At 42.1% G+C, this 71,843-nt stretch overlaps 5 protein-coding genes across 5 annotated transcripts; all 5 read left to right on the forward strand.

Annotated features, from left to right (window-relative positions):
- The first annotated feature begins 3,570 nt into the window (after positions 1–3,570).
- On the forward strand, positions 3,571–9,634 carry LOC131265709 (uncharacterized). Its single transcript, XM_058268015.1, has 7 exons — positions 3,571–3,720; positions 3,793–4,829; positions 4,895–4,997; positions 7,676–7,849; positions 7,930–8,196; positions 8,269–9,305; positions 9,364–9,634. Exons 1-7 carry the CDS (start codon positions 3,571–3,573, stop codon positions 9,632–9,634), a joined length of 3,039 nt encoding a protein of 1,012 aa, XP_058123998.1.
- Positions 9,635–13,082: 3,448 nt separating this feature from the next.
- LOC131265719 (esterase B1-like) lies at positions 13,083–15,086 on the forward strand. The gene is made up of 4 exons (XM_058268025.1): positions 13,083–13,319; positions 13,400–13,648; positions 13,721–14,757; positions 14,816–15,086. Exons 1-4 carry the CDS (start codon positions 13,083–13,085, stop codon positions 15,084–15,086), a joined length of 1,794 nt encoding a protein of 597 aa, XP_058124008.1.
- A 3,212-nt stretch (positions 15,087–18,298) lies between these two features.
- Positions 18,299–20,432, forward strand: LOC131265729 (esterase E4-like). The gene is made up of 4 exons (XM_058268036.1): positions 18,299–18,535; positions 18,616–18,903; positions 18,976–20,012; positions 20,079–20,432. Exons 1-4 carry the CDS (start codon positions 18,299–18,301, stop codon positions 20,338–20,340), a joined length of 1,824 nt encoding a protein of 607 aa, XP_058124019.1. The 3' UTR covers positions 20,341–20,432.
- A 16,426-nt stretch (positions 20,433–36,858) lies between these two features.
- On the forward strand, positions 36,859–38,914 carry LOC131265739 (pyrethroid hydrolase Ces2a-like). The gene is made up of 4 exons (XM_058268048.1): positions 36,859–37,095; positions 37,176–37,442; positions 37,515–38,551; positions 38,617–38,914. The coding sequence occupies exons 1-4, from the start codon at positions 36,859–36,861 to the stop codon at positions 38,912–38,914; spliced, it is 1,839 nt and encodes a 612-aa protein (XP_058124031.1).
- A 31,128-nt stretch (positions 38,915–70,042) lies between these two features.
- Positions 70,043–71,766, forward strand: LOC131265749 (uncharacterized). The gene is made up of 4 exons (XM_058268059.1): positions 70,043–70,060; positions 70,131–70,254; positions 70,331–70,544; positions 70,629–71,766. Exons 1-4 carry the CDS (start codon positions 70,043–70,045, stop codon positions 71,764–71,766), a joined length of 1,494 nt encoding a protein of 497 aa, XP_058124042.1.
- The last annotated feature ends 77 nt before the right edge of the window (positions 71,767–71,843 follow it).

The raw sequence follows: 71,843 nt of genomic DNA on the forward strand, positions 1-71,843 counted from the left end.
TTGATTAATGAAGGAGCTAGCTTCTCACATCCGTGTAGAATGCGAAGCAATGTATCTCGCAAAGCGGAAAAAAGCGACTAGAGTTTTCCTTTCCATTCCCCGCTAACAAATAGCGCAGCGGAAACAAATTTGCAGCCTGTCCAATAAGCTGCCGGCCCAGAGCAGCTTAAACTGTCACTAGTCGATGGTCGGAGTCGGAGTCGGAGTCGAGTTCGGGAGGGATCCGAAGCGCGGGTGGCAAAACATGCGGCGTTACTTTGCCCTGGCTTTCGCTGGCCGGTTCCGGAAAGGAAATCCGAAATGTATCGAGTCCCCGGGGGGGTGGGGTGAGGAGGGAAAATACTCACGCTGGGATGTTGTCGCGCTTTCAAGCTCTAATTTTTCTTCCACTTTCGTTCGGCGCTCTGATTGAATCATCCGGACGGGGGAACAGACGTGCCCGAGGATCTTTCCACTTCCCTGATGTCCCTTGGTTTTTCCCGTCCCTCCTCGCCGTTCGAGCTTCAGCTGTTCAGCTAAATAATTGTCCTCTGTCGGGCGAACAACGGCATCCGGGAAAGACAAATGCTGAACGACGCCATGATTCAGAACCAACGCGAACTTGCAGCCAGATGCTGTACATATATATGTTTGGGAGAAGGCGACGATGGCTGGAGCCAATGGAACCGCACTCTGGGGACAGGTTGGACAAATGTGACAAGCACCGAGACTTTCGGTTTCTCCATTTCACCTTGACATTTGTGCCGGGTTCGGGCCGGGTTCAATCCTGAGGGATGGATGGGAGTTGTTGTAGACGCTGACGTCAAATTAATGACCCGATGGGCTTCGCCAAGCTGGACAAGGTGTTGTGGAATGCCCTTTACCGGGATGTTTGTGGATAGAGTCGTGCCATCGATTGATCTCCGTTTCAAGGTTCCCGGTACGAGGAAAAGGAAAGTTTGTGCATCAAGAGTTTGTCCTCCAACTTTACGAGAAAAATACTTTCTGCGGACAACTTGTTACCTGAACAATCCACACCTGGATCCACACCTCCGGGGAAGTTGGAGTAACGCAGTCAACTCAAACAAACTTCTGGAATGGAATGAATTCTACGAAGCATTAAAAACTGTTATCGTAATGCAAGAAAAAAAATTTCTACCAAACGCCGTCTTGAAGTTTGTCCTTTAGCTCGGTCGTGTCAGGGAAAGGAAGCATTGCACATTGCACCACCTTCCCGGTGCAAGGTGGAAAAAATCATCAAGTGTTCAACCAGCTCCTCGAATGCTTGCCTGGAAGTAATGCTTGTTTTGCAAAACCTAGCCATGCACGAATTTTCATCCCGCACCCCGGCATGCATAAACAAATTATAGTACCTTCATCTGCTGTTGTTCTCTACATAGAACTCCTCCGTTCTTGACGCGCGTCACTTCAAACCGCACTACAGCACCAAGGTACCAGCACGAGTTTTGAGCACGAAAATTGCAACTAAACATGCGCGGCCGGGTCGCCGGCTGGTTGCTTTCCATTCATAATTAATTTATGTGAAAACACAATTAGTATGCTTTGATGTTTTATATATTCTATTTTTGGGGTGTGTGTGTGTTTTTTTTTCACCTTCAGTTTTGAGCTGGTTCTTGCTTTGGTAGTGTACAATTCTCTTGATGCACGTCGCTGGTGGGTGTATGATAGAACTGTCGGTCAGGAAAGGACTTTCCAAAACTCAGCTCCACTCATCCATTTCCGCTGGGCCTAGGGAAAGCTGTATGAAATTGTTTGTTTGTTTTCTAAGGTTTAGTCCAGTTGGAAATTGTATTTAGTAACATTGTTTTGCCCTCGGATTTTCTCGACCTTGGGCCGATTTTCCAACCGGCGCTACCACTCGGCTGTCGCAGACCCAAAAGTAAACGTAGTTTAATAGTTAACACTAGAATACATTACTTTGGAAACTTGCCCGAATGCTTTTTAGAGGTCATATTATTTCGTTTTTGAAATGTCCTTCATCATACTATCTTTCTAGCACACACATTTCTTTTCTCCGTTTACAATATCGATTTCGAATAAGTAAAGCTGGAAAAACCTCAATTCCGACCGTTTTTGCATTACACCGGTCTAACGGAATGAGAAAGAAATGCATCGAAAAACCAAAAACGCCAAAAGATAGCCAAAAGATAACAGTTTACGGATTTGAAAAACCTTCAAAAATAGTGAAGTTATAGCGTTTTACAAATAGGGGTCAAAATGACCCCCAAAAATCATTTTAGGGATAGTCAAGTTGGTTCTCGGAAACGGTCGAACAGGAAAATCGGAAATTCTTGTTTTAGATGTAGCTTTAGATTTTAAGAAAAGCCTCTTTTTAATATTCTGCCGTTTTTGAGGTATTAAAATAAAAAATTGCGTTGGTGTCAAAATGACCCCAATTTGATTCTAATGTTAATGTAACAGAATCACGATTTGATTGATGTAGGTTTCCATCTTCATAAATATCTTGGTTTCCGATGAAGTATTCTGTTGTGTGCCATTTTGGCAAATTGAAATGGGAAAAAGCTTGGTCTGACCAGCTTCCTTAATGGTCTGATAGCCTGAATAAATATTGCTGGACACTTGCAAAACTTCCCAAAGTAATGCTATGCTTAGCAAAGGCGAACTTGTGCGCTCAATTTTGCAATGCCTAAAACACCGCATTTTTGTCTAATTAGTTTCATCTCAAATAAATCAAACGAGTTAAAATAAACCAATTGGTACGATTAATTTCGCATTCAAATTTGGCTGCAAAGGACATTTAAAAGATTGCATTATGTCAAATAATTCTCGAGTTATGATGGAAAAACCAATTCTGCCTAAGTTGTACACTCACCTTTGCAGCTGACTGTAAGTAAGAAATCAAAATATGTTTGCCATTCCTACCAATCAGCTCAATTCTCAGAACTACTTCCAATCGCCACGAGCGCTTTGATCTGTCCATTTACTCGCTCCTAGCATGCTCGATTGTAAAACTATGATGAGCTTATCAATAGTAAAGTCAGATTCTAGATTGTGTATGTGTTTTTACAGGATATATTAAGGGTAGCGTTTACGGCTTACCTCGGTCAGTACAAAGTGAACGTCTGTAGAGTGCGTCTCATTTCAGTGCCTACAGCAGAACGAAATGGTTGCTGATTTAGCTTATTTTCGATTACTTACGATACTTGTCAGTCTTCTGTACACTCAGCTAGCATTCGTGACAGCAGATGACGATGAAAAGAACTTAGCAGAATGTACCGTTCAGCTGGGACTTCAATCCACAGCTCAAGGTGTTCCAAATATCACTTTTAATGGAGTGCCATTTTGTGAATATCTTGGTATTCGGTACGCAAAGCCTCCCGTTGGGTTGCTTCGATTTGCAGTAAGTTTCGAAGTAACTAAAAATCTTCTAATATCTCATTCCGTAACCAAGAATGTTTGCTCCATAAACATTGAAAATAGGACCCAGTGCTCGAGGAACCAGAAGGTCACAACAACTACACTGCGTACGGGAACAAATGCCCACAGTTTGACAAGCACACTGCCGTGATCGGAGCGGAGGACTGTCTGGTTTTGAATATTTTCACAACAATGAACAATACGAATAGCCGTGATGGTAGTGCTACACGTGTACGAGCACGCGCTCGGCGCCTCTTGCTCCCAGTGTTGGTGTACATCCATGGTGGTAGTCATGATGTTGGTTACGGCGATGTTCACGGCGTCGATTTGCTTATGGAAAATGTTTGTATAGAAGGTTCTACCAACCAGTAATGTCAACTCTGTTTACTTATAACCTCTCCCATTGTTTTGTAGGACGTGATCGTAGTAACGATCAACTATCGACTTGGGGTGTTTGGATTTTTGAAGGATGAAAAGAACAACATCACGGGAAACTATGGACTGAAGGATCAACTCGTGGCTCTCGAGTGGATAAAACGCTATGTTAGCTATTTCGGTGGTGATCCCAATCGTGTCACGGTTATGGGACACAGTTCTGGCGCTGGTGATCTCTCCCATCACCTGTATAATGATCGTGCTCGAGGATTGTTTCAGGGAGCTATTCTTCTGAGCGGTTCGATGCTTTCGCCCTCGGCGTTGCTCTACAAAGGCGAAGAGTGCATGGATAATTATGTGCAAGACCTCAATGCATCGACCGTGGAGGAGCTTCGTGAGAAATCATTTGAGGATTTTTTCCTTGTAAAAAACAGATATCGGCACGCATATGCCTTCATCGGTATGTTCCACCCATGCTTACCTCCGACACTAGAGGATCACCCCGACGATGAAGCGTCATACTTCAGGCAGTCTCCTCACAAGCTCGTTCGAACGAAGGCTCCACATCCGATGCCGGTACTGATAAGTGAAACCTCCACCGAATTTGAGCTCATGCTAAAGCATGTGTCGGCCCCCGTGATGAGCAAAAACTTTCCCAACAATCAACGTCTTGAGCAGCTAATTCCGATGTTGGAAATTTTTCAATACATTAGTATGTGGGTAGTCTTAGTAGGGTTGGAAGACTCACAGAGCCAATTCTATCGCAAGATGGCGAGCATGGCCAACCTGCATTATCCCATCAAACAGTTGCTGAGTGAGTATTCGCAACGGGTGGACAGCGAGCAGGTTTACTATTTACGCTTCCAGTTCGATGGAAAGTTTGGAGAATGCAAGAAGAAAATATTCGCCGACTACGTGGACAACTCGGTGTACGGTGCGATCCATGGAGATGAGTTGGGGTACATTTTTAGCCCTTATAACCTGAAGAAGGCACTAGAGAATCGTAGCGAATTCCACCGTGAACTATCGGTGCACAACAAAACGGTAGAGCTGATAACTAATTTCGTGAAATATGAGTAAGTCCTGAACAGCACACTTGATGGACCGAATTCTTTAAGGACCCAATTTCATCTTCTTCTAGAAACCCGACACCGACACGCAAGGAACTGTCTGATATTGTCTGGCCTTCGTACAACGAGTCACGCAATCAAACTCAGTACCTGAACATAGACGAAGAGTTTAAGGTGCGGGACGTCGAAGATCGACAAAACATTTACTTCATGATCTGGCGAATCATTTATGAATGCCTTTACTACGAACAATGCGAGGCCGTCACGATACTCCGTCAGCTGTCGAGAGATACGTTGTGGACAGCAGTGTCTACAGGGAATAATACAGATTTAAACACGTAGAAACCTGAGCCTAGGCTTGTTCCAATTATATATCAATATGTTTGCCCTACTGATAACGATGACGAATCTTTACCAGAAACTATCTCAGGTTGATTTGTATCACGGGTGCATGGTAGCGTTGTTTTACAGGGTTTGCCTCCTATATTTAGCTCTACCCCACCGATTATTAAAATTGCTCATCATCTGTTGTCTATAAAGCATGTGGTATTGAAATAGCTCATCGACTGTTGTCTCTAACTCATCTGACTTTGTCTCTAACTCATTTGACTTTGTCTCTAACGCATCTGGGTTGTGTCAAGCTGAAAACTAGGGAATAAACAAAGAAATTGTGGTTATGATACATTGTAAAACTCCAAGACCAATAAAAATTATTATTTTTGTATGCTTTCAAACTACTCTTATGTTTTTTAAACAATTTAGCGTATACTTTTCATTCGTGCATGCATACGTATGTCAACTAAGAAGGCTGCATTGTGGTGTTCAACCCGGTGGCATTCTTGCACGTTGTTCAATCTCACCATAAGCATACCCCAGAGCATACGCAAGGTCACCAATATTATAACGTCTTCTTGGATGGGTTTGATCACAAACTAGCTTAAAAGAAGGTACACTGAGAGCTCGAGGCGCGTACGAATTCTATGCCTTGGCATCAATTCTGCCGGTGAATTATGTTCTTCCAAAAGTTTCTGGGGCGTACTTCTATATGTGCAAATACACTAACCGAGTCAAGTCCTCCGAACACAATGTCGTCAATGTAAACAGCTAATCCTTCTAGCCTAGCCAGTATTGTATCAATGAGCTGTTGGAAAGCTCCCGGGGCTGCGCTAACTCCTGGAGACAAACGGGTATACCTTTATAGACCCCGGTATGTATTAACCTCTACCACTTCTTCCTGTAGAAAGGCATCGGAAAGATGTAACTGGCTGATAATCTCGCAGTTGCTTGGATTAGCGGATATCTCCTCCGGCAGCGGTAAGGGGTACTGGTGTGACATCAGTGCTTCATTTGAACCGGTCGAGTAATCACCGTAGATTCGCCTAACGTATGACAACTTTCGGCGCCGATCATTCAGAATACTAGACGCGAGTGATAGCCTTCACTCTCTAAACGCTGCAACTCTCCTTCTCTCACTCAAACTTCGGTGAGAAAAGGGATGGAAACGATATTTTTGAACCTTCATCTGCATCCTGCACGGCGTTAAGTTGGTTGTAGATCAATGGTTGCGTTGCCAACATGGGATAGATAGACATAGATTTGGGAAGCAAAAGAAGGGAAACGATCTTCTCGAACGCCAAGGACTTTCCACATCGAAAACCCAGTCAACAAAGACAGAGTTGAGTCGCTACGCGCGCCCAAGGTGCATACACAACAGTTATAAAAATCAATTTCGTCCTCTGTAGGTAATTTTTTTAAGTGTTTCTTTATTTCTTTATTTATCACTTATCCATCTCTGTTAGTATTGCAGATCGTGACCATTTGACTGCTAGTTAAAGTTCCCGTAACAACTTTGAGTGGCAACACATCGATAAAAAAACATTCCAGAGTGCTCAATCTTAAGATTGTCCAGACTCCTAGATGGATAGACTACAAGCATTGTTTGACACTTGGACTCCGCCTGTCATGGGTCCACGGATAGTGCCGGATTTTTGCCGACTAAATCCCCTCGACGTCTTTTGGCCCCTGAGTCCTCGTTCGGATCTAGTCCAGGTGGATACTACTACAAACGAGGGATGAATGCTCAATTTTGCGTAGCAAAAACCTGCCTGTTTTAACAAATTATTGAAAAAAGGAACAAGAAGTAAAAACAAAGTTTGCACTTTTCATTTGTAAAATAAAAAAGCCACAAACGTGAATTGAAAATACTGCTTTTTGTTGATATTTCCTTAAGTTATAATAGACAAACTAACTCCCCTTTAGATGTATGCTTAACTTGGCGGACGACTGTAAAAACTACAAATATACATCCAAATCATTGGCCCATAGACATTAAATTGAAGTACATTATGTCAAATTATTCGCCAGTTGTGATGGAAAATCTAATTCTCTTTTAGTTGTATGCTGTTGTAGCCGACTGTAAGTAGGCTCGAGTGATCTGTCTACAATTCCAAACAATCAGCTGTTCACTTCAGGAGAACAACAGCTAATAACTCTTCATTTCTCAGAAGTACTATCAGTGCACATTCCCATCATCACCCTCTGATGTTTTCATTTGCTCGCTCGTCTGGATCTTGCTCCATACAAACTTTAGCATTAACCTTGCATGCTTGATTATAAAACTATGATCAGTTCATCGTTAATAAGGTCAGATTCTACACTAGTTTGTGTTTGTCGTTTTCAGAATACACTAAGGGTAGCGTTTACGACTTACTTCGTTCAGTACATAAAGAACATCTGTGGAGGATTGTGGATTTGATTTCGTTTCATTTCATTGTCTACAGCAGAACAAAATGGGTACTGGGTTAGTTTATCTTCAATTACTTACGATATTTGTCAGTCTTCTGTATGCTCAGCTTGCATTCGTGACTGCAGATCACATTGGCACTAACTCAGCAGAGTGTACCGTTCAGCTGGGACCTCAATCCACAGCTCAAGGTGTTCCAAATATCACATTTAATGGTGTGCAATTTTGTGAATATCTTGGTATTCGGTACGCAAAGCCTCCCGTTGGGCTCCTTCGATTTGCAGTAAGTTGCGAAGTGACATAAAATCTTCTCATATCTAATCCCATAACCAAGAATGTGTGCTTCAAAAACAATGAAAACAGGATCCAGTGCTCGAGGAACCAGACGGTGACAACAACTACACTGCGTACGGTAACAAATGCCCACAGTTTGAAGACGTCAACAAGCACACTGCCGTGATCGGAGCGGAGGACTGTCTGGTTTTGAATATTTTCACTACCGTGAACAACTCGACTAACCGAAATGGTAGCGACCAGCTCGTCATGCTCCCAGTGTTGGTGTTCATCCATGGTGGTAGTCATGTGATTGGTTCCGGCCAAGTCCACGGCGTCGATTTGCTTATGGAAAATGTATGTATAGAAGGTTCTACCAACCAATGATGTCAAGTGGGTTTACTTATAACTTCTTCCATTCATTTGTAGGAAGTGATCGTAGTAACGATCGACTATCGACTTGGGGTGTTTGGATTTTTGAAGGATGAAAAGAACAACATCACGGGAAACTATGGACTGAAGGATCAACTCGTGGCTCTCCAGTGGATACAGCGCTATGTTAGTTATTTCGGTGGTGATCCCAATCGTGTCACAGTAATGGGACACAGTTCTGGCGCTGGTGATCTCTCCCATCACCTGTATAACGATCGTGCTCGAGGATTGTTTCAGGGAGCTATTCTTCTAAGCGGTTCGATGCTTGCGCCCTGGGCGTTGCTTTACGAAGGCGAAGAGTGCATGGATGATTATGTGCAAGACCTCAACGCATCGACCCTGGACGTGCTTCGTGAGAAATCATTTGAGGAATTTTTCCTTGTAAAAAACAGATTTCGGTACACATTTGCCTTCATCGGTTTGTTCCACCCATGCTTACCTCCGACACTAGAGGATCACCCCGACGATGAAGCGTCATACTTCAGGCAGTCTCCTCACAAGCTCGTTCGAACGAAGGCTCCACATCCGATGCCGATACTAATCGGTGAAACCTCCACAGAGTTTGAGCTCATGCTAAAGCATGTGTCGACCCTCGTGATGAGCAAAAACTTCCCCAACAATCGACGTCTTGAGCAGCTAACTCCGGTGTTGGAAATTTTCAAATACATTAGTATGTGGGTAGTCTTAGTAGGGTTGGAAGACTCAAAGGGCCATTTCTATCGCAAGATGGCAAGCATGGCCAACGCGTATTATCCCATCAAACAGTTGCTGAGTGAGTATTCGCAACGGGTGGACAGCGAGCAGGTTTACTATTTACGCTTCCAGTTCGACGGAAAGTTTGGAGAATGCAAGAAGAAAATATTCGCCGACTACGTGGACAACTCGGTGTACGGTGCGATCCACGGAGACGACATGAGCTACATTTTTAGCCCTTATAACCTGAAGGAGGCACTAGAGAATCGTAGCGAATTCCACCGTGAACTATCGGTGCACAACAAAACGGTAGAGCTGATAACGAATTTCGTTAAATATGGGTAAGTCTTGAAAAAGACAGTTGACAGAATTTAATTGCTAAATTACGTCTTCTTCTAGAAACCCGACACCGAAACGCAGCGAACTGTCTGACCTTGTCTGGCCTTCGTACAACGAGTCTCGCAATCAAACGCAGTACCTGAACATAGACGAAGAGTTTCAGGTGCGGGACGTCGAAGATCGACAAAACATTTACTTCATGATCTGGCAAATCATTTATGAATGCCTTTACTACGAACAATGCGAGGCCGTCACGAAACTCCGCCAGCTGTCGAGAGATACGTTGTGGACAGCACAGTCTACAGGGAATAATACAGATTTAAACACGTAGGAAACTGGTCCTAGGTTTGGTCCAATTATTTACCAATATGTTTCCCCCATTAATAAAAATATCAATATTGCTTTCAAATCCCCCCAAAAATAAAGGATTGAAAATGTACCGACGTGTAATCGACATTGATTACGCTGACGACGTCGATGATGATGATGACGACGACGTTGCCAATGAGGTTGATGACGAATCTATACCTGGAACTATCACAAGTTGATTTGTATAATGGATGCGTGATAGCGTTGTTTTGTATTCATCGACGTCGCAGGTCTCTAGCAATATATCCAAACCCGTTGAAGTTTTTGTGCTAGAAGTTTACTGTTCTATGTACCAAAAATAATATCATCAACGGACGACTCTTGCATCTTTTTTACCAACGAAGAAGGGCATTAAAGAGAAGGTAGAAATCAGCAACCAATAATTAGCTGCAGCAGTTAACATTTCCCATTCAGCAGCCATTTCTAAACTAACTATATCTTACATGGGAAAGAAGTTACATAAAAAAATCTATGTCTAGTACGAATATATGGGTGATGTGGTACACTACAGTACAGCCAGCTGCGTTGACTACAGTAGGTGCAAATTCCATCGAGAACGTCCTCCGAGAACCATCCTCCGTGATTCCAAGGATGTATACCTACCTTCTCCAGTGTGTCTTCATTCATGGTGATACAGGAAAAGGTATCTGGGATGTTATCCATATTCCCTGCAAGTATTGTGTCTTTAATGTATTGACCAAGAGTCCAACCCGCTAAATCTCTGACTCAAGTACAGTATACGTACACACAACATGAAGTCGTAACAAGTTGTATGAATTTAATCGGCACACCCCATTTAGAATACTCGATGGGAATGATGGCCTTCACTCTCTAAACGCTGCAACTCTCCTTCTACTGTATGTAGCATGGCATAGGCCACTGAACTTTTAGAAGAAATATTGGACTCACTCCTTCCTTCAGGACCATACTAAACTTTGCTAGTACGCAGCACTCAAATTTCGGTGCGAAAAGGGATGGGATATTTTTAAACCCTCATCTGCATCCTGCACGACGTTAAGTTGCTTGTAGATCAATGGTTGCGTTGCCAACGAAAGCAGATTGCCACTCGTAACTCTTATTAAGCACTGTAGCTGATGACGTCCAATCGAGACTTCGCATTGGAATTCACCTAATAATTGCACAACATGACTGGATGCTGACCTGGCATTTTGCACATGATCGTTTTCAATTATTTCGCCATCTTTGGGATGATGCGCAAAAACCTTCTTCATATAATGAGTAATTGTGGTCATTCGTGGAACTTCTTCGTTTCTCATCTCGCACGCAATGCTTTTCTTCGAATCAGCACTCATGGTGGTATCATGCTTTAAGCTGTCGACCGCTTGCAATTATCAGTCATCTGGGCCAGGGTAAGCACGCTCCTTTCTTCCAGGCAGCTTAGTAGTCCGATACGTGTCCCTGTGAATTCTCTTTACACTTTAGACATTTTAGCTCTTTTTCCGACATAGTAGTAACAACGTCGGTTCCTTCACACTTAACACCGAAAATAGTTTCGTTATCAGTTCTTCCTGCTGGGTTGAGAATACTTGTTGTTGCGGCTGTATTGCTTCTCATTGCTGCTTAGTAATTTGCTGAATCTAATTGCTGATCAGGTCACCATTGAGGTCAGGTTCGAAACTAGTTTTTTATTTTGTGTTTCAGGATACATTCACAGTAGCGTTCACGTGTTACCTCAGTCAATACAGAGAGAACGTCTATAGGGTGCGGATTTAAATTTGGCTTCTTTTCATTTAACAGATAAACAAACAATTTTCTTAAAACAGAACGGAATGTTATCATCAAAACACCTAGTCTCCTTTAGTTATATGCTCATTTTTGCGACTGACTCAGCAATCAGTTGCAGAATTTATAAATAAAACATCGCATAACTCTTCAACTCTCAGAACTACTTCCAATCGGCTCGAGCGCTGAGTAAAAACAAGCAATAAAAAGGCGTAGTTTCTTTGCCCATTTCCAGCTTCCCCCTCTGTTGTTTTCATTTGCTCGCTCGTCTGGATCTTCCTCAGGAGGCGGAAACTATAGGACTAACCGTGCATGATCGATTGCACAACAATGATGGGCTTATCATTAATCAGAGGTTAGGTTTTGGACTAGCTGTTTGAGTCTTTTTCAGGATGCATTAAGGGTAGCTTTCACAGCATACTTAGTTCAGTACAGAGAGAACGTCTGTAGAGAGCGGATTTGAATTTGACTTCGTTTCATTTCATTGCTTACAGTAGAGCAAAATGGTTGGTGGTTTAGTCAATCTTCGATTGCTTACGATATTTGCCAGTCTTCTGTACACTCGATCTGTACACTGACAGCGGATAACGTTGAAAAGACCTCAGCAGAGCGTACTGTTCAGCTGGGACCTCAATCCACTGCTCAAGGTGTACGAAATAGCACATTTAACACTTGAATCCAAATTGGGGTCATTTTGACCCCTGCGCAGTTTTCGTTTTTAGTATCTCGAAAACGGCTGAATATTTTTACAAAAAAAAAGGCTTTTCTTAAAATCCAAAGCTATATCAAAAATAAAAATTTCAGATTTTTATGATTGACCAGTTCCGAAAACCAACTTGACTATGCCTAGAATGCTTTTTAGGGGTCATTTTGACTCCTACTTGTAAAACGCTATAACTTCTCTATTTTTGCAAAAATTTCAAATCCGTAAACTGTTGCTTTATAGCATATTTGTTGACTATCTTTTGACGTTTTTGGTTTTTCGATGCATTTCTGCATTAACATCGAATGGTGAAGTGGTACATAAAAAAATTAAAAACGACAACAGATAGTTAATAAATATACTAAACCGTAACAATTTACGAATTTGAAAAATCTTCAAAAATAGTGAAGTTATAGCGTTTTGAAAATAGGAATCAAAATAACCCCCAAAAAGCATTCAGCATGTTTCTAAAGCAATGTAGAATACGATAGCGCCAATGGAGTGCAATTTTGTAAATATCTTGGTATTCAGTATGCACAGCCTCCCGTCTCCAATTCTCCTCTGGTTGTATGCTCAATTTTGCAGCCGACTGTGAGTAAGAAAGACACATCTGTTTGCTGTTGATAACAGCTGTCCAATTTCGAAGTACACCAGCGCATAACTCTTCATTTCTCAGATGTACTATCAGTGCACATTCCCGTCATCACTCTCTGATGTTTTCATTTGCTTGCTCGTCCGGATCTTGCTCCATACCAACTTTAGCATTAACCTTGCATGCTTGATTGAAAAACTATGATCAGTTCATCATTAATAAGGTCAGATTCTAGACTAGTTCATGTTTGTCTTTTTCAGGATACACTAAGGGTAGTGTTGACGACTTACTTCGTTCAGTACATAAGGAACATCTGTAGAGAGCGGGTTTGGATTTGACTTCGTTTCATTTCATTGCCTACAGCAGAACGAAATGGTTGGTGGTTTAGTCCATCTTCGATTACTTACGATATTTGTGAGTCTTCTGTACGCTCAGCTTGCATTCGTGACTGCAGATGACGTGCAAAAGAACTCAGAGGAGTGTACCGTTCGACTCGGACTTCAATCCACAGCTCAAGGTGTACGAAATATCACATTTAACGGAGTGCAATTTTGTGAATATCTTGGTATTCGGTACGCAAAGCCTCCCGTTGGGCTCCTTCGATTTGCAGTAAGTTGCGAATTAACGTTAAATATTCTAAAATATTATCCCACAACTAAGAACGTTTGCTCCATAAACATTAAAAATAGGATCCAGTGTTTGAGGAACCAGAAGGTGACAACAATTACATCGCTTATGGGAACAAATGCCCACAGTTCGATGATATCAACGAACAGTCATCCGTGATCGGAGCGGAGGACTGTCTGTTTTTGAATATTTTCACTACAGTGAACAACTCGACTAGCCGAAATGGTAGCGGTCAGCGCGTCTTGCTCCCAGTGATGGTGTACATCTTCGATTCCGGCGAAGTTCATGGCGTCGATTTGCTTATGGAAAATGTTTGTATAGAAAGTGCTACCAACCAATGATGTCAACTGCGATTACCTCTAACTACTTCCATTCATTTGTAGGATGTGATCGTAGTAACGATCAACTATCGACTTGGGGTGTTTGGATTTTTGAAGGATGAAAAGCACAATATCAAGGGAAACTATGGACTGAAGGATCAACTCGTGGCTCTCCAGTGGATACAGCGCTATGTTAGAAATTTTGGTGGCGATCCCAATCGTATTACAGCGATGGGACACAGTTCTGGCGCTGCCGACCTCTCCAATCACCTGTATAACGATCGGGCTCGAGGATTGTTTCAGGGAGCTATTCTTCTGAGCGGCTCGATGCTTGCACCTTGGGCGATGCTGTACGAAGGCGAAGAGTGCATGGATAATTATGTGCGAGACCTCAACGTGTCGACACTGGAGGAGCTTCGTGAGAAATCATTTGAAGAGTTTTTCCTAAAGGATGACGGATTTCTTCACTGTTTTGCCTTCTCCAGTATGTTCTATCCATGCTTCCTACCAACGCTAGAGGATCACCCTGACGATGAAGCGTCATACTTCAAGCAGTCCCCTCACCAGTTCGTTCGAACGAAGGCTCCACATCCGATACCAATGCTGATCGGTGAAACCTCCACCGAGTATGAGCTCATGCTTAAGCATGTGTCGGGCTTCTGGATGAGTAATAACTACCCCAACAATCGACGTCATGAGCACATGCAGGAGATTTCAATAATTTTCGAAAACATTAGTATCTGGATGGTCTTGCAAGGATTGGAAGACTCACAGCGTCAATTCTATCGCAAGATGGCAAACATGGCCAACATGCATTATCCCATCAAAAGGTGGCTGAAGGAGACGGTGCAATTGTTGGACAACCAGCAGGTTTACTATTTACGCTTCCAGTTCGACGGAAAGTTTGGAGAATATAAACACAAAATATATGCTCACTACGTGGACAACTCGTTGTACGGAGCAATTCACGGAGACGATCTTAGCTACATTTTTAGCCCTTATAACCTGAAGGAGGCACTAGAGAATCGGAGCGAATTCCGCCGTGAGCTATCGGTGCACCAAAAAACGGTAGAGTTGATAACTAATTTCGTGAAATATGGGTAAGTCTTGAAAAACACAGTTGACGGAATTTAAGTACTAAATTTCATCTTCCTCTAGAAACCCAACACCGAAACGCAGTGAACTATCTGATCTTGTCTGGCCTTCGTACAGCGAGTCACGTAATCAAACGCTGTACCTGAACATAGACGACGAGTTTCAGGTGCGGGACGTCGAAGATCGACGAAATATTTACTTCATGATCTGGCGAATCATTTATGAATGTTTTTACTACGCACATTGCGAGGTTGTGACGAAACTACACCAGCTGGTGAGATATACGTTGTTGGCAACACTGTTCACAGGGAATGATACAAATCTGCCTCATTGATAAAAATATTAGTGTTGCGTTTAAATCCTTCCAAAAATAAAGGATTGAAAATTGTACTTTTGTTGTTTTTTGTTTATTTATACACTTTTTTCACCCCCAATGAGAAGCATTTTGAACTCACACTCCCAAATCTAACTTCAAACTGATCGAGACATATGTGTTGTTTTACGTTTACACATGTACAAAACGTTAACAAACAGGGAAAGACATTGACGACGTTGATGATTTTGGCGACGACGTTGCCAGTGAGGACTATGATGATTCTTTACCAGGAACTCTCACAGCTTTTCACCGAGGTACCAGGTCTCTAGCAGCATATCCAAAGCCATTAAAGTTTGCTTTCTTGTTTTTGTGCTAGAAGATTGCTGATATCGGTAAACTGTGGTCTCAACTGGTTAATACGTTCCGTACCAAAAATAATACTTTCAACAGACGAACCATGCGTCTTTTTTACCAACGAAGAAGTACGTTAAAGGATCTACGTACATGTATTTGCTAGCATATGTAAAAAAGCAGGTTTCGAATAATGACTTCAACTCAAAAACAACACGTTTGGCTTCCTTTAGCTTTTCGTTTTATTTCGATTTACGGTGTCAACTCTGACTCACTTTCCGTGAGTTGAAACGCAATTGCCCGAACTGAGCGAAATTTCCGTCGGAACTAACGAACTGCCCCCATCAGCACAGCGCGCGATGCTTACATAGCCGTTTTCTTGCCACTCTGAAGAGGGAAACTCTCTCAATCCGGTTTTCCCACTGGACACTTATGTTACACCAATCGTTGGCCATTATACTGCAGTACCATTTGCTGGTTATTTTGCGAGTTTTTTATTAACCAATAAACAAAGCTTCTGGCTATCCCTTTCATCCTCTCAATTTCCGGGTGTCCAGTATGCATCATTTGCAACACCTTGCGTCGCCTGCGACGCCGGTATTACTAATCGTTCTCCAAAAATAAAGCGATTCGCATACTGTTAGGACTCGTCCTAACGAGCGCGAATAAAAATTAAGCCTAAAAGGATTAGTGGGTACGCTTACTGGAGCGAACCAAAAATGTATCCTTTATTTCACGTAAAGTTTATTCGCGACTGGCCATTTTTGCCCCGACTTCCCTTATTTATAAACTCGACCCGGAGGCGATGGCCGACCTCAAGGGTCATCGATCGGCGATCAGTCAGCTGATCGCCGAAGTTCCCTTTTTCGGTGTTGTCATCATCTGGTCGGTTTATCTTTTCTGAGCCGAATTGACAGCTGGCGTTGGGAATGAAAACCGTTCCTAACACATACCGTTGAAAGGGACTCACATCTTACTAAGAACATTCCTATCTTCTGCCCTTCCACTTGGACTGGCAACCCATTCTGGAGGTCACCAACTCGCGATGATGCAATCTTCTTCTGGCTTGTCATGTTAGTCTATTAGCCGGGATGGTACATCTGTATTTCTGAATAAACGAAGAATATTTTGGTTTGTTTGCAGTCGAAAATATATACATAAACGGACTAGAGCCGTAGATCGACTCGGCGGCCGTGAACAAAGTCGTCATAACGCCCGGTTCTGTGCTGCAGATCACCAATTCTAAACACTGGTCAAGCCTCCTCCGCGTGCCCGTTGGGTCCCTTTCCGAGCCCTCTCTGGTCAGATAAATAACAGGCCTTCTCGCTATATTCCCCAGTCATCTCAGTCTCCCGATTTCTACTCAGTCTCCCGATTCGACATTCCATCTTCTTCTCCAAGTGCTATATGCGTCCTGTACTCCTCGTTCAAAAACAATCAAGTTTACGTTCAAAAACATCAAGTGCGCGTAGATCCGTCTCATATCCTTAGAGCGCAACGGGCCTTATTAATGTACGGCAGACCGTTAGTTTTGTTCGCCAGGAGACTTTGACTGGATAGTAGCCACTTGCGTAGACTACAGGAGGTACAATTTCCAGCGCATTTCCAGCCACTCCTCCGAGATTCTAAGGCCGTGTCAGAGTCACATGTGACTTGAGATCCGAGGTATACAAAGGAACACTTCCCCTACAGTGTGCCAGAAAACTTACTTCATGCCCAATAATGTGACATCGTAGGCATTTGTAGGACTTCTTCGGATAATTTTGCGCGAAATGCCATCCTCCACAAAGCCAACATTTCACTTTTTTCCTCTTGCAATTTGCAATGTTTTGGTTTCCACGACGCCTCTCACAAGACAGCAATATTTTTCTCCAAATTATCTCTAATGAGGCATTCATTGGTCATCTGAACCACGGTAAGCTCTTTCATTTCTTCCAGGTAGCTTAGTAGTCGGATGCTTGTCTCTGTGACTTCTCTTTCAGTCTACGCAACAACAATATACACTTTAGCTCTTCTTCCAACATTCTCGATGTCTCCCGAGTCAAATAATTTGTCTACCTTCTCTACGGTTGTTTTAAAGACGAACTCATTGGCTTTAGCCAGTAGTATATGGCTAATGTACTTTTCATGCTCGGTTAGTCCTAGCTTATTTATTATCAACCTGACAAGAGTGACGTCGTCCAACCGCTCCGTGTCTTTATCGAACAAATGTTCGTACCTGCTGTACCATGCAGCAAAAGTGACGTGATCTTCTCGATCGTACTGGAATTATTTTTTGTTGCTTGCTAAGGACTCTATTGTTCTTGCCGCAAGGAATCTGGGACAAGGAATGCCTATTGTTGCTGCTGCATTGCTTCTCGTTGCTGCTTGATTTGTTTATGTCTTTTTCAGGATACATTCACAGTAGCATTCACCTCGGTATACCTCGGTTAGTACTGAGAGAACATCTATAGAGTGCGGTTTTAAATTTTGCTTCGTTTCATTTCATTGCTCACACCAGAACTAAGTGTGATGATCGAAAACTCAAGTCTCCTCTATTTGTTTGCTCAATGTTACAGCCGGCTACAAGTACGAAAGAGACATCTGTTTACTATTTCTAACAATCAGTTGGTCAATTTCTTAAACAGCGCATTACTCTATAAGTAAAAACAAACAATTTATAGCATCTTCCTTAAAACAAACTATAGCAGTAACCTTGCATGCTCGATTGTATAACTATCATGAGCTTATCATTTGTAAAGTCAGATTCATAGTAAGGTCAGAGAATATATTAAGGACAGCGTTCAAGGTTTTCCTCGATCAGTATAGAGAGAACGCCTGTAGAGTGCGGTATTGGATTTGACTTCGTTTCATTTGAGTGCCTACAGAAACCTTTAAAAATGGGTAGTGGTTTAGTTTATCTTCGATTACTTACGATATTTGTCAGTCTTCTGTATGCTCAGCTTGCATTCGTGGCTGCAGATCACGTTGGCACTAACTCAGCAGAGTGTACCGTTCAGCTGGGACCTCAATCCACAGCCCAAGGTGTTCCAAATATCACATTTAATGGAGTGCAATTTTGTGAATATCTTGGTATTCGGTACGCAAAGCCTCCCGTTGGGTTGCTTCGATTTGCAGTAAGTTGTGAATTGACCTAAAATATTATAAAATCGCATCCCAAAACTAAGGATATTTACTTCGAAAACATTGAAAACAGGATCCAGTGTTCGAGAAACCAGAAGGTCACAACAACTACACTGCGTACGGGAACAAATGCCCACAGTATGAAAACATCAGCAAGCAGACATCCGTGATCGGAGCAGAGGACTGTCTGGTTTTGAATATTTTCACAACAGTGAACAATATGAATAGCCGTGATAGTAGTGCTACACGTGTACGAGCACGCGCTCGGCGCGTCTTGCTCCCAGTGATGGTGTTAATCCATAGTGGTAGTCATGTGATCGGTTCCGGCGAAGTTCATGGCGTCGATTTGCTTATGGAAAATGTTTGTATAGACGCTTCTACCAGCCAGTGATGTCAACTATGTTCACTTCTAACTACTTCTAATCTTTTGTAGGATGTGATCGTAGTAACGATCAACTATCGACTTGGAGTGATTGGATTTTTGAAGGATGAAAAGAACAACATCACGGGAAACTATGGACTGAAGGATCAACTCGTGGCTCTCCAGTGGATACAGCGCTATGTTAGCTATTTCGGTGGTGATCCCAATCGTGTCACGGTTATGGGACACAGTGCTGGTGCTGGTGATCTCTCCCATCACCTGTATAGCGATCGGGCTCGAGGGTTGTTTCAGGGAGCTATTCTTCTAAGCGGCTCGATGCTAGCACCTTGGGCGATGCTTTACGAAGGCGAAAAATGCATGGATAATTATGTGCGAGACCTCAACGTGTCGACACTGCAAGAGCTTCGTGGGAAAGCATTTGATGAGTTGTTCCTGGCATATGACAGACTTCGGCACTGCTTTGCCTTTGCCGGTATGCTCTACCCATGTTTCCTTCCGACGTTAGAGGATCACCCCGACGATGAAGCGTCATACTTCAAGAAGTCCCCTCACCAGCTCGTTCGAACGAAGGCTCCACATGCGATGCCGATGTTGATGAGTGAAACCTCCACCGAGGTTGAGCTCATGCTAAAGCATATGCCGGCATTCTGGAAGGGCAATAACTACCCCAACAATCGACGTCGTGAGCACATGCAGGAGATTTCAGAAATGTTGGAGAACATTGGTATCAAGGTGGTCTCGGAAGGATTAGAAGACTCACCGAGCCAATTCTATCGCAAGATGGCAAGCATGGCCAACTTGCATTATCCTATCAAACGGTTACTGAAGGAGACTGCGCAACGGTTGGACACCGAGCAGGTTTACTATTTACGCTTTCAGTTCGACGGAAAGTTTGGAGAATACAAGAACAAAATATTTGCTCACTACGTGGACAACTCGGTGTACGGTGCGATCCACGGAGACGATCTTGGCTACATTTTTAGCCCTTTTAACCTGAAGGAGGCACTAGAAAATCCGAACAAATTCCGCCGTGAGTTATCGGTGCACATCAAAACGGTAGAGCTGATAGCCAATTTCGTTAAATATGGGTAAGTCTTGAAGAAGACAGAATGAAAGTTGACAGAATTTAAGTGCTATATCTCATTTTCTTCTAGAAACCCGACACCGAAACGCAGTAAACTGTCCGACCTCGTCTGGCCTTCTTATAGCGAGTCACGGAATCAAACGCAATACCTGAACATAGACGACGAGTTTCAAGTGCGAAATGTCGAAGATCGACGAAATATTTACTTCATGATTTGGCGAATCATTTATGAATGCCTTTACTACGAACAATGTGAGGCCATCGCGAAACTCCGTCAGCTTTCAACAGGGAATAATACAGTTCTGAACTGGATGAACTTCCTGAACAAATAGACAAACATATTTGCTTCATTAATATACCTTACCGTAAAGAATATTAGTGCTATTGCTTTTAAATCCGTCTAAAAATAAAGGTTTGAAAAGTCCCTTTCTTTCTTTCTGTTTTTTTCATTAATTTTTTCCACCCTATACGAATAGTATTTTGAAGCGATTTACGATAATCTTCATGCACTCTGCCTATCTATGTATAAAGAAAACATTCATTGTTTTCAGACTCTTAAATTAAACTTGAAACTGATCGTGACTTTTTATTGCTTTACGTGTACACATGTACGAATACGTTAACTCGGAAACGACGAAGATAACGATGACGATGATGATGATGATGATGATTATGACGACGACGATGATGATTGCTGGTGAGGACGGTGACGAATCTTTACCAGGAACTATTAACACGTTCCGTACCAAGACTAATATCATTAACGGACGAGTCCTGCATCTTTTTTATCAACTAACTAGCTGATTAACCCGATTTCATCCGTGTAGAAAAACAATTCCAAACGAAAGAGTGTTTTCATTCAGTGTATTGAGTTTTACAATGTTAAGAATGTTGGACGTTTCACACTTGAAAATTGGCTTTCTTATTAGTATGTTGGGTATAAATCGAATCGATTTTGTGTGATTGAGAATATTTGTAGCAGAAGATAAAAGAAGTCTGAGATGAGATTGAATACTCAAATTCGATTCCATTCGATTTAATGACCCCAAAAAAAACAACGAAAATGATACCCATATTGCTTTTAAACCATTGTTGAGATATAGAGGTAAGATGGTAGCCCCTCTTATCCTTTCTTGTACATGGATGAAATTTTATTAGATGATGGCTACATATTTAAGAAGTATGTGTACCAAATTTTGTAAAAATCCCATCCCATAATTGTTGAATTATTATTATTTTTTTTCATTTGAGGTGTTCGGTGTTCGGGGATAGGGAAAAGTTTTCGGTTCGGGAAAGGGACGGAGGATATTCGAAATCATAAAAAATTAGCTACACTCCACCCTAGTTTGGTTAAGGTAGACTTATTAGATTTTGCGTTGAATACATGTGATCAGAATTGACGTTTTTTGTTCTGAGAATTGCTATTGTTTGGCTGGAGAAGAGGACGGTAGTGGGAGTCTTAGCTAAGATTGAACATTAAGAGTGAGGCCATTCGATTTAGAGACCACAAATACTGCGAAATTGGTACCCATATAGCATTTTTACTATTTTTAGGGTAGGGGGTAATTTGAGAGCCCCCTTTTCCCCTTGCCCTAGGAGGTTGAAATTTTAATCAAAGCTATGTCTCTTTGTAAGCAGTATGTGTACCAAGTTTGTGAAAATCTGTTCAATAATCGTAAAGCTTTAATTGGTTTTCCTTATTTTTAGACGGTTGTTATCCGGGAGGGGTAGGGAGGTATGGGGACATCAATAAACGAAGTCCAAATAATTCATCCTTGTAAAATTAGCTAATATCCAGTCAAGTTTGGCACAAATCGATCCGTTAGAGTTTGCGTAATGCTGTTGAATACATGATAAGAAATAACGCTCTTCGTTTTGAGAATTGCTATTGTTATGCTGAAGAAGAGGAGGATAGAGGGGCTAAGATTGAACATTAAGAGTAAGGCCATTCGATTTAGAGATCATAAATCTTGCGAAATTGATATCCATATTGCATTTTTACCATTTTTGAGGTAGGGAGTAGTATGCGAGCCCCCCTTTCCCCTTCCTCTAGATCGATGAAATTTTAAACCATGCTATGTCCTTACGAAAGCAGCATGTGTATCAATTTTTATGTAAATCCAATCAGTAATGGTTGAGCTATAATTGTTTTTCATTAATTTTAGAGGATAGGTGTTCGGGAGGGGTAGGGAGGATTGAAGATATCAACAAACGAAGTTCAGATCATTCAATCCTGGAAAATTAGCTACCTTCCTGCCAAGTTTGGTGTAAATCGGCCCGGTAGATTTTGCGTGATGCGAGTGCATACATATATATATACAGACAACGGTGACTTTTATATATATAGATAGATAGATAGATAGATAGACAAGGGCATTAAAGAGGTGGTAGGAATAGGTTAAAAAGTAATATATAAAAAGTTACAGAGCATAAAAAATGTTTGTGTAACACGAGTATACGAGTGATGTGGTACCGGGATGTGTTAATGTGTGATATTTGCTTGCTACCAGTTGATTTAAGAACTTTGTAAATCACCTTTCCTACACGTTGTTCAATCTTCCCAGCGGTCACGTTTTCTGCCTGTACTCCTTGGCATGCACAAAGTCACCAATACAAAGTTATAATGTCTTTGACAGGGCTTGACCATAAACGGGCTTAAGCTTTAGAGCTACACTGAGTAGCTCGAGGCACGTACGACCGGTTCTGTGCTGCAGATGCAAGAATTCGAGACACCGATCCTCCGAAAGTCCGTCTCGACCTGGCCAAACAACCATACTCGCTGCGGCCTTCTCCTCCGCGAGCCGCGTGCCTGTAATGAAAAGGAGATATGAAAAGTTATCCCCTTACCTCAGTCCTCTGTGGGAAGCAAACTGAGAGGACGCGAGACTAACGACCCTACACAGCATTATCAGCTTGTTCGGAATCTGAAACTCCTTCATCAACATCCACAGCTGTTGCCGGTCAATGCTGTCATAGCTCGCCTTGAACAGCTGGTCCGTTGTCGAGCGTCGCTCCATGAAACCGGCTTGATACTTTCCTACAAAGTTTTCGGCCAGGGGAACCACCTTAGTTCTCCTGTTAGTGCCCGTGAAGCATACTGAAAAAGCTTCAGTGTACCATCTGGGAACTTATGCACTATAGTAGCTCCTATTCCAATTGATGACGCATCTGCTGACACATTAATCTCAAGCTTCGGGTTGTAGTGGGTCAATAGCAGGTCAGGTGAAGATAGTATTTGTTGGAACTACTCAAATGCATGCTGACATTTTTAACTCCACTGGAAAGAAGCGCCTTCCTTGAGAAGATATCTTCTATATGATATCATATCATCAAGTGGTTGAGGTAACAAACACATGTTGCGAACAAATTGGCCATTGGCCATTATTTTAAGAAGGTCAGCATGCCATCCTTTTTCATCTATAATATGACCCAAGGTTGTTTTTGGGACTGGTCGAGTATTGGCCATACTTAGCTTCTTTCGAGATGCCGACCGGTAGAAAGAGTTTTCTCCCCTTTTAGACCGCAGGACTCTGACAGCCTCCTGACAGTGGCAGTGACAGTCGACCCACCGCTCTCTGCCGTTATGTCGACACGGTGTGGCTCCTAAAACTTCCTATTGGATAACACATTTAAAGACAAGCAATCAAACGATGTAATTTCATTTCACGCTGACAGCATCACCCTCTGATTTTTACATTTACTAGCTCGCCCGGATCTACCTCAATACAAACTGTGGCATTTACATTATGGTCTTATCACTATTGAAGTCAGGTCCTAGACTGTAGAGAAAGCCAAGGATTCGTAAGCCTAGGTCCATCGGGAACCATATTAGTACGATGGTGCAAACATTATCACGCATACGGTATGTTTGCTGCAATTCAATCAGTATAACAATCAGCCGTCCAATTTCTAAGTAAAACAGTGCATAACTCTTCAGTTCTGAGAACTACTTCCAATCGGCTCAAGCGCTTAGTAAATACAAGCAAAACATTGGCGTAGATTCAATGCTCATTTCCAGCATCACCCATTGTTTTCATTTACTCGGTCGTCCGGATCTTCCTCACTACAAACTGTAGCATTGACCTTGCATGCCCGGTTGTAAAACTAGGATGAGCTTATCATTAGTAAGAGGTTGGGTTCAAGAGTAGTTGTTTGAGACTTTTTCAGGATGCATTGAGGGGGTAGCGTTCACGGCTTAACTCATTCAGTACAGAGAGAACGTCTGTAGAGTGCGGATTAGAATTTTGCCTAGAGCTGAACGAAATGGGTACTGGTATAGTTTATCTTCAATTACATACGATATTTGTCAGTCTTCTTTACGCTCAGCTTGCATTCGTGAATGCAGGTGACGTTGAAAAGACCTCAGCAGAGTGTACCGTTCAGCTGGGACTTCAATCCACTGCTCAAGGTGTACGAAATAGCACATTTAACGGAGTGCAATTCTGTGAATATCTTGGTATTCGGTATGCAAAGCCTCCCGTTGGGTTGCTTCGATTTGCAGTAAGTCGCGAAGTAATTGAAAATCTTAAAAACTTTCATCTCATAACCAAGAATTTTTGCTTCGAAAACATTGAAAACAGGACCCAGTATTCGAGGAACCCGAAGGTCACAACAGCTACACCACATACGGGAACAAATGCCCACAATTTGATGATATCAACGAACAGTCATCCGTGATCGGAGCGGAGGACTGTCTATTTTTGAATATTTTCACTACAGTGAACAACACGGCTAGCCAAGATGGTAGCGATCAGCGCGTCATGCTTCCAGTGTTGGTATTCATCCATAGTGGTAGTCATGTGATTGGTTCCGGCCAAGTCTACGGCGTCGATTTGCTTATGGAAAATGTGTGTTTAGAAGGTTCTTCCAACCAATGATGTCAAGTGGGTTTACTTATAACTTCTTCCATTCATTTGTAGGATGTGATCGTAGTAACGATCGACTATCGACTAGGAATGCTTGGATTTTTGAAGGATGAAAAGCACAACATCACGGGAAACTATGGACTGAAGGATCAACTCGTGGCTCTCGAGTGGATAAAACGCTATGTTAGCTATTTCGGTGGTGATCCCAATCGTGTCACGGTTATGGGACACAGTGCTGGCGCTGGTGATCTCTCCCATCATCTGTATAACGATCGGGCTCGAGGATTGTTTCAGGGAGCTATTCTTCTTAGCGGCTCGATGCTTGCGCCCTGGGCGGTGCTTTACAAAGGCGAAGAGTGCATGGATGATTATATGCGAGACCTCAATGCATCGACACTGGAGGAGCTTCGTGAGCAACCATTGGAGGAGTTTTTCATGACACATGACAGGCATTTTCATACATTTGCTTTCTCCGGTATGACCTATCCATGTTTCCTTCCGACGTTAGAGGATCACCCCGACGATGAAGCGTCATACTTCAAGAAGTCCCCTCACCAGCTCGTTCGAACGAAAGCTCCCCATGCGATGCCGATGCTGATAAGTGAAACGTCCACCGAAGTTGAGCTCATGCTAAGGCACAATCCGGCCTTCTGGAAGTTCAATAACGTTCCCAATAACCAACGTCGTGAGCTGAACCAACGTCGTGAGGAGATTTCGGAAATGTTGGAAAACATTAGTAACAATTTGGTTTCTCAAGGGTTTGAAGACTCACAGAGCCAATTCTATCGCAAGATGGCGAGCATGGCCAACCTGCATTATCCTATCATGTTACTGCTTAGCGAGATGGTGCATCGGTTGGACAGCGAGCAGGTTTACTATTTACGCTTCCAGTTCGACGGAAAGTTTGGAGAATACAAAAAGAAAAACTTTGTCAACTACGTGGACAACTCGGTGTACGGTGCGATCCACGGAGATGAGTTGGGATACATTTTTAGCCCTTATAACCTGAAGGAGGCACTAGGAAATCGGAGCGAATTCCACCGTGAACTATCGGTGCACCAAAAAACAGTAGAGCTGATAACCAATTTCGTGAAATATGGGTAAGTCTTGAAAAACACACTTGATGCACAGAATTCTTTAAGCATCCAATTCCGTCTTTTTTTAGAAACCCGACACCGAAACGCAGCGAATTGTCTGACCTTGTCTGGCCTTCGTACAGCGAGTCACGAAATCAAACGCAGTACCTGAACATAGACGACGAGTTTCAGGTGCGGAATGTCGAAGCTGGACGAAATGTTTACTTCTTTTTCTGGCGAATCATTTATGAATGCCTTTACTACGAACAATGCGAGGCCGTCACAACACTCCGCCGGCACACGCGAACTTTTATGTTTTCACGCATGTTAAATGTAATAATGCATTACCAAAGAAGGGTGTAATTATTGGCAAACATATTCGTTTGATGAATATTCCCAACCATCAAGAATAAAAGTAGTTTTGCCTTTACATTTATCTTAAAATAAAGGATTGATGAAGTACCGTTTCTGCTTTTAGTTTATTAGACTTGCTTATGAGCCCGGTTACACGGGTAGCAAGATGCATTTCTTTAAAAAAAAATGCTAGATGGTTGCGAAATATACCATTTTCATCAAATATAAAATTCATTAACCTTTGTTCTTAAGCCCTGTTTTGAAGAATTTGTCACTATTCCTATCTTTACAGTTTAATTTCAAATCAATTTCGGCATGCTTTGAAGTTATAGTTGATCGAGCATATCCTTCTGTTTACTCATAAAGACTAACTCAGTGAGCTCTGGATTGTATTTGGTTCTCACTCTTTGGCTGATCACTCGACCCTTGAATGCACGACATAATTATGCACCAGAATTATGTTTTTAGTACAAGGCAGTGCATTGGAATAGTTAGGAATAACATAATTTCTTTTATCATCTGCACCTCAAGCGAGTAAGACTTATCCTTGCAGCTATCCGAAACCTATCCGAAAAAGCACAAGCCCCCAAAGCCTTTGCGTTGTGATGTGTCGTGTTACATTTGTGAATACTTTTGTGTGACTGTAGGTCTTACCATTGGAATGTAATTCATATTGCCCGGACCCTGTAGAATTTGATAGGTTTCAAAAGCTTGGGTTTTCCATGTATCCTTCCTTTCTCCCTCAATTTGCCGTTTGCTATATTAATCAATGCAATATAAAACGGGGCAGCTGTTTGTACATGTTTTACAAAATGTATGTTTCCAGTAATTTTATCCATTTCTTTTATTATTGTGGAGAAAAAGAAAAAGCCAACCGTTCGCGGGAAGTGAGCGATTGGAAACAGGAAAAAATGCATCATGACAGAGCATGAAGTTGCTAAATTTTTTCTTTTGTTGCGGATAACATTCAGCAGGACGCGTTACGAACAGTTTTTCCCGAACATTCAGTAAAGCTTATCCGGCTTTCTTCTTTTACATATCTATTGACAAGCTAGACTTCTTGCAAATGCGCACTTTACGATACTATAATTTATTGTGATTTGTAAGTTAGTTCTTAAGACACTCATAAGGTCCGCGTTGCCCGTTGTGTTACATAAATAAATAAACGAATAAATTTTGTTTTGCTTTTTCTATTAAAATATACAAAAATATTGCTAATTACCCGGTGTCGAATTTTTTTTTTTGAACGTATTTCATATGCCACGGCCCGGTGCCACCTGAAAATTTTAAATTGCTTCAAAAATCAATTTAATCAAATCAAATCAATTCAAATCAATTTTAAAAAATCAAAAAATCAAAAATTAATTCAAAATCATGCATGCAAGATGAGCTGAGGGTGAGGGTTGTTCACCCTTGAAAGCCTTATAAGTTGCAAGCGTACTTATCTAAATTTAATATATTACCGATAGAATATATATACATAGCTAGATAGAAGATACATAGATTGATAGAACGATAGAAAGATAAATATAGATGTGGAAGATAAATAAAATATAATAGATAAAAGATTATGGAAAAACTCTTTCCACCTCTTTACGAGCGGGACCTGGTGATCAACCAGTTTCGTCGGCTGGTGTGGTTACACAGGGTGAGAGACCTGAACCTTATGCAGAAAGTGGTTCTGCTCAACAGCTTCTTGCTGCCGAAGCTGTGGTTCGTTGCGTCGGTTGTTGGTGCACGCGCAATGGACACAGCCAAGGTAACTAGCCTGGTAGGGTCTCTCCTCTGGAGCGGTGCTGGCGGAATACGGATCCCACTCCAACAACTGGCGCTGCCCCGAAACCGTGGGGGACTCAACCTCCACATCCCAGCTGTGACGACTATAGCCCTGTTGACCAACCGGTATGTGGTGGAACAGGAGTACCTGCGGATTGGTGCGGACCACATACGATACGCTGACAACCCGCCTGACATTGCAGCCATCCCATCAACATATCCATGCCTTCGGAGTGTTGTCCAGATACTCGCATACGTTCCCTCCACTCTTAAGCAACACCCGTCCACTAGAGCGTTTCGCAAGACGCTAGTGCAACGTTTCCCAAATCCCAAAATCCAGGAACAGTTTCAAAATGTTGTCTGGAAGATGGTATGGAAGAACATCCATTCCCCGAAGTTGTCATCGGAGCAGCGGTCGGCACTGTACCTTGTAGTGAACGGCAAGGTCCCACATGGCGATCTGCTAATGCGGATGGGACGCGCATCCTCATCGTCCTGTATGTTTTGTGTTGAATGTGACACCCTGGAACATAGGTTCACCTCTTGCACTCGCGTTATTGCCGCCTGGGACCTGCTGCAGCAGTGCATCAGGAATGAAGCTCCAGGGTGTCAGTGCTCGTTTCAATGTCTCCGTTTTCCAGTACTCCGCGGAATGAGTACTGCGCAACGAGTAAAAGTGCTTCGTCTGTATGCGAACTACATCATCCATATCATTGGAAACAATGATACTGCGATCGATCTAGCTGTCCTTAAATGTACATTGTTTTTTTGACACTATTGTAATGACCATATTTATAAGCAAGTAAACTATTTTATAAATAAATAGTATGTTTTATAAAAAAAAAACAGCATTTTGACGTGAATGACGAAAATCTTTATGCACCCCGCTTAACTATGTATACAAAAACAGTCACTGTCGCTACACTCTTAAACTGATCGAAACTATTTTGCAACACTACATAAAAACAAAATGATTTGCAATTAACCAAGAACTTTTGAGGCGCAATTAGAGGGCTTGTAATACCTTATTATCAGCGGACAATCTCCAGCTAAAACGACGCACAACTCTTTCACACGTGGCGCAAATTACTTATTATTGGATCGAATGCCAAGTAAAGACAATAAGTAAGACAGAGAAATCTGTTTGCTACTGATAACAGCTGTTCAATTTCTAAATAAACAGCGCATAAGTCTTCAATTCTCCGAATTACTTCCAATCCGTTTGAACGCTGAGTAAAATCAAGCAATATATTGGCGTACTTTCTTTACAAATTTCCAGCATCACCGATTTATGTTTTCATTTACACGCTCATCAGCTTCGACAGCATTCATCTTCAATGCTCGATTTCACAACTATGATGAGCTTATCAATAGTAAGTTCAGGTTCTTGACTATTTTGTGGTTGAATCTTTTTCACGATACATTGAGAGCAGCGCTCACCACCGATAGTTCAGAGAGAACGTTGGTGAAGTACGGTGTTGTATTAGACTTCGTTTCATTGCATTGCCAGATCGGAACGAAGTGGGTACTGGTTTAGTTTATCTTCAATTACTTACGATATTTGTCAGTCTTCTGTACACTCAGCTAGCACTCGTGTCAGCAGATGACGTTGAAAAGAACTCAGAAGAGTGTACCGTTCAGCTGGGACTTCAATCCACTGCTCAAGGTGTACGAAATAGCACATTTAACGGAGTGCAATTCTGTGAATATCTTGGTATTCGGTATGCAAAGCCTCCCGTTGGGCTCCTTCGATTTGCAGTAAGTTGCGAAGTAATTGAAAATCTTAAGATCTCTCAACTTCTAACCAAGAATATTTACTTCGAAAACATTGAAAACAGGATCCAGTGTTCGAGGAACCAAAAGGTGACAACAATTACATAGCGTATGGGAACAAATGTCCACAGTTTGATGATATCAACAAGCAAACATCCGTGATCGGAGCAGAGGACTGTCTGTTTTTGAATATTTTCACAACAGTGAACAACACGACTAGCCGATATGGTAGCGATCAGCGCGTCATGATCCCAGTGTTGGTGTTCATCCATGGTGGTAGTCATGTGGTCGATTCCGGCGAAGTCCACGGCGTCAATTTGCTTATGGAAAATGTTTGTATCGAAGGTTCTACCAACCAAGGAAGTTAACTTAGTTCTACTACCACTTCCATTCATTTGTAGGATGTGATCATAGTAACGATCAACTATCGACTTGGGGTGTTTGGATTTTTGAAGGATGAAAAGAACAACATCACGGGAAACTATGGACTGAAGGATCAACTCGTCGCTCTCCAGTGGATACAGCGCTATGTTAGCTATTTCGGTGGTGATCCCAATCGTGTCACGGTTATGGGACACAGTGCTGGCGCTGGTGATCTCTCCCATCACCTGTATAATGATCGGGCTCGAGGATTGTTTCAGGGAGCTATTCTTCTAAGCGGCTCGATGCTAGCACCTTGGGCGATGCTGTACGAAGGCGAAGAGTGCATGGATAATTATGTGCAAGACCTCAACGTGTCGACACTGGAGGAGCTTCGTGAGAAATCATTTGAGAAGTTTTTCCTAAAGGATGACGAATTTCTTCACTCTTTTGCCTTCTCTAGTATGTTCTATCCATGTTTCCTTCCAACGCTAGAGGATCACCCTGACGACGATGCGTCATACTTCAAGAAGTCCCCTCACCGGCTCGTTCGAACGAAGGCTCCACATTCGATGCCGATACTGATAAGTGAAACCTCCACCGAGTTCGAGCTCATGCTAAAGGAAGTGTGGACCCTCATGATGAGCAAAAACTTTCCCAACAATCGACGTCTTGAGCAGGTATATCCGATGTGGGAAATTTTCGGAAACATTAGTATCTGGATGGTCTCACAAGGGTTGGAGGACTCTCAGAGTCAATTCTATCGCAAGATGGCAAACATGGCCAACATGCATTACCCCATCAAACGGTTGCTTAGCGAGATGGTGCAACGGTTGGACACCGAAGAGGTTTACTATTTGCGCTTTCAATTCGACGGAAAGTTTGGAGAATACAAGAACAAAATGTTTGCCCACTACGTGGACAACTCGGTGTACGGTGCGATCCACGGAGACGAGTTAGGCTACATTTTTAGCCCTTATAACCTGAAACAGGCACTAGGATATCGGAGCGAATTCCGCCGTGAGCTATCGGTGCACATCAAAACGGTAGAGCTGATAGCCAATTTCGTGAAATATGGGTAAGTCTTGAAAAACACAGTTGACGGAATTTAAGTACTAAATTTCATCTTCCTCTAGAAACCCAACACCGAAACGCAGTGAACTATCTGATCTTGTCTGGCCTTCGTACAGCGAGTCACGTAATCAAACGCTGTACCTGAACATAGACGACGAGTTTCAGGTGCGGGAAGTCGAAGATCGACGAAATATTTACTTCATGGTTTGGCGAATCATTTATGAATGCCTTTACTACGCACAATGTGAGGCGGTCACAAAACTCAACGAGCTGGTCAGAGATACGTTGTTGACAACGCTGTCCACAGATGCAATTCACAACTTGTAAAACTTCCTATGCAAAAAAGCAATCATATTCGTTTCATGAATTTTCCTAATCTTACGAATAATGGTAGTATTACTTTTAAATCTATAAAAAAAGGATTGAAAAAGTACCTTAGTAGTTTTATATTTACTTTAGAAACTCTTTCCACCCCATACGAATAGCATTTTAAAGTGAATGCAAATGGAATGTATGTGAAAGTGAATGTATCCCCGATCACTGTTATCACATACTTAAATCAAACTTCAAACTGATTTTGAACAATTCTTTAAGACAACATGATATGCCAATAACCAATAAATTTTGAGGCTCATTTGGAGAGTTGGTATTTCCTAATAATCAGCACTTCTCAACTTTCAACAACGCACAACTCTTTCAGACGTGACGCGTAATACTTCCTATTGGATCAAATGCTGAGTAAAGACAAACTTCTGATGTTTTCATTTACTCGCTCGTCTGGATCTCCCTCAATACCAACTGTGCCATTGACTGAGCATGCTCGATTGTAAAACATTGATGGTCTTATCTCAATTGAGTTCAGGCGCTATACTAGCTTGTGTTTATCTCGTTACGCGATCCCTTATCGTGTCAGGATACATTCAGGGTAGCGTTCACGGTTTACCTCGGTCAGGACATAGATGACGTCTAAAGAGCGAAGTTTTGAATTTGGCTTCGTTTCATTTCTTTGTTTACAGCAAAAAGAAATGTTATGATCAAAAACCAATTCTTCCATGATTGTATGCTCAATTTTGCAGCCGACTGTAAGGAATAAAGAGACATCTGTTTGCTATTGATAACAGCTGTTCAATTTCTCTTTGTCTTTAATTCTCAGAATTGCTTCCAAGCGGTTTCAACGCTGAGTAAAAACAAGGAATACATTGGTTTACTATTATTGCACCTTTTCACCATCACCCTCTGTTGCTTTCATTTACTCGCTTGTCCGCTACTATAGCATTCACCAATTAATGCTGGATTGTACAACTAAGATGAGCTTATCATTAGTAAGAGGTTGGGTTCAACAGTAGTTGTTTGAGACTTTTTCAGTATACATTGAAGGTAGCGTTCACCACGGACAGTTTAGCGAGATCGTCTGTAGAGTGCGGTGTTGAATTCGACTTCGTTTCATTTCATTGCCATTTCAGAACGAAATGGGTACTGTTTTAGTTTATCTTCGATTACTTACGATATTTGTCAGTCTTCTGTACGCTCAGCTAGCATTCGCGACTGCAAATGACATTGAAAGAAACTCAGCAGAGTGTACCGTTCAGCTGGGACTTCAATCCACTGCTCAAGGTGTACGAAATAGCACATTTAAAGGAGTGCAATTTTGTGAATATCTTGGCATTCGGTACGCAAAGCCTCCCGTTGGGCTCCTTCGATTTGCAGTAAGTTTTGAAGTAATTGAAAAACCTAAAAACTCTCATCTCATAAGGAAGAATGTTTGGTTCAACATAAATGAAAACAGGATCCAGTGTTCGAGGAACCAGAAGGTCACAACATATACACCACATACGGGAACAAATGCCCGCAGTTTGTTGGGATCAATGAGCAGACATCCGTGATCGGAGCAGAGGACTGTCTGGTTTTGAATATTTTCACAACAGTGAACAACACGGCTAGCCGGGATTGTAGCGACCAGCTCGTCATGCTCCCAGTGTTGGTGTTCATCCATGGTGGTAGTCATGTGGTCGGTTCCGGTGATGTTCACGGCGTCGATTTGCTCATGGAACATGTGTGTATAGAAGATTCTAGCAACTAAGGGTGTCAATTATTTTTACTTCTAACTTCTTCCATGCATTTTTAGGATGTGATCGTAGTAACGATCAACTATCGACTAGGAATGCTTGGATTTTTGAAGGATGAAAAGCATAACATCACGGGAAACTATGGACTGAAGGATCAACTCGTGGCTCTCCAGTGGATACAGCGCTATGTTAGCTATTTTGGTGGTGATCCCAATCGTGTCACGGTTATGGGACACAGTGCTGGCGCTGGCGATCTCTCCCATCACCTGTATAGCGATCGGGCTCGAGGGTTGTTTCAGGGAGCTATTCTTCTAAGCGGCTCGATGCTTGCGCCCTGGGCGATGCTTTACGAAGGCGAAAAATGCATGGATGATTATCTGCGAGACCTCAACGTATCGACCGTGGAGGAGCTTCGTGAGCAATCATTTGAGGAGTTTTTCCTGAAAGATAACAGACTTCGGCACAGATTTTCGTTCTCCAGTATGACATTTCCATGCTTTCTTCCGACGCTAGAGGATCACCCCGACGATGAAGCGTCATACTTCAGACAGTCCCCTCACCAGCTCGTTCGGACGAAGTCTCCGCATCCGATGCCGGTACTGATAAGCGAAACCTCCACCGAGTTCGAGATCATGCTAAGGCACGTGTGGGGCTTCTGGATGAACAGTAATTTTCCTAACAATCGACGTGTTGAACACATCCCGCAGATTGCGGAAATTTTCGGAAACATTAGTATCTGGATGGTCTCACAAGGGTTGGAAGACTCCAGGAGCCAATTCTATCGCAAGATGGCAAGCATGGCCAACCTGCATTATCCCATCAAACGGTTGCTGAGTGAGATGGTGCAACGGGTGGACAGCGAGCAGGTTTACTATTTACGCTTCCAGTTTGACGGAAAATTTGGAGAATACAAAAAGAAAATGTTTGCCCACTACGTGGACAACTCAGTGTACGGTGCGATCCATGGAGACGACCTTAGCTACATTTTTAGCCCTTATAACCTGAAGGAGGCACTAGGAAATCGGAGCGAATTCCGTCGTGAACTATCGGTGCACATCAAAATGGTTGAGCTGATAACTAATTTCGTGAAATATGGGTAAGGCTTGAAAAATACAGTTGACGGAATTTAAGTACTACATTTTATCTTCCTCTAGAAACCCAACACCGAAACGCAGTGAACTATCTGATCTTGTTTGGCCTTCGTACAGCGAGTCACGGAATCAAACTCAGTACCTGAACATAGACGAAGCGTTTGAGGTGCGAGACGTCGAAGATCGACGAAATGTTTACTTCATGATCTGGCGAATCATTTATGAATGCCTTTACTATGCACAATGCGATCCCATCGAGGAACTCTACCAGCTGTCGAGAGATACGTTGTTGACAGCACTGTCCACAGAGAATACTACATTGCGGAAATGGTAGAACTTCCTAGGCAAATAGGCAATCATATTCGTTTCATAAATATTTCTAACCATTAGATTAACAAAGTATCTTTGTTGTTTTCTTTCTACTTTACAATCTCTTTCCCATATACGAATAGCATTTTGAAGTGAATGAAATTCAGTACACACCACGCTTATCTGGGTATAAAAAAACCTGTCGCTGAACAACCTTACAATCAGCTGGTCAATTTTAAACTAAAACATCGCACAACTCTTTCACACGTGGCGCGTAATACTTCCTATTGAATCGAATGCTAGGTGAGCAATCTAATGACGTGCTTTCATTTCACGCTGCCAGCATCGTTCCCTTCAGCTTCCGATGTTTTCATCTACTCGCCCGCCCGGATCTTCCTCAATACAAACCGTAGCATTGACCTTGCATGCTCGATTGTAAAACATTGATGGTCTTATCACCACTGAGGTCAGGTGCTAGACAAGTTTGTTTTCGTGTCTTTCTCAGTATACATTTAGGGTAGCGGTCGCGTTTTGCCTCTGGGCACGGTGGGATAAGAGACGGATATTTCACCCAAAATGGAAGTGTTAGTATGTGAATGGTAACAAGCTTAAATAATAGTTGGATAGTTGACTAAGAAAACCCTTAGAATCATCTCAATACATTGGTCAATATTATAACTATGCTATGCCAAAGTTGAGCGTGTGAAAAAAGAGTATATTAGTCAATTGAAAACGTCCTCGAAGTTTTCTTTACAGTTTGGCCACGTAAAAAAGAAATGTTTTAAGAATGTTAATAAAATTTTCTCATTTGATAAATTTTTCTCAGCTACAAGCATCAAATTGACATCTTCTTCTTCGTCTTATTGGCGTAACGACCTCTTGGTCATGCCTGCCCGTTAAGGACTTACGAGACTTGTTTCCCTGTTTTTGCATTAAATTGACATGTTTTTGATAAAAAATATAGAAAAATAAAGCTTTGCTTTATTTTGAATGAGAAAAAGATTCACAAGAAGTTTTTGAAAATTTGTTTACTGTATAACAAAACATATGACAACAGCGAGTCCAGAAAATGCAGTTGCCCGAAGTAGCCCGTTTTCGAAATAATTTGGGATAGGTGAAGAACCCACACAACACATATGCATGTAAATCGAATATCAACTTGAAATAATCGTACTTCTATGCAATATGATTGAATCGTAAATGATGCTAAAATAATGCCTATACGTACAAAAGTGGAGGCGCTAACCGTACATTGTTCAAAATGTATATGTTTAGTCGTATATTTTCTAAGTCGGCATCATATACGACTTACGATATACATCAGCTGGACATTGCTCGTTTATCTATACGTATGCATAAAGAAAATCGTATTACATTCTTAATCGGCATCATATGGAACAAAGAATATACATTGCTCGTACATTGTCTATGCTTACTGCGATTCCGATTCGAAAAATACTAATATATGATTCAATTTCTTCAACTTAATACGACTTCGTGTTGTGTGGGAAGGTACTACCTATCACGAACGGCTGGGAACCGAGCTATAATAAACATGATGTCGAGCCGCATAATAACAATAAAGGTACTACCACCATTCGTTGTATGGAGTATTGTATGAGCTTTGTTGCGTAACAATAAGATCAAAAGAAGGAGCTAAACGATTTAGTTTTTTAAATTAAATTTTGAAATGGATTAAATTGTTGCATTACGTCACTTGACTGCAATCATTTCCAGTACCAATCCTTCTGTCATACTACGGTGGCATAATCTGAATTTTCAATGGAAAATTTTACTATCTTCATGTTTTTAACTAACTCGCGTACTACAATACGGAAACTTCATCAGCAATTTTAAATGTTTAGTTCTCCACCTTATCCCACTGTGCCGGGAGAGCATTGAGGCGCGCTTAATCCCATGCTCTCATTCTAACAACCGGGTCCTAAGGTTTCACCAGAGAACAGGAACCAGCATGAGGGTACGACGAAGAATAGGCAAATATAAGTGATGAAGCTACGTGTTATCAGCAGTAACGAGAGGCCGTCTGTAGAGTGCGGTGTTGGATTTGGTTTCGTTTCATTTGAGTGCCTACAGACGCCCTTAAAAATGGGTAGTGGTTTAGTTTATCTTCGATTACTTACGATATTTGTCAGTCTTCTGTACGCTCAGCTTGCATTCGTGACTGCAGATGACGTTGAAAAGACCTCAGCAGAGTGTTCCGTTCAGCTGGGACCTCAATCCACTGCTCAAGGTGTACGAAATAGTACATTTAATGGAGTGCAATTTTGTGAATATCTTGGTATTCGGTACGCAAAGCCTCCCGTTGGGTTGCTTCGATTTGCAGTAAGTTTCGAAGAAACTTAAAACATTCTAAAATCTCATCCCATAACCAAGGATGTTTACTTCGAAAACTTTGAAAACAGGATCCAGTGTTCGAGGAACCAGAAGGTCACAACAACTACACTGCGTATGGGAACAAATGCCCACAGTTTGATGATATCAACGAGCAGACATCCGTAGCCGGAGCGGAGGACTGTCTGTTTTTGAATATTTTCACAACAGTGAACAACACGACTAGTCGAGATGGTAGCGATCGGATCGTCATGCTCCCAGTGTTGGTGTTCATCCACGGTGGTAGTCATGTCGTCGGTTCCGGCGAAGTTCATGGCGTCGATTTGCTTATGGAAAATGTTTGTATAGAAGCTTCTACCATCCAGTGATGTCAAGTGGGTTTACTTATAACTACTTCCATGCATTTTTAGGATGTGATCGTAGTAACGATCAACTATCGACTTGGTGTGTTTGGATTTTTGAAGGATGAAAAGCATAACATCACGGGAAACTATGGACTGAAGGATCAACTCGTGGCTCTCCAGTGGATACAGCGCTATGTTAGCTATTTCGGTGGTGATCCCAATCGTGTCACGGTTATGGGACACAGTGCAGGCGCTGGCGATCTCTCCCATCACCTTTATAGCGATCGGGCTCGAGGGTTGTTTCAGGGAGCTATTCTTCTAAGCGGCTCGATGCTTGCACCTTGGGCGATGCTATACGAAGGCGAAAAGTGCATGGATAATTATGAGCGAGACCTCAGCGCGTCGACACTGAACGAGCTTCGTGAGCAATCATTTGAGGAGTTTTTCCTGAAAGATAACAGACTTCGGCACACATTTGCCTTCTCCAGTATGTTCTATCCATGCTTCCTTCCGACGTTAGAGGATCATCCCGACGATGAAGCGTCATACTTCAGACAATCTCCTCACAAGCTCGTTCGAACGAAGGCTCCACATCCGATGCCGATGTTGATGAGTGAAACCTCCACCGAGTTCGAGCTCATGCTAAAGCATGTGACAGCTTTCTGGATGAGCAATAACTACCCCAATAATCGACGTCGTGAACTGAAGCAACAGATCGCGGAAATTTTTGAAAACATTAGTATCTGGGTGGTCTCGCAAGGGTTGGAAGACTCCAGGGGCCAATTCTATCGCAAGATGGCAAGCATGGCCAACCTGCACCATCCTATAAAACGGTTGCTGAGTGAGTTTGTGCAACGGTTGGACGTCGAGAAGGTTTACTATTTGCGCTTTCAGTTCGACGGAAAGTTTGGAGAATACAAGAAGAAAATATTTGCCCACTACGTGGACAACTCGGTGTACGGTGCGATCCACGGAGATGAGTTAGGCTACATTTTTAGCCCTTATAATATGAAGGAGGCACTAGGAAACCGTAGCGAGTTCCGCCGTGAACTATCGGTGCACATAAAAACGGTAGAACTTATAACCAATTTCGTGAAATATGGGTAAGCCTTGAACAACGCACTTGATTTACAAGATTCTTTAAGTGCTAAATATCATCTATTTCTAGAAACCCGACACCGAAACGCAGTAAACTATCCGACCTTGTCTGGCCTTCGTACAGCGAGTTACGTAATCAAACGCAATACCTGAACGTAGACGAAGAGTTTCAGGTGCGGGAAGTCGAAGATCGACGAAATATTTACTTCATGATCTGGCAAATCGTATATGAATGCCTTTACTACGAACAATGCGAAGCCCTCACGAAACTCCGCCAGCTGTCGGAGAGGTACACGGATGAAAATGCTGTCCGCAGTGAAGAATATCCTGATGAACTTGCGGAGCAGCTAAAAGATTACTTTACTTAGATAGTCTGCAATTATATTTAAAACCATTTGTTACATTAATATAACTCTCCCTTAAGAATTGCCTTAAAATCCATTCATACCTAAAGGATTCAGGAATGATGTTTTTTTAAAACAAACTGTTGCCACGGTTAATGTATATAGAGAATTCCTCGTCGATAGACACCACGAAACGCCTTGTTTCTCCCCTGGGACTTGATGTAAGGTATTCACATCAATCCGGCTTCAGTTCATATTTCTACATCACTGAGTTTTGTGATTTTTTAAATCAAATGCACAATGGAAACTACGGCATTTCCGGACCCACCCCTAAGGAATAGCATTTAGAAGTAAAATACAAAATTCTTTTTCGTCCCAGGTACACCGGACGGAAGGATTTTACATTCCTGCCAGGATTTCCTACAAGAAGTTCACCTTTTATTCCCTCTTTATCAGGCTCTTTTATTCTGTTAGACTTTCTTCCTCTCAAAACTGAACCTGGGGATGACTTCCCTTGCAAAAAAAAGGTCCACCAAGTAAGGCAAAGAACTTTACGCAACGGAATGCGTTCGTCTTGGTGTCCTTTTGGTTAAAACTTGAAAATCATTCGGTCGGACATTTTCCGCTATTCTTCGTTTCTTTCTGCGCCCCATTTGCAGATTTACCGGGCGGGGTATGGAGTCGCTCGGAAGCATCCTTCAATTCCGTCTCGACGCAACATTCCTTACACTTGCGCGTTCGATTTCGTTTCAACTATGGTTTTCTTTTCTTCTGTGTGGCGCCTTCCATTCTTATCCTAACCATCGCTTTGCCGGTTGGCATTATTGAAGGCTCTACGCCCTCCCGCGCGGATTTCAATGGCCATCCTATTCCCTTTAGCATGGTGGAGATTTCATGCAACCGAAAGGTATCGACAGTTGAAGAAAGGCGGTGTAAAAATCCGAACTGCTGTTCCTGCAAATCCCACCCTCACATGCAGACGAACCTCCCGATAGTATTCCGAGGGATAGTCATTCCTCCCCCAAACCGGTCCCGTCCTTCCCAATACTAATTCCAAAAATGTTTTCCCTAGTGCATTACCGTAAAGCGAAATGCTCTCGAGTTTATTTTCTGTAACAATACCGATGGAAATGTGCTTTTGTGTTTGGTTTAAAGTTTTCGGCTCCTTACGCCATCCGTTCGAGGTACTCCGCATTGGAAAACCTCAACCGGAAGCAGGGGCGAACCCGTACCGAAGGCATCAGGAGGCTGGGCCTTTCTTGGATCCATTCTTTCCTGGACTTTCGTGTTCGATAAAATATGAATGCGAGAGCGTCGCTTAAATCATGCAAAGTAGCGAAATTGAATGAAATTTCCGGCTTCGAGTGGAGTTGAGAAATGTTCACCCAAAAAGAAAACGTGCTCTATAAGACATTCCAATTGTTGGCAGCACGGTACGGTGGATACGAAGACACACATATTATTATCCATTTAAGGAAAGGTAAATCAAGGTACTCCATTAAGAAATGAGTATTAATCTACGGAAACGGTGGGAAATATTCAAATAGAATAAATAATTCATCAACTTTCTGTGCCAGGTTGGTACGTTCTTAATTCCCGAGATTTGTTCCTTTATTTCAATCCAAGATGGCGCCATTTTCACGTGGCGCCAGAATGGTACGAAAGGTTTCAACTGCGCGAAACTCTACACACCGAAACGGCCCGACCGAGTTTCCGGGTGACGGCACCGGGGTTTAATCCGACATGTCCGTTGTTTATCTTCCCGGCTCATTAATTATCGTTCCGCTTACGGTGTCATTATCATTTTCATCGTTGCGCCGTCCGAAAAAGGCTGTGCGACTCGGTGAGGTAGGCCAGCGTTGTGCGTATCATCACTCGTCGCCGAAACAACAAAAAAAAAACACACAAGGCCCAAAGATTATCGCGGCCTTGCGTCGAAAATGGCTTTTCCCGAGATTAGTGGAAGAAAAATACGCCCGCCCTAGATAGTTGCCATAATGTTTTTCCCGGCCTTTTTTTCTGTTTGGGTGCGATTTTTTCCCATTTTGTGGAAGATATATGTGACCTCGTGCACCTCCCGAGTAACGTTGGTCAGGCATAATGCAACCATGGCTCGGAAGATCCTTGTAGGATCCAGAAAGATGAATGTCGTCAACGAAATGATTAAGAGTACGAATTTTTTTAAGATTCTTTCACAACTTGAATCGATAAAAAGTATCTAGAACGCTCATAAAGAATAAAGTTTTGAAGTTGCTTTTGATAGATAACACTTTTCATCAGAGCGCAAGGGGGTTTGTTAAAGTTTGTGATGCAATTTCCCTTGACGCTATATTAAAAACTCACAAAAAATAGGGCAAACGTATTAAAGTATGAAATATAAGTTAGTACAATCGTCAGTTAACACTTTTTGAAAAACGTGAAAATGGGCGTATTTGGTTTTTCCGTCGAATCGACACCACACTTGTCCATTTCCGGACATCCCACGACGCACGTACCGAAACTCAACCAATTTATTCAACCACGAAGCGGTAGTGTAACAGAAAAATTCGCCATATTTCACCCTGTTATGATGCGAGGTTGGGTTCCTTTTTTATTTTCTATCCCCATTTCAATCCTCCCTTTTTCACGGGTAGGTTGGCCCCTCGCACAAGGCTCGTACTTATGCTCCAATTGCGCTATTTTTCCATACTAGTTTCAATTTACCACCAACCCCTCTTGTTTTCACCAAGTTTTCGCCACCGGTTTGCAATATGCCCATGTTTCCAGGCCGGTTCACTCGCCTCGCAATCATCGAAAGCCCTTACACGTGCTTGCCAAAATCCCCGTTTCAATAAAAAAGAAAAAAGAAACAAAACAAAAAGCCACATTGGGAACAAATTAAAAAACGAACATGACTTACGGACGGGGTCGTCGGCTGAAACATGAATGTTGGAAAAGAAAAACGGAGGCCAGGGGCACGCGCCAAACGAGCTGTGAACCGATCGGGCCGAGTTCTGGCAGCGGACGACTTCCGCCGGCAAACTTTCCACCGGGAGCCCTCGGTGAGCATCGAGGAGTATGTATATAAATCGATTCGGGTTTGCGCGGTCCGTTGGCCAACGCCGATGGCCGGTAGTGGGCCCTTAACGGCGTTCGCACAGAAGGGGAAATGAAGGGTTTTTCTAGTTATAAGAAATTATGTTTTATCATTCACGACCAACAGCAGTTTTGGTGGAGATATCAACAAATGTACGAAAATTTATTTTTATATCTATGCTTGAAGCACAAATTTAACCCAAATACTATTTCAATTACAAAACTGTTGACTGCCAAGCGTTTTTAGCACACTTTTTTAGTACGATCTTTTTTAATATAATTTGTTTATAACATTTATTAAACAAACGATTTTTAAAGGCTAATCAAAAACTTAGTTTCCCAAAGAATTGATATAAAATATTACCACAATTTTTTTGTTGCATTTTTATTCATTTATGGGTCAAACACTTTTTAGAACTGTTTCATGCTGTCACCCACTTTTGGATGTTAGCAGTCAACGTGTTAACAAGTTGACTGCCAAGCGTTTTCAGCACACTTTTTTAGTGCAATCGTTTTTAATTAATTTTGTTTGTTACATTTGTTAAACTAACGGTTTCAAATGCTTAACAAAAGCTTAGGTTCCCAACGAATGGATATTAAATGTTACTATAATTTTTATGTTGCATTTGCTTTTTTCACATCACTTTTTCTAATATGTTGCATTTTCTTTTTTCACATCACTTTTTCTAATACCAATGCACAATTTTGGACAACAAAGTTAAAAGTTTATTCATAATATGTTAATTGAACTTCTGCCTTTCACTTCAATGAATATGTTTTTAAAAATTTCTATAAAAATGTTTATATTAAATATGAAAAATAAAAACATTGTTTTCGCAGTTGTCTTTCACTTTGTTACACACTGTACCGAGTTACACCGAGGCGTTGCATAAATTCATGCAAAACTTTGCCCCGCGGTCGGCCGTCGTCGGTAGGAAATAAATTTCCACATGATTCTCTATTTGAAATCACTGAACCTTGGCTACCGGCGTGCAGGCTGCTGCACTCGACAACACATACGCGCACATTTTCTCACCCCGCCGGGTCCCGTTTTCCACTGCACCGAACCGAAGAAAAGCGTTCCTTTTGCGAGCCGACCGAAGCCGAAAGCCAAACAAAAACCGATCCGTTGGAGGAGGAAGGACGGTGCATTGGGAAAACGAAGGGAAAACGAGATTTACGCCATTCGCACCGAATCGACCGTTGAATTGCATTGCATTCTGACATCCGGTTTGCATCCGTGGTTCGTGGGTTCGTCCAAAAATTTCGTCCCGGGCTGGCTTTCCCTCTGGACGGACGGACAGTTTTGGCACCGGAAGTTTGTGGCGCCGTCAAACAGGATATTTGTGTGGTTGCCTGCCAGCCAGCTAACCGGGGGGGGGATGGCCAAAGTTGGCAGCGAACCGCGGATGCACTCCTTTTGTGCAATCCCGGGCCATTCGGCACCGATCGGCCACCTTCGTCAACATTGCGGAAAACAGAATCGTTAATCCGAGGCGAAACCAACGCACCACCTCCGGCCGCTTTTTTCTCGGGGAAACTCTTCCATCCCGAAGACATCCCGGATAGGCTGGGCGTCGAGTGTCGGAACCCACGCTAGGAACTTGCTTTATTAATTAAAAATTTTCACCCGGCCAACCACAGTGCTGGCGGGGGAAAACTCCCCCCACTAGCCACTCGAGCCCGTTCGCAACAAATGATGATGATGTTTTCGAGTGGCCCCTTATGACTTGCAATGACGAGGCCGGCCACAACTGACCGAAGTGCCTACTTGTGGATCCTTTTCTGTGGAGATTGCTTTGTTTATTGGCTCAGTGGGCGTCTCTGTCTCCCTTCCAACCCGTTGACCTTTGCTTACAAGGAAAACCGGATTAAACGAGTTTCGAAAAAATAACCAAAGCCCCTGTCATGTTGCTACGTGGAAATGAAAGCATAATTAGGCGCTCAAAATGATTATCAAAGCGTAATTTCGTTCAACCCAAATCAGGGTCATGAAATTTCGATCAAAATAAAACAATTCCAACTGGTAATTAAATTGCTTCACATTTTTTACAAGTTTTGTAGTTCTTCCCATCCGTTGGAAGTACATAATGAAAATAAATCAAAGAGAGTAACGTAAATAACGTTTATGAAACAAAACAAAGGCTTTCCATTCAAGCCTATAACAGAGATGATAACTGAACTACTTCTCAGAACTAAATTCAGGGTAATCAAGGGCGATAATAGAAATATCATTTTAGTATGTACTAGTAGTTTAGTATAATCAAGTATTTAACATTCCATTGATATATTGTTGATTGTTAGCACTATGTCTACTCGCTATTTAAGTAATTGTATATTTCAAAATGACTTATTGATTGGTCTTTTAATTAAACAATAAAATGAAACGAAATGTGATTATAGCTTAAAACTAAAACAAGATTTTTAAACGTATTTTCGTTTTTCGTTGTTGAAAACAAAACACCAATTTTGTTTTTTGATCTTGTGAAAGTTTAAAAAAAAATTCTTTAATTGCTTTAAAGTTAAGCTTATGACATGAATTTCTAATTGAAATTTATTCAAATTAAAAGCATGTTAACTTTCTCTTTCATTGCATTTGCACTTATTGTGTTTTGAAGTGTTAACGACTAAATTTTACTTTTATAAATATCGCTTTTACTCTTGTTGATTTATAATACGTTCTTTTCCTCCAAAACAGAAAACGATATGTTATTAGCGACGTTAGTACTAAATGTTGGTTGAACCAAATGCTTTAACTATAGAATTCGTACCCTTGTTACGAAATGATATTAATTTTAAAATCGAATAAACTTACATAGATGAATTGAATTTCAGCTTATTCAGATGAATAATAAGTGTTAAATAGAATCACGCAAGTTTTTAACCATATCATTCATGGTTTTCTAAAAATGTATTGTAATATTATCATCCAAAAACTGGATAAGATATTTCCCATCGCAATTCACAGCCCCAGCGAAGTGCCTTCTTCCATTAGACGATGAAAGGTGGACGAGGCGGCTCCATGATCCGTTTGGGTTACATTTCAGTGCGGTTATTCTTTCAATATTTGCGAACCGATTTTATTAGCTACAGACACGCCCCACCCACCGTCGTATGCTCGCTCGGCGATTCAAAACCTTGAAGTGACGGTAGAGTGCTTCGTTTTCGTTGCGCTTCGTCCTTCCGCGGAGGGAAAATGAAAGCAAAACTTTCAATCACTCCACACCGGCGGACGGGTGTGTGGGTTGAGGTTTTTTCTTCCATTCTTTCCCCTCATGCGATCTACCCAACTCCGCACTTTGCAATCGTTATTGCGACGATGGATCCACTTAATATGCAACGGTGGCTTCCATCCATCGAAGGACACGAGGGAACTTCTATGAAGAGTCGAGATTCGGGCTCGATGGCGGATGTGAAGAACGGCAAAAAAAAGAAAACACTCCCCTGCACCGTTCGACTTCGAGAGTGTTCGAGGTCCGTGACGAGGCTGATGAGACGTCGTCGACGATGGTGACGATGATGTTGACTTTGACGAGTACGTCACCGGCTTGCCCGATACTCGCCTTTCTGCCATCAGCCCGGGCACGAGTGTCCGAAAAGATTTACCGATCCATACCCATGCCTCACTAAAAGCCCTACGACACGGGAAAAAAAGGAAGAGAGTGAAAAGAAAAACCAACCCACATCGACACACCCATGACGATGGTGAAGGTAAATATTTGCCAAAATCTGCTCATTTGCCCGGATTGAAAGCGCCCGGGACGCTAGTTTGGTGTTGTGGTTGTAATTTCATTTTATTAACCCCAGCCGGGTTCGGTCGGGTCGGCGAGCTGATTGACTCGCCCCGACCGGAACCAAAGGGACGGCTCGACAGGAAGCAGCATGTTGTCACTCGGAGTCCAAAGGAGTTGTTTCTTTCAACCGTTTCCATAACTTGTCCGTTTCTTTGACGTGTTCGATCTCATCAGAAGAAAGACAACGTAAGACTGGGACTCATTTGCTAATTACTGAAGGAGCTTTGTTTGAAATGAAACTCGTTTTCTCTTCTTAAATTAGGCGCACGTGAGTTGAATAACCAATGGTCCTAAAGATAATTATGTTAAAGTTACAAGATATTTTTTACCGGTTATTTATTATGCCTACTAGGTTTGACTCATTACTTGTTTGCATTGCATCATTCTCATTATTTTAAATAACCTACCAAAAGACAACCATTTTTCATGTTAATCTTAGCTACTTACGCAGTCTTATGCAGAAGAGAACAAATCCACCATCTTCGTTCCAATGAAAACTGCCGAAATGAAGAAAAACACATCCTTAAGTTCACCTCTTGACTAATCCATTAAAATCCGTTTCCATACTTCTCCGACTGCCATTTTGTTATTTTTATCCTTTCCGGGGGAGTTTCGGGAAATTCGCAGACAAATGCGACGCATTAGCGTAAACTTTCACTTTCGAACTTTCGGCACTTCCGGTGGAAGGAAAACACATAAAGATTTGCACCCAGACACACGTGCCGCTGGAAGTTATTTTTGCATTAACTCTTCTCGGTGCCATTGTGCCCTTGGAAGTGCTTAACATTGGCAGGCAGCTTTCCGTCGAGTTGAAAAAATATTGGAAAAAAGAAAAGAGAACAAATTTTAAATGAATTGTTACACTTTGACCCAACATTGGTTTTTTTATCTCCTAATCTGATCAAGTTTAACAACAGAATTCTCTTATTGTCTCTTCCACTTCATTCTGATGTGATATTTTATTTTATAACGCAATGATTAACAAACATTGGAAAAAATTACTAGTTAAACAAAGAATTTAAGAAATTTCTTGATAAAACAAATTATTGAAACATATCACAAAAGAAAAATAATATGAATTATTCTTTCCTTAATCCCTCCTATCGTACGAACTACATACACATTCAAACCAAACAAATAATTTTTAGGGTGGAAAATTTTGCCCACCAAATTTAAACCTTGAATACACGTTTCAACCTGCTTTACACTCCCAAACGAGAAGGAAAGTTTTAACAAACTCCAACTGCTGCAACGCTGCTCGGTTCAAGTGTGTCGCTGGTACATTTTCGCCTGCGGTTTTTCACGGTCACATCTGCCCGCATTGCTCGGCAAAACGTTGCCCAGGGCCAAAACTTTGCGCCAGTGCGCGAGACCACACGAACGAGTGAATGCAAATGTATGCCCAACGGTGGCAGAAAAGTTAAGGTCGCCTCCAGACATTCGCCAGCCCCTGATAATTGTGCGTACGCAGTCGTGGTGCAATTATAATAATTTCCAATGTGACCATAAATTCGAATGAAATTTAATTCGCAGACAAATTTATTGTTCGAATGGCGAATATGCGAAATGCTGGCCAATCGGGTCAGGTGGCCAAGAATTGTCGCCAATTTGGAGTTTAAATTAAATTTGCCTCAGGGTTCGAATAGACATTGTCTTGCTGGCGAAAAGACACATGAGTAATTTGAATAGTTCAAAGGGGACGCCTAAGTAGAAAAGTAAACGATTTCAAGAAAATTATGTTCCAGTATAATCCCAAATTTCTTACCTCAATTTTGTTTCCTTATGTTCTCGTTTCTCCATATACATCAGGAATGTGTAAAAATGATCCGATAAAAAGCTGTTATATAGATTTGGAAAAAAGACTTAAATTATGCATTCTATCAGATTATTACTTTATTTATTATTATTCTATTACTTTATTGTAGAAAGCATTACAAAACTCGAGATTAAAAATTCACTATGAGTATTCTTTCATTTGAATGCGAATATTGTATTCAATAGTTTTATTTTTTTAATGGAACTTATGCTTCTTACTCAAAATATTATACATTTGGATCTGTTGGGGTGTTGAGGCTCAATTTATTGGATGATATATTTCTTATGCTCACGTCATTTATGACGGTTGCTTTAAGACTTAACGTTTTCTTACTTTTTCAGAAGTTAGATCTTAAATCCCACATAATTCTCTATTTTCCCCTGGTTTTTAGATGATTTTTTATCAATTCCAAATGGTATAAAGTAGTTTAGCAGATTTCCTTACCATTCTAGAACTTTTTAAACAACAAATAAGTACATAAATTCTAATCAGTAGTATTCATTACCTGAATTCTGCATTCGCAGTCTTTCCTTTAAAACTGCCATAGCTTCCCTTAGGCTTTACAAAATGGGGCAACAGATTTAGCATCAACAATTTTAGCGAATTACCATCCACCATACATGATGTTGAAACTTGCTACTGCTTATGGTTTCTCCTATTTTCGCTAACACACTCCCCCACTGGGACCAATCTACGCCTACAGAACCGCGAAGGGTGCAAGTTGTTCCCCCATCTCGCATCCCAAACATAATGCCATGAATAATCATTTATTAATTACGATACGGGAAAGTTTTCCATTCCGCGCCGGAACGCGAAGTGAACGCGGGTAGCTTTGCCAGTTTGTCGCATGTGCCGGATTGAAGTTGGAACAGATTTTTCGTTCAGGCCTTCACACACACCATGCACTCAACGACTGGTACTATTTCTGGTACATTGATGGAGCGTTAGTAGCGCCCTAAAGGACGGAACAATCTGTTTGCTCGTGTACTTGTACTGAAGGTTTTTAATGCCATGCTGATGTGGATCCTGTCCGTCAACGGTGAGCCATCTTGCAGCCCTATCACCTGAGTCAAAAATCCTTACGTTCATGTCCATCGTATCAGCACCCTAACCGGGTCTAACTGACCAACAGATTCTTCGTGAACTACGATAAGTACAAACAAAAAGCTGACGGCGATGGCTCGGTAAGTTCATAGGAATTTTGCCAAAAACCCTCATGACTTTACTGTTTGTTGTTTCCGAAACCTTCCTAACGACTCCAGCGGGGGCTCCAGGTGCAATTCATCCCGGCCCGCCTTCCAGGTGCTCCTATCGATAGATGTGTGTTTATATCTTTCCACCGGTAAAGCATAATAGGAGCCCAAGCTTTCGGTTCACTCACTTACGCCGAGTTTGTAATTAAATTAGCCGGAATGTTAATTTTCCCCTTCACCTCCTCAGTGGGTCCTCGGTCCCCAAAGACGGTCGGTCGGTCGGCTTTCCGGGCGAAAGTTTGTCCAACGAAACTTCACACGGCCCGCTCATCGTTCCGAACGTGAACGAAGCAGCCCGCCGGCGCTTTTAGGCAAATTGATCTTTTATGCTTTTCGGAGATGGTCCCCCGGGAATGGTTAGTCACAACTTTTTTCACCGACCTTACCTCGCTCGGTGCACCTGAGAAAAGCGGATACGGTAGCGTCGACCGGGATGGTACCTTCCCACGATGCGTCCGGAGCGGAGCCCATATCGGGAAGGATTTGGCAAATTTGAACTGTCCAAAACTCGGAAACGATACCTGACCTGTGTGGCAGGCCAGATTTGTGTAAATTTATTGTACACTTACCGGATGCCATTGTTAGCGGACGTTCGAGGATGGACACAAGTTACACGAATGGGAAGAGACTTTCGTCTAATAGTGTCATTTTTGGTTAGGTGGAAGTTACCTGAAGGGGTTGTGTTTTTAGTTACCACAATCTACAGAACTTGAAAGTCTTACTTATTCATTTAGCTTGTACTAAATTTACCAGCTACTATTTAGTACTAGTATTTAGTTAAATAAAACTGAAAAATTCAGTTACTAATGTCAGTTACAAATCCTTTGTTGAAGTTAATCATTTATCAAACATGACTAGTTACTAAATTTAGTATTTAGTACTAGTATTTAGTTAACCCCTTGACAGTTTTGTTTCTATTTTCGTTGTGCGACGTTGATTCTAAGTGGACTTGCTTCAAAAACATATTTATTGTACATTTTAACTCATTTATGCGATACTGAATCTATGAAAAAAATTTAACACAGTATTGATCTAAATCACGAAAAATTAAAAAAAACACTGAGACTGTGAAGAGGTTAAATAAGACTAGTATTCAGCTACTAATGTCAGTTCCAATTCCTTCGTTTAAGTTTATCATTTATTACACATGGACACCTCAAAAATACAAAATTTGTTAAATTACATTGAAATCATAACGGAACTATTTTTCTTTAATAGCACACTATTCTCAATTTCTATAAAACATTTTCATGCATGTCCAAGACGACATTGCTTAATGTTTGAGTTTTATGTTAGTTTTTAAATCAGGAAAATAGTACTACTGTTTCTCCACAAAATAATTGTTTTGCTCTTTCAAATTTATTCTTCGCTTTTTTAAATTATACAGTGCATTCTATTCACGTAATATCATTCTCATCATTATTTTTTCATCTCTTCTTCACCATTGTGGTTTGGTTTTGAATTGACTTTTGCAACATTTCTCATTACAACATATTTAAAAACTCTACACAATCCCTAGAGAAAAGACTTCCTCCTCTCTCAAAACGAATCATAACGGAACATCATATTACATGCCTTCGACAAAGGATTAGTGATGTTTAGCGATGTTAATACTACAAAATGGAATGTTCACTCGCATGCGGATGGGAAAAGCTTTGTACACTGGTGGCAATAAAACCATTTCTTGCCACTCAAATGTCCCAAAACATTTCCACACCCGGTCGGGAAACGATATTACAAAAAACATCGTTTAATATCTGGCATCCGCGGAATCTCGGCGGACAACCACTTTCCCCGCAGAACGCAAGTACGGCCGAGAGCAGGTATTCATTACGAGGGAAATGTTTATGCATGTGGCTGTGCTTTGGGAAGCGGTGTGGGTATGTTTGAGGTGGGTGCACTAAATGATGATGAGGGTATTCTCCTACTTGTTCGCCACCGTTACTAGCTCCTGAAGCGACAACAAAGTACCCCAGCGCCTTCGGGCGCCAAATTACTAAGGCGTGAAAAACTTGCTCCATTCGCGGACTCGCCCCGCCGGTGGAGTTGGGAGGGGGGTGGGGTGCGCCGTGTTAATATGCAAAAGTTTTTTAATTATCTCATTTTAAGTATGCTAATACCCGGAGCCGCGGATGCAGTGAGAAATCCTCCGGCCCAACGCAAGCTACTCCACGGCGTTTCTTTTCTCGCGTGCATTTTCCACCCACAGCGCAGACACTGATTTTCCCAGCTTCGTTTGTTCGACGCTATTCAGCGGGCGTTTCTTCCCGCTCGTCGCTAGAAGTATCCATTCGCCGAAGAGCCTTCTCCGTCCGTGTCGGAACAAATTCCCAAAAAGAGCGAGGCACGTTCCGCGCTTGAAGTGTAACCTTAACGAACCTGAAACAAACTCCCCCTTCAGTTTGGGTGGGAAAAAAGGAGCGAAAAGCTCCCCCGAAAACCGGAACGAATATGCTTGTTCATCACGTGCGCCGGGCGGACTAAATTGGTAAACCGGAAGAGAGTGAAAATGAGGCTAGCTTTCTCGCGCTCCGGGGGTCCGACGAGCTCTTCGATTCACACGAGCTACGCAAGAAAGCCCAGCAGATTTTCTTAGATTCAGTTAGAATTTAGTAAAATTTCAACCATGTAAACTACTCTCACGGCTCCTTCAAGGGAGCTCACCACATATGCAAATATTAACGAGGGACATGCGGTGGCTTTCACGTCGCCCAACGGTTGTTTTTCGGTTTTCTCGGGGCGGGAAAACTTTCACCAGAATATAATGTGCACCGACCGGGAAAATGTTGTACGCACCTTTTGCGTGTGTTTTTTTAACCAACCATAAATTAATGTGAGTAGGATGCGCAAGTAACAAGATGGAGTATAAGTTGTTTGACGTAACTCAAGGTCTTGTAAAACATGTTATGTAAACTTTAAGGTTTTTTTTGTAATTCAAATTACTAGAAAAATTAAAAACATCTGAGTGTTTAATGAAGAGAACTTTTAGATTCATTTACCTTAGATAAAATACTCTTTTAAAAAAGGAAAGATTTGTAAATTTCAACCTATAAGACCCATGTGCAAATGCCAAACTTTAGACAAAATTGTACTTTAACAATACAATTTTAAATATGACTAGCTTTTTGTGGTTATAATGAAAAAAAATGCGTATTTTATAAAGGAAAGAGAGTAAACCAAATCATACATTATCATCTTTAGTTTATTTTAAAAAATCTGCCATTTATTTACCATTTCAGTTACATTTCATAAATTAATTAACTCCTTAATTGATTTATCAATTAACAACGTTAATTATATAATAATTAACATTTTTCATTAAATATTATAATTAACATTTTTCATTCAAATTTTATACTTTAAGACCCATGGGCAAGTGTCAAACTTAAGACAAAGTTGCACTTTGACAAGATAATTTTAAATATGACAAAATTTTTGTGGTCATAATGAAAAAAAAATTGCGTTTCTTATAAAGGAAAAAGAGTTTTTTATAAAGGAAAGAGAGTAAGAGAGATTATCATCTATAGTTTATTAAAAACGATTTCCGCCATTTATTTACCATTTCAGTTACATTTCATCAATTAATTAACTCCTTAATTGATTAATCGAATTAAAATCGTTTTAGCATAACTGACAATACATTAATCATGTGAATCAACTGAATATATTAAATGAAAAAAAGCAACAACTCTTGAATATTCAAAACGCCAAAATATTAATAAATTAAACCATTTCGTTTAACTATTATTTCTTTTATCCCATTTACAATCGTTTCCACAACGGATCGATTCCAGTGGCTGAGAAAATCCGTTTACTCCTGTTAACAGCTTGACCAAACGGAAAATTGTAAATTTCCCTCCCGCCAGTAAAAAAGTGCATTGTGCAATCGGAGAAAAACCAGTGCACAAAAATCGTATTAAACTTCCAGTTTGTAATAACATCGGTGACAGATTTTCATTTGTTACGACAAAACACCATCTGCCTGTTCTTCTGCCTTCCCTCGTCCGTTGATCGTGGAAAGGCGAGCTTTATGATTACTGGTCGGGTGTTGTATGTTTCTTGTCGGTTAGTTTTTCGTGCCACTTCGATTCGTGAATGCCAACCGGAGATTATGTTGCTACTGCCAGCATCCCTGTACCGAGTCTCTGGTATGAAAAAACACCCTCCACTTCGGCCGACAATACATGCATGTTTGTGTTCCATTTTTCTGGCAGTTCCATTTTCGATGCTGAAAACAAACGCCCGTGTTGATCTGGTTCGGCAATCGGGCGGGAAAATCATTCAATCTATTTAAGAGAGACAAAACGGAGTGAAAAACAGAAAGAGACAGAGAAAGCGAACAATAAAAAATATATTCGCCCTCGTCACGTGGAAATTAAAAAACCAGAATCTATCTGTTTTGGTTGTTCAATTTTTCCTCGCGGGCAGGCCCTGGAATTGTAGCCCCGGAAAAGCTCCGAGGGCACGAATCGATCGAGCTGAACGCACCACCGGACCGGAGTTTTATTGTTGTTGAAAGCTATTTTTATTTGACAATTTATGATAGTGTTTTTTAAGGTTGATTTCGCCGCTTCTCGTCTGCAGTTGAGTGTCGATTTTGTGTGCGTATGGAAATGGTTTTGTCCGTTCGCTAGCTAGTCCGGGTTTTCCACTTCGGGCTTGTTTGGTTCGCGGTTGCCCGGGGACCTGGTGATCGAATGGCGCAGGACGTGCGAGACTTTACAAAAACACCGAAATGAAAATAAAATAAAATGGAAAACCTCCACCAGCAACCGGAACCGTTGGAATGCATGAATGAAAGGAAAACAATCGCCAAAGCTGGACAAATTATAACGTTGTCAACACGGTTTTATTCCATCGATGGAACTCGTTTTTCCGCGCCGGCTGTTTTTTTTTTTGCGCCAACAGCACGCGTGATAATTCGCACAGCTTTTCACGTGCACAGAGCACATATTTTCGCACCACACAGCGGTCCATTTTTACTCACCGGTTGTCTGGCGTAAACGATTGCCGGCCGAAAAACAGACCGAACTTTAAATCCAGATTTCGCTTCACGATTTGTAGGTGCGGGACGAATCTGATCCGGCTCCTCATGGAATCAAGTGCAAGTGGTTCTGATGTTGGATAGGGAAAGTGGAAAAGAGAAAAGTAAACTACGGCACAAAATATTACCAATCTTCAAAAGCTCTTGTCCAGGGTTCCGGCGGAAAAGTTTTTTGTGCACGCACAGACACACACATACACTTTGCACCTTTTTCCGGCAGTAAGAGGCACTTCGGAACCCCAGCCAGGTTCTTGTCCCTTCCCTTTGGTTCCTTGGTATTAAAACTCGGCTCGAAATACGCTCCGACGTTTATCTTAGTTTATACTTTCGTCAAGTTTTTCCCTGCTTTCCTTCGGATGAGCAGCCAGCTCATCTGCCTCGCAACATTTTCCACTTTTTCTTAAATGCTCATTTGGGCAAAACGGGCGAGAAAAAATCGCTTCCATCCCATAGCTCTGTTCTAAAGCTCTTTAAAGCCGTCGTCAAAAACCCACCGCCATCCGTGCCCATGCCTTTGCTTCTCTGTTTCCAGATTCCCTTAATTCCCTCAGCCAATGTTCTTTTCCCGTTCGTGGTCTTCGGCAGGAGTTTTTGAAATATCGCCAAAGGGCAAGCATTAATTGAAAGTTTTTCATCGATCCGCTGCCCGTAAGAGCGTCTGGGACGGTGTAATTTTGCCCTCATGTTCTGCAGCAACAGATTCTTTTTCCTTCTTTGGTACGTCTTCTTTTATTTAGTTTTTCGGTTGTTTTCTTCGCAACAATGTTTTAGCAGGAACGTGTTTCTATTTTTGTACATCAACGAAGATCTTATCAATTACTAATCAATTTGATGTCACGCATCATCTGGTTTTATGTGTTTTAAACTCTAATTTTGTTTCATTTTACGAAAAGAAAGTGGATAAATATGAATAGATTTTTAAACAGTTTAAGCAGTTGAATGATATCATTGAGTTTGAATCATAAATTACCATGTACTTATAAACTTTTATGACAAAAAAACCTAAAAGAAATTGTTAAATGCATTTTTATTTTATCTTGCAGTTGCATATCTTTTTTATTTTTTGAGTACCAACTAAAAATTTGTTTACTATTTTAAAGCATATTATAAAAAGCGAACAAACTATTTTGAACCATTTCTTGTATTATTTAAAACAAAAATAAGTTATTTGTGGATTTGTTAACATCATTGTGGATCATAACTTACAGCAAACAACAATTTCAATACGCAAGTGTATTGCTAAACTATAAAACACATTATTTTCCTCAATTTGAGACATTTATCTTCATTCCCTATTAAAAATTTATGACTTTTGAATAAACATGAAAATATCTAGATTGCTGATCATAACAGCATTCCTCAAATGCTCGCTTCCAAACGTTCCTGAGCGTGATACACATGATTCAACTTTCGTTCTAAACATTAGAACACGAGCAATTGAAATGAAATGTAACATTTCTCGATGCTAACTACGCCACGTGAAGTGCTTTTATGTTTTCCAAAATGCTTACTCCACGCGCTGCGATACACCCATCCGAACATGTGTGATTACCGTTCACTCCGGCAAGCGCTGCAAAGCACGGTGATTCAGCAGCATCGGTTCACCGTTCCGACCAGAACTTCCCCCAGAATGATGCTTATGCGCCGCATCACATTTACACCACCACCGCACAACAAGCGACGCAGCATGAAGGCAATTTAAATAAATTCACTTCTTTGATCACAATCGTTGCCATTTACACGAGTGCAGTATACGGTGTCTGTCTCAGTGAGTGAGTGTGTGTGTTTGAGTGTGAATTCTCATTTTAGAAAACGCGAAAACCCATTCCGAGCCAGAGCAGCGTATCTGCAAACTAGCAGCATTTCGTCAGGACACAGGTTTACACGCGCTAAACCTCCCCGAAAGCTGCCACTGCCTGCTTTTCCGGACGGCATTCATATTGGCCGCTTCCGGTGCGAAAACTCGAGCACATTTCGCTGTGTGCCTCGGTTTGTTATGTTGTTGATCTACTCCGCTGATATTTAGCGGACGAGAGAGAGATTAATTGCATCTTTCCCTCGGGCACGGACAAGCCCGATGGTTTCCGCGGGCATTTTCCGAACGTGGCAACATGCGATGGCAGGAAGTAAAAACAATTGCTGGCTGCATTCGGATCCGCTCTCTGTTGTTTGCGATCGCGCGTTTTGCGTTTGCACCGAAACATGAAACTGGATTCGGTCTCCATTGCCAAGATTGAGCAATTCCAGCTTTCCGGACCAAGTAATGAAGAAGCGAGCCGCATTCGTCTTTGTCGCTTTTGCAACCACTTCCGGTTGCTGGTTCGCCGTCCCCCCAGAAAGAAGCGATTCCTCCAGGCCCGCTTTTTTGGCCGCTACGAGAGTGCGTGGACTCGCGTTGTGTGTGTAACATAATGTTGTGGCATAAATTTTCAAACCCCTGCAGCTTCCAGCTGAGAATGCACACGGCCAGCTTTCGGTTCGGTAAGTCTTAAGCGAACACGCCACGCGTTGGATCGTCCGAACGGTTTTTCCTCCCGGGCGGTGTTCGGGCGTTGGAGAAATATTGCTTCCATTTCCCGCCAGGAGATCCGTTCACCATTTTGCGCCGAGTTTTCGAACTCCGTCCCGGGGGGGATGCTTACATTTGCGCTGTCCAATTGAAACGATTACGAATGCGATCCTAGTTTTATCCAGCACGAACGCTTTTACTTATCACTTTGCACAGTGGGCTTGTACATGGGTAAAATATAAAGAGATAGTCGAGTGGCTTAACACGATGACTGCCATGACTATCATTTTTGATAACCAGCTGTCATTAGTTTTAAAAAGTTTTTCCCATAAATAAGTGAAAATGTAACTTAAAAAACATAGTAATATTTGATATCAATTTTTTGGCAACCTAAGTTTTTGTTTAGCATTTAAAACCATCGGTTTAATGAATGTTATAAACAAATTTTATTGAAAAATATTGTACTAAAAAGTGTGCTAAAAACGCTTGGTGAACAACGTGTTTCTTGTTTACGTTTAACACGTTGTGTACCAAGCATTTTAGTACAATTTTTAGTACATTTTTTTTAATTACAATCTGTTTATAATATTTGTTAAACCAACTGTTTTCGAAGGCCAAGCAAAAACTTAGCTTCCCAAAAAATTTATATAAAATAATTCAATAATTTTTATGTTGCATTTTCAGTTATTTATGGGCCAAAAACTTTGTAGAACTAGAACTGCTGTCACCCATATTTGGGTGACGCGGTACGGAACGTGTTAAAATGAATTCAACACGTTGATTGCCATGGCTATGATTTTTTATAGCCAGCTGTAATTAGTTCTAAAAAGTTTTAACCTCATAAATAAATGAAAATGCAATGCACAATCTTTAGTAGTATTAATAAATAGTTCTTCGGGAAGCTAAGCCTTAGCTTAGCCTACGAAAACCGTTGGTTTAATAAATGATATCAACAAATTTAATCCAGAAATATTGTACTAAAAAAGTGTGCTAAAACGTTTGGCAGTGAATGTGTTAAGAGTTTTTTCTTAAATTATATTTTTTGGAAAAATTATGTTACTTTTGAGACTTTTCTCGTCGTTCATTGGTTCTTCGTTGTTTTTTTTTACTTTAACTTTAAATTGTTCATTATATTTCAATAAAACCACGTTTATAAAATCAGTAAGGATGATGTTTTACACCCTTCAGGTACGCATTATTTACAATTTCACTTGTCGGAAGAAAAGTACCTTGTCGTTTCTCGTTTTCCATATGGGAATGGTCCAAAAATGTTCAGTATTTCATTAAAACGTTCATTTCCTTCATTCTGTTCCTATCCGGTTTATTCACGGGCAAAGAGGGGGATGGATCCGGCCGTCGCCCAAACGGAATGGAATGAAATGTAAACAATACATAAAATAATGATAAGACATCAACAACATGATTAGCTCCTTGGAAGGTTCGCCCGAACGAACCGAGGAATCCATCTTCGGAATTGTCCTCGCCAGTCGTCTTCCTGACGATCAAGTTGTCGTCGGGCTTTGCGGGCTCTCGGGTGTTGTGTCAGAAATCTGCACACCCAGCTCCATATTGTTGCCGGTGACAGCGTCACCGAATCAGTCCGCTTCCGGATGGAGCGTGTTTGTCAAAGTGTTTCCATGTTTACACGCCCGGAATCGGTCGTGCAGGAAGCACTGCAGGCACCGACGTCATCGGTCTTGTCGTCTGTTGGTTGGAATGACAACTGCATCATCGTTCTCCGGGACCAGAAGGAACGCGCAAGAACAATAGACAAAGTCTTTCGGTAGCGCGTATCGTAGATCGGTACGTTTTGGAAGATGTGTTCGGGATCGGATTGAGGTGTTTATTTAGTGCCAGCTCTTCATTCTGACCTCCAAACAATCATTTTAGCCTGAGCAAGCATGGCCGCCCGTTGTTGTTCTGTGGCAAACTTTGGGTTTTCAGAGAAACCACCTAACAGAAGGGCCGAAATCACGTTCAATCAAATTATAACCTAAATGTAAAACAATATTTCTTGAACTAAAATACCACTGTTTACTTTGATTGTTAGCCAATTTCTTCTTATTTTCTCACTCCGGTCCCAACGTGCAGGACAAATCATTCAATAATACAACCATTTCCAAATACCTGATGAATTTAGACGACCGTAAAACTTTGGAGTATAATCCATCAACACACCCCATTTAGAGTTTTTTTCTCCTTTCCCTGGATTGTCCCCCGCATCGCTCCATTAAAAGACATCGCCAAAATATACTGCCTTCCGGTCGTAAAACTGTCATAACGCTTCTATTTTCGACGCTGCGTGCCTTCAACAACAACGGAGTGCAAAAAATCCCAACCTGTTTTTGAGTTCGATTCCCACCCGGAACATATTCCGATAATTTACTGCTTAAACTTTTAACGAGTCGCACCGTTTAGCCGCTGCAAAACGAGGTGTCGGAGGATAGGGGATGCTGGAAGCGGTTGATAAAATGGGACATGTTTTCGCCATTGTCGAAAATATCGTCTCCATGGACATCGCTCAAACGTGTTGATGGTCGTGAAACCTGGAGTGCCCAAAGGAAAAGACACAAAAATGGACACCGTGAGTGATGTCATGGAATCCTCAAAGTTGTTTTGGTTCATTTCTCCTTCCATTATTTTTTTTTATTTATCGTCCAGTTATTATTATTCCCTGGTACGAAGTGTCTCCAGAAATCGGATTAAGGTCCTCCCATTTGCCGGATCGCAACCATTTCGCGGACAGTTTTCCGAACGGCTATCCGTAACAACCTGAAGCGGAGTGTGGGCGAGGGTCATAACAATAGTCAATACAGTGGGGAAGTGAACCGACCGGTTGTAAAAGTGTGCCATCGAATTCCGTCCGCCTAATGGATTGAGAGTAAACACACCGAGTCGTCGGGCGGATGACGTACGCGTCCCCGGGGATCATAAATGGACGAAAATTGACATCCTAGCTAAGCTACGGGTTTAACTGTCGATGCCACAGGGATGCAACGGTTCTGGTTCACGGAAGAAAACGTAATTGCATAAAAAGTAAAATATAAAATAAAATAAAAAGATGAAAAGTTTTACCTATTTGCCGTTCAAAAATTTAATAACGATCTTTCTTCTCTTTTCAACACCAATATTCAATAAAACACATAAACATAAGCAAAATTAATCATAAGTCAAGAATTTGGTTCGATACATAACACAAATTGAATAAAAAAGATAAGAACAAATCTACTAATATCTCAAACTTTTCTGTTTGCGTGAATTGGAAAATAACAGCAGAATAATTTAGATGCTTACGATACCAATTGTTTAAGAAAAACTTATTTCATTTATACGTAAAACTAAATTCAAAAACTACATGGAACAATTTTAATTTTCTTTCAAGTACATAAACCGATGAAAACTTATTTTAAATTGCTTGTGATACAATGAAAGCTGTTTACAATGCAAACAAAGATATGAACTAGAGAACATCTCCTTTTAAAGATTCATCCAAAATTATTGTTTTCTTTGTGAACTAAAAAAGTAATTCTATGTTTTAATTCAAAGCTCCAATAAATGATAGATTAAACTTAATTAAAAAGAAAAATAGTATCGGCATTTACAATAATTGAGATTGTATTTGCTAATTAATGAACAAAATTGATACTGAGCAAATAGAGTAACCATCCAACAAAATTTATTTCCACGAGAAAGATACACCTTTTTCTTTCTCTAACAATTTGCCCGGTGCGGAACTTTGCATAACTTCACCACAATTTTCCTGAAATTACTCTCCATGCCAAACCCAAGACCACTCCTTGCTGCAAACGGGGCAGATCGAGTGCGGGCGTGCAATCAATAATTAAAATAGCCAATAAATCAACCGAGCAAGGCGAAACGCTGCAGTTGAAGCACCCCGGAAGTCGAACGATGAAAGCCATCCCCTGAGCCTGACGTTTCGGACGGCGTGGAGCCGTTTCGACGTGCATCCTCAGTGCAGCTTTCGCCTCGACCTCGGCGGTGGTTAATGGTGCCACACTGGAATTGACAGTCGATATATATATCGAGCCCGGCAGCACCACTTGAGAGCCGGAGCCAAGACAAGCGCAAGGAGCTGCAAGGACCTTCCTTCCTTTGGCTGGCGAAGAGGGAAACAGCCAAACGTGGCTTGAGGTCGCCATTTGTGTCAGCAACTCTCGCACGGAGTCGAATCGGGCATTACGTCAACCATTAACCGTGTCATAAGGCGAACGAACTCCTTAATGTGGTGTCCCTGTGTGCACGAATTGAGGTCGGCGAGCATGTTCCCTCGTTGGCCACGGGCTGGTTGTTCCTGTAGGCTTTACATTATTGCTTTACCGCAACAAACAGCGACGGTAACAACAATTAACGGCCGTGCATTCATAAATCTTCGAGGGAAGGCGCGAAAAGCAAACTGTTACAGTTGCCGGTGGAAAAGCCGAGAAGCAAGGGTTCTCCCTTTGTGTTGTGGAAGCAAATTATGCTCAACTAGCGCACGGGGAGTGTTTCCTTGGGACAGGCTTTCCTTTCGTCGCCCGCTCCCGTCTTGGGGAGGGATTTTGGCGTGCTGCCGGTGGAGTCTTTGATTATAATTGATTGAAATACATTCACATTCGGGTGGAAGCGTAATTTTCACATGAAACCTGAAGCGTGCGATTATTACATGGCTTTCATCATACATATTGGAGGTGGTTTTGAAGCGCTTCCCGCGACGTTTGAAGCCCGAAAGGTTAAACAATACATGAATACTCAATAGTGAATACTGAACTCAATAGTTTCTTAAGCCACTAAAGATCAACTATAGTTTTAAATAATTTAGATACTTTGCTTCTCTTCAGTAGTATAAATTTTCACTCAGAAGTAGTAAAACTTACACTTATCACATTTAACACTTATCTCTTATCAATTTAAATTGTGTTTTGTCGTTTCATTTGTTTGTTTTCAGTTTAGATCAGTAGTTTCTAAAATACGGATTTCAAACCATAACTATTTTTTTTTGTCCAATTGATATCATAGTTTTTAGATTGTTGTGGATCGTTATATCAAATCAAATTTATTCTTTAACATCTTATGCACGATGAAATAGTTAAGAAAACTTGTGAAAATTGCAGTACTTTGTCTAATTGTGGATATTTCAAATCTAAACCAATTCTAATTACCAAAGTATCAAGTTGTTACTGTTTGTTAGTTGTTACTATTGCTACTGTTTGTTAGTTATTTTTTACTAGTTAGTTATTTAATTATTTATATGAAAAGTGGTCAATGTTTGTTAGCTGTTTAATCAACTCAAACATGTTAACAAACAAACAGTTATATGCTGTCTATGTTTAAGATCAATTTCCCGAAAGTTAAACGGACAAATCAAAAGGCTCTCTTCAGGTTTCTCGTTTGTTTCGTGAACCTTTCCGCAATAAGCGTTCACATCTACTTAGTATTTACGATCGAAACTCGCCCCATTGTGGACAGCAATTTTTCCGAAAGGGTGGGAACACTTTCCCTTCACAAACGCACGCAGGGGAAAGAAAAACTACTAATGTTTTATTAATTCGCGTACGAATGGCTTCCGTCGTAAAGTGGAACTTTTTATCACGCACCATCGACTCCGACGCTTCCGTCGGCCCGTTGTCAGGGATTTTCGTTGGGGTTTTTGTTTTCAACTACCAGGGATGAACTGAGCCTTCCCCCTCCTTTTCCTTGTCCTTGCAGATACGACGAACCATTACGATATTCCATTTGATATTTCATTTCATCTCTTTTGTTTTCTTATGGCTTTTTTCCGCCTTCGAAGCCGGTTTGAAACGCAATCCCCTCCAGCGGTGAAAGGGAAGCGGTTCCGACAAAAACTGTCCCTAGTTTGCTCCAAAACCATAAAAATGGCGTCCTCCTAGAATACTACAGCCGTAGCATCAAACGCATCTATTCCGTTCGGCTTTTCACCTTTGTATTCAGTTGACTTAACGTCATTCAGCCTTTTTCTTCCAGTTCTCCTCGGTATGAGCAAAATTTTCACCCCTCGCTTTCTTTATGTCTGTTTCGGAAGTTGGATGGTTGAAATTTTCCACATTATTGCTACCATTATCGTCCATCCGGAGCTTCCTGCTTGGGTTATCTTACAGTTCCTTCGTCGCTTGCACTGCAAAGTGATAGTGAAGTTTCGTCTCTTTAAGAAATTCCCACACAGAATTTCTTTCCTAGCGTTGAACGAAACCATGCCTCCCTGTTTATAGAAGTGGAAAACTGTATTTAGCCTTCTCAAAACGCTTTGCAAACATTTTTTTCTAAGAAAAAACCGGTCTCAAGCTATCAGTTAGATCTGTCAGTATTCTATTCCTTAAAGTCGACCCAACGCAAGAAAACAAATAAAAAATCCTCATACCTTAGTTATCTTCGCATTTCACTCCAAAGTCGGAAGATACTAACGGAATACAAACCACAAGGGAACCGTGGTACGAAGGTATCAAGAATCATGAAATTGGAAACGTAGAACGCCATAGAATTCCTTCACACCGTCGGAGTCTGTCTGTTTCCGCCTTCTTTAGTGAGTCCCTAAGGAGAAATTGTCCTTAGTAGGGGTGTCGCAAGTAAGAAAAAAAATGAACTCAAACGAATACTACCTTCCAACGCTGCGAGCAACGAGATTATCCTCCCACCGAACCGATGTGGCCGGAGGTGGAAAAAGTGAAAACCGAGTAATTCACTCCCGGCGTTGGTTGATTGGAGGCCGCACCGACAAATGGATGCTGTGTTCGGTCGGTTGCGGTTGTGGATTTAAATCGTCTCCAACTGCCCAGAGCTCCCAGGCCTTAGATCCATTGCGCAAGAACGCTGTTACTGCACCCTTCCTAGTTCCATCCCAACCATGGACACTTCGTAAGTCGTAACGGAACAATCGGGCGGATAAGTATTGCAATAGACATTCCCACCGGTCGGTAAGTACCTGCGCATCGTCTCCTCATCCGGAGATATCCCGGGAAGCGTTAAGGATACAGCTCCTACGGAAGTCACCGCTAAACGATTCCTTTGCCAATAAACCGAGTCTACATCGACGTCTTCAATGATTTGCGCCACGGAACCCCCAGCTAAATCTTCCGCTTCCGGTGCATTTTATCCCCCACCCCCTCCCCCGCGTTTATATCTCCTACCGATCGGTTTCGATTGACTCGGCGAAGAAAATCGATTACGAGCCGGCCCAGGTAACTCCATCGTTTACCGGCGCTCTTTAATCTTCATAAATCACCAAACCACCATCTCGACCCCTAGGCCCCGGTCCAAGAGGTCCTAGACCAACGGTCCGGAAGTATTTTCCCGATATCCTCCACCTTCTCTTTACCTCTGTTTTCCCTAACGACGCGATGGCCAAGTACCGTCGGGTTGGAATATTTCATTTACTCCATTCCTTTGATGACATCGACGATATTCTCGGTGCACCGTGGGGTTATTACCGGGGGAGGGGTGTGTACGGCATGGAGTTGGAGATGCTTCCACCGGGCCGTCGCCAAGTGTTGTTGCAGATTACCGAAGTGCTATTTGATACGCCGGAATCAGATTACCGGGATGGCGATCCTTCGACGGTGAACGACGTTGCTTAGGTTAAATCAGATGGATTACTGAAACGGGTTTTTATGTACCGTTTTTTTCAGGAGAATGGAGGAAATATAAGCCCTTGAGCGTTAACCCCAAGTGGACAAGACGCAGTAATATCTACAATAATCCTCATTATTTCCTCTTAAAGGCTACGCATACAAGTAAGAGAATTTGTTCCGCGGGTTTGAGTTTCTCCCTTAAATTATGCGGTTCAATTTTTTTTTTCAATTTGCCTTAAATGTTATAGGAAAAAAAACAAAAATGTGACGGAATTTAAATAACAAAATACATCCAATAAATTAGGAATACGAAAGCAGTAAAGAGTTTTGTTGGACCTTTTCAGAGACAAAAGCTGTTTTATATAAATTTATCTTCTTAAGTCTTTTGTTAAGAAAATGTCAGAAGCAAAATAAAATGAAATAATCGAGTAAGGATGATGTATTTCTGTAAGATGTAAGATGTTTGTAAAAGATGTCTTTTTGTGTATTAATTATGTTTAAAATGCGCTATGAACGACTCACTCTTGAGCCAGCTAAGATTCCTTCTTTTTAGTGGAATTCATTTGTCTACCTTGATCAATCAACTCACATTAATCTGTTTCAGATATGCTGAAAATGTAAAAAACAAGTATTTTCGGTTCTTTTGACATCAACAACAAAATAAAACGGTGAAAAGGACTCAAAAAAAATACAAAAAGCTCCAAATATAAAACTCTTTGAGTCAAGTAAAAGCTTCAAATATTTCTCATGTTAAGAATTATGGACTCCTAATTTTTTTTTACTTTTTGTTAAAAAAAGTTCAGATATGCTGAATATATGCTGAAAATGTTCAGATTATTTCAGATATACTGAAAATGTAAAAAACAAGTATTTTCGGTTCTTTTGACATCAACATCAAAACAAAACGGTAGAAAGGACACAAAACAAAAACAAAAAACTCAAAAAATGAAACTCTTTGAGTTTAGTAAGCTCTTCAAGTATTTCTCATGTTAAGAACTATGGACTCCTTACATTTTTTTTTGTCGTTTTGACAAAAAAGAAGTGAAATAATTATCCTTCATAATATGGCTCACAGCAAAGCAATCAAATTGCGGGAAGATGTATTCAATCAAATATTCCCCTTTGCGGTAAACGAAACCTAAATCAGGTCAGGTATATCAACTTCATGCCTTGGAGGGAAATTGATACAAAATGAAAAAAACCAATTTGATGAGGAGCAAACATCAACACAACAAACTCTGAATTTGAGAGTGGAAACAAAACATAGAATGAAAGTTTCGGCGTTTGCCGAACGTACGCTCGTGTTGGTATTTTATCGATGAAATGTATTTTCTAATAAACTTTACCCTCCTTCCACCTTCCGCAGACCGCTCGAGCAGACCACCGTTGCCTGTTTCCCACGGCATAAAACGACGTCCAAAACGAAGCTTAAGTGAACCGGTAAGTGCTTTTAATATGCAATGATAAAATTTTGTTTTCCCACCGGTATATGCATAGTTTGCGGTGTGGCGAGTGAAAATATTCCGGCACATTCCGGCGCGCACACGAAACGGTGCACGGTGAGGGAATATTTGCAAAACTATAAACAATACCGACAACATCAACGTATCGGAAAGGTTAACTCCCCGCTACGCCGGGAGTACGCCGCGTAGTGTTTACATAATTGAATCAAACAGTGAACAACAGCAGCTGCAGTGAACCAACCATATGCACTTAGCCTAGTCCCTCGGGCTGGACGAGGTTTCTTTATTTTTCGCTGACACCGCAACGGACTGTTGAGTTTACGCGATTTTGCTTGCAATGTATTACTTTAGTTTCAAAATCACCCAACCCTCGACTCAACCCTCTTGCGTTGGGGGTTTTTAAACTAAAAATTGACCCGAACTATAAAATGTGCAGCACTAAGAAGCATTCGTCTGCAATTCTGCCGACTCAGCAGGTCATCACGCTGCGGTCGGATATAAACAATTTTATGCGATGCACATACGACCCTGGCGCCCTCTATGTTGCCGTTTGATGTTGACGTTCATCCTCAACGACGGAGCAAATTTTCCACACCGATCACAAAATTCAATAGCAGCATCGTCGGCTTGAGGACCCGGGATGACTCGATTGATCCATAATCAAGCATCAAAACCCGCCCCATGTTTGATAAAGCACTTCACCGTGCCGGGGATGAACTCGGGCGATGGAATTCCGAGCGTCCGGCAAGGGAACGGGAAGGGACATATTTAGTGGCGTCAATCAGTGGATGGGTTCGGGCAGCACGATCCACTCGCATCTCGGGGTGAAATTTATGACGCATCAGGATCAGCACCGGCTCGAGTGGACGTGAGCATCATCGGTCGCTTAGCATAACTCTCCCGAATGTGGACATCCTTTTTGGTGGGAGGGAGACCGGTGCGCTCGGTCCGAGTTTGAGCTTGTCCCCTGATTGGGGCGAGGTGTTTGGCCAGAGGATTACATTTGCTTTACACACGCTGCCGGACAACGCTTCGGGGAGGGGTTGGGATGACATTTATCTTCCTGCAAAATTGGTCGGTTTTGTGATTCAATCCGATACGATGTCGTTTGACTTTGTATGGGGAAAAGTTAAAGTCGCCTACATCGGTATAGCAGACTTTGTCTATAGTCAATTTTTATACGCCTTTGTTAGAACAAATCCTGAAATTTCTAAAAATTTATCTCCACGCATTTTATCTCATAAACAATTAAAAGTTTATTGAATTTACAACATCAAAACTAAAGATCAATTCAAGTGAAAGCATTTAGCCGTTCAAAGGATGTCGAAATTTACGTTCTCCAAACAGCGTTCATGCACCATAAACGGAGTGGAATCCAACACACCATTTGTGGCTAGAGTGCTGACATAAATTTGCCACTCGCATTCGGCTCATCCTCTTTCGGCAGAGATTTGTTAACTTTTGCCCCGGACGGGTGATTTACGTCTCTAAAACTGGCGATTTATTTATCCCCCGGTTTTCCCTTTTCCAGAAGCTCGTGAAGAATCAATATATATTTCCAATTTTCCAGTGAGTTGTTGTCGGGGGTTTTTTTTATGATTTTTCTCTTCCGGATTCTCCCAAAAAGGTCATCGAATTGCAACATTGTTACATTCTTTTCTATGTGCGACGACGTGATCGGAGCTAAGTCGAAGTAACAGAAAACTGTTAATTATTTCAACCGACCTGCATGCATGCCAGATGACATCGCCATTTTGAGGCCACTGACAGTTGGCGAGCGTGTTACACTTGCCAGTGTTAATTTATGACTAACTTACGCTCGGCAGCTACACGCGTCTGAAAAACCCCCGTCCGTGAACCGTCCGGTTAAGGTTAGATGAATCATGACTAATCACAGCTGATTTCAAGGAAATTTGGTATGTATTTGGTGGTACGATTTATTGATAAAACAAATCAATCAGGTTTATCAAAGTCTATTGATAGGATTAAGATATCTGAAGAGATTTAAAGATATTTCGCTTCATCATTTGGCTTCAATTTGCTACCCAACACAAATTAATTTATTTTCGCCTACATCGTTTTTCGTCTTTTTGGCCAAATGTTAAACCTGCGACATCGACAAATTAAGCGTATGATACTATTTCTGCCACCGTTGTCTGGCGCGGTCAGCGTGCCGAAAAATAATATTTGCACTCGTACGACCAATTAGCGCCAGCGACCTGTTTGCATCCGGAATATCGGGTTGGTTCTAATTTTTGCGGAATTTCCTTTCGTGCCGGACCGGACTTCCCGACGGTGGGAAAGACACGGGCCGGAAAAAAAAGAACCACCTCAAGGTCGGTTCCCTGACTCCCCGGTTAAAAAATATTGATCTTTTCTATTTAAACCCCAGAGTAGGCGCTTGGATTAGTATCAGTCTCCGACTATCTTTCGTTTGAGGAAGTAGCCATCAGGAAGGAAGTGCCCGAGTGAAAGTGAAAAGTTGTTTTGTGAAAAAGTGTTCTAAGGAGTTCCTTAAAATCATCGAATAAACATCAATTTAAAATGAATCGAGTTATTTGTTTCGTGAGTAATACCAGTGAAAATATCTATGTGTCAAACAACTTATAAAATGGTTCTTATATTGTTCTTTTAGCTTGTGATTTCCGTTATAATTGGAACCGAAGCCTATCATATCGAACAGAATATCCCAAACGCTCATACATATGACGACCAACAGGACGACGGAAGTAAGTCCTTGTACTAAGAGTTTGTACTTTGGAATGAGTTACTTAATTTTTCACCTTTTCACCAGATGCTTTCAAATATGGCTACCAGGTAGTGAACATCAACAATCAGTTTCAACACAAACAGAAGGGTCCAGATGACGTAACGTACGGTTGCTATGGCCATATTGACCCGAAAGGAGGGAAGCAGCTCACATACTTCGTTGCGGACCGTTTGGGATACCGAGTGGTTCTGACTGGCCAGCCTACAACCGTGTATCCTCTAACGTCCGTGGAAGTGTAAGTGTTGAACTTAGCGAGAGTAGATTAAACAGATCTTACTAATGTAATGGTACTGCGAATATAGGTCGGGTGTCTCCGGTGGACGGTTGATCCAGTGGAATGATCTACCGTTTCCAGCCGCTTGCCAGGAAGAGGGTGAACTCTCCGGATCGTCGTCTTCTCCTCGTCGGGCAGATCTCCAAGCGCCACAGTACGACGAAGCATACGGGGCCGAATCGCGTAATACTCTAGTCACCGAAACACGGAACCCCAACGGCCAGGCAGCTGGCAGTTCATCACCTTTCGCGGAACTGCGACCTCCGGTGGACTCTCAGGCGAATTCAGGCAACCTTGGACAGACGCAAGACCTATGGCAGCAAGGTGGCGGCAACAATAATGCTGTAATCAACGCACAAGCATCAACCAACGTCGCCAATCCATCGCCGGCGGATAAAGGTCAGACGGCAGAGCAGAGTGCGGTGTCCGAGTCCTGGCAGCCATTCCTCGGGACGAGCAATTCTTTCCTGCTGAGCTCACAGTGCGACCGAGATCAAACACTCACGCTGTACATTCCGTTCCGCCTTGCGTGCTCTGATATGAAGGAATTCGAGGCGGAGCTTGCCAAGCTTACCGCCCGATTCAACCGAGCCAAGTGTTGATCTTTGTATGACAAATGTGAGTGGATAGCTTAAGCTAGAAAAATAATGCTAGCATTAACAAGACTTTATCCTAAGTTTTTAAATAAAATTTGTAAACCAAAAAAATCTATTTTTAATTTCTATGTTCTCACACTTTAAACAACTCGTCAGGAAGTAATTGAGTTAATCAAAACGAGTCAATCTCGCGCAAATTGCGGTCCAAATATTTAAACAAATCCAAACTCATCTTACGCGAAACGAAAACATCGCACAATATATGCAACATTTAATTGCAAAGTCAACACCTTAAACAAACGTAGACAGGCTTCGGCAATGACCTTCGTTCAGGAAGCGGTACCACCCCCAAAAAGTACCACCCGCCTTGAGTGATTACATTTCGCAACGGGTCAATCACGTATGCCCAACCGTTAGCATCGGCGCACGAAATCCGGTTCGGGAATTAGATCGCTCCCCACTCCTCAAAGAAGTAAACAGACCCAGAATGGGCCGATGACACCACTGTGAGATCGTGCCTCCCTACCTACCTACCTAACGTTTAGAGATCAAACAGCCTTGACGACACTTGAGTCCGCCAAATCATTACCCAAATATTGATCCATCATCGTCCGCCGTCCGCGCACGACGGGGAGGCTTTAAATTCAACGCCAAATTCTTCTGCAGCCTCAGTCCACCCGAATTGACGCATCTTGACGCACGGGTTTTTGAGTGCGCATTGAAGTCACATACCAAACTCTGCAAACCCCCCCACCCGGGAGGCAGCTGGTTCCTGACCTTCATCAAACGGTGCCTAACGTAGATTTCGCTGCAGTCATTTTTTTCCTTTACGAAAGTCATTGCTGTTTTTGGTCTGTGGTGTGAGTGTAGGTCCCATTTTTGGGACACTTATCGAATCCCCAACGTTACGACACCAGGCTGGCGCCTCGTACGAATAGTTGTTCACGGTCAATCGCAGGTGTTAATGTGCTGAAAATGGTGTCTACGGCGTGTGTGAGTGATCAAAGGCCAGTGGTTTGTGGAGTTATGTGCCCTATATTGTCCGGTTGCTTTCCTCTTGCAGCTTCTCCCGACGGTGACGATCTTGTTGTTGGCGGTGGCGCTGGTATCCGCTGCGAATGACGATTTCAATATCGAGCTGAAGCAAAAGGATGCCGAAGTGTATCACGAGCAGAGCTTTGGAAGAAGTAATTATGGCGGGTGCTTGAAGTGGTTGAAGGGCCATTGTTTATAATGTGTCACATGTGTTTTCCTTTGCGGTAGACGAGTTCAATTATGGCTATCAGGTGGAGAAGACAAACAGCCAGTTCCAGCACAAAGCCAAGGGCCCGGACGATGTAACGTACGGTTGCTACGGCTACATCGATCCGGACGGTGAGAAGCACCTCGTGTACTACATCGCGGATCGGCTCGGCTATCGGCTGCTGGCACCGGACCAGCCAACGAAAGTGTTCACCGATCGTGTCGCGAACAGTGTGTAAGTGATCGTCTGAAGTGTGATCATCCGAGATCGGACATCTTCGGCCTAACAGGTGCTTCAATTATGTTTTTACCCTAACAGCAACAAACTGGACGCCGACCTGCAGGGAAGAAAGCTGGACGAGAAGGTGGTCGCCTGGAACGATCTCTACCTTCCCTCGACCTGCCGGCGATTGAACGAAATCGTCAGCATTACGCCACCACCGACTCCAACAGTTGTGCCCGTCACAACCCCTCGTAATGGAGCAGGTGTGGTGATAGATCCAATCACCCCAGCTAGACCACAAGGTCCAAAGGAACCAATAATCGGAAGACCTTCGACTGGGGGGAATAGGAATGACCGTTTCAATGGCGCTCCCGGTGAACCTAACCTTGGTGGTGATAGCTCGGGAACTGGCAACGTCCAAGTACCGATTGTGGACGAGTCCAGCCAAGGAAAGTCAACGAATGAAGGGCGTGTTCCTAGCACGGAGACACCACAGACTCCTTCCAACAACGGATTTGGGGTTACGAAAGCTCCTGGAGATGAAGCAGGAGTTAATCTTAAGGATCCAAGAGTTCCGCCTAACAATGGAGTTGGAGGAGGTATTGGAGGAGGAGTGCCTTCGGGACCGGTCGATCTACCAAGGAATGACAATTTTGGAACACCTCAACCACCGACCCAACGCCCTGTAAGACACGAGGTGACTAGAACTCCTCTCCCTCCCACACCCGAGCCTACCCCCGCTCCGCAACAAATTGATCCGATAGTAATTGATCCACTGCCGGAAGCAACATACCCACAACCCGGTCCGATCGAAACCCACCACCCGCAGTGTGGCCAACAACTCCCGACCACCGGTCCCTTCCCCTCAAGTCCCAAGTACCCTGCGTCGATCGGTCAGTTCAATGGGTTCGTGTTCCCGATCAACCGCGACTGCGATGCCAGCGGACGCAGCACGGCCGATCTGCTCGCCCAGATGCAGGCCATCAACGAGTTGGTGCTGAAGGTGAGCAGCACTCTTCGCGAGCAGACCGGCGGTGACGCGCCAGATCGTAACGCCACCTGCCAGCGGGTGCTGGAGCTGCTCAACGTCCAGCAGCCCGTTCCGCTACTGGTGTACGTGCCCATCATGATACCTTACCTTGACGGTGGCATTCAGGCGGGCGCGGGCGCACAAAAGCCTCCAATTAACCCGGCGAGTTACGCGTACGCCAAGTCGTGTAGTGATTGTAAATAGACGCGCTCAATTATGTTGACATTTCGATGATGATGATGATGATCATGATGGAGCGGGGTGCTAGTTTTTCGATCGAG

The sequence above is a fragment of the Anopheles coustani genome, chromosome 3 (genome assembly GCF_943734705.1).
Source record: "Anopheles coustani chromosome 3, idAnoCousDA_361_x.2, whole genome shotgun sequence".
In the NCBI taxonomy this organism is placed as follows: Eukaryota; Metazoa; Arthropoda; class Insecta; order Diptera; family Culicidae; genus Anopheles; species Anopheles coustani.

Excerpts from the sequence above, each read along its gene's own strand:
- LOC131265709 (XM_058268015.1), top strand. The coding sequence starts at position 3,571 with ATGAACAATACGAATAGCCGTGATGGTAGTGCTACACGTGTACGAGCA. Across the intron at positions 3,721-3,792 it reads TCGATTTGCTTATGGAAAAT|GACGTGATCGTAGTAACGAT; the intron begins GTTTGTATAGAA and ends ATTGTTTTGTAG. Across the intron at positions 9,306-9,363 it reads ACGAATTTCGTTAAATATGG|AAACCCGACACCGAAACGCA; the intron begins GTAAGTCTTGAA and ends GTCTTCTTCTAG.
- LOC131265729 (XM_058268036.1), top strand. The coding sequence starts at position 18,299 with ATGGGTAGTGGTTTAGTTTATCTTCGATTACTTACGATATTTGTCAGT. Across the intron at positions 18,536-18,615 it reads TTGGGTTGCTTCGATTTGCA|GATCCAGTGTTCGAGAAACC; the intron begins GTAAGTTGTGAA and ends CATTGAAAACAG. Across the intron at positions 20,013-20,078 it reads GCCAATTTCGTTAAATATGG|AAACCCGACACCGAAACGCA; the intron begins GTAAGTCTTGAA and ends ATTTTCTTCTAG.
- LOC131265719 (XM_058268025.1), top strand. The coding sequence starts at position 13,083 with ATGGTTGGTGGTTTAGTCCATCTTCGATTACTTACGATATTTGTGAGT. Across the intron at positions 13,320-13,399 it reads TTGGGCTCCTTCGATTTGCA|GATCCAGTGTTTGAGGAACC; the intron begins GTAAGTTGCGAA and ends CATTAAAAATAG. Across the intron at positions 13,649-13,720 it reads TCGATTTGCTTATGGAAAAT|GATGTGATCGTAGTAACGAT; the intron begins GTTTGTATAGAA and ends ATTCATTTGTAG.
- LOC131265739 (XM_058268048.1), top strand. The coding sequence starts at position 36,859 with ATGGGTAGTGGTTTAGTTTATCTTCGATTACTTACGATATTTGTCAGT. Across the intron at positions 37,443-37,514 it reads TCGATTTGCTTATGGAAAAT|GATGTGATCGTAGTAACGAT; the intron begins GTTTGTATAGAA and ends ATGCATTTTTAG. Across the intron at positions 38,552-38,616 it reads ACCAATTTCGTGAAATATGG|AAACCCGACACCGAAACGCA; the intron begins GTAAGCCTTGAA and ends ATCTATTTCTAG.
- LOC131265749 (XM_058268059.1), top strand. Across the intron at positions 70,255-70,330 it reads CGAGCAGAGCTTTGGAAGAA|ACGAGTTCAATTATGGCTAT; the intron begins GTAATTATGGCG and ends CCTTTGCGGTAG. Across the intron at positions 70,545-70,628 it reads GATCGTGTCGCGAACAGTGT|CAACAAACTGGACGCCGACC; the intron begins GTAAGTGATCGT and ends TTACCCTAACAG.